General features: G+C 32.1%; 6 protein-coding genes and 1 long non-coding RNA gene across 10 annotated transcripts in view; 4 read left to right on the top strand and 3 right to left on the bottom strand.

Annotated features, from left to right (window-relative positions):
* Nucleotides 1-911: 911 nt before the first annotated feature.
* LOC108468841 (uncharacterized) lies at nt 912-1,965 on the bottom strand. The gene is made up of 2 exons (XR_001869001.2): nt 1,531-1,965; nt 912-1,266 (listed from the first exon to the last, which is right to left on the bottom strand). It is a non-coding gene; the product is annotated as an uncharacterized LOC108468841 (long non-coding RNA).
* Nucleotides 1,966-6,570: 4,605 nt separating this feature from the next.
* LOC108468884 (protein LIFEGUARD 2-like) lies at nt 6,571-8,382 on the top strand. Of its 3 annotated transcripts, none has more exons than XM_017769753.2 (5): nt 6,571-6,933; nt 7,040-7,153; nt 7,708-7,865; nt 7,961-8,182; nt 8,261-8,382. In XM_017769753.2, the coding sequence occupies exons 1-4, from the start codon at nt 6,684-6,686 to the stop codon at nt 8,165-8,167; spliced, it is 729 nt and encodes a 242-aa protein (XP_017625242.1). In that variant the 5' UTR covers nt 6,571-6,683; the 3' UTR covers nt 8,168-8,182; nt 8,261-8,382. The 3 variants fall into 3 exon arrangements, with proteins under 3 accessions (XP_017625242.1, XP_017625241.1, XP_017625240.1); XM_017769752.2 differs by having other exon boundaries at nt 8,287-8,382; XM_017769751.2 differs by having other exon boundaries at nt 7,961-8,382.
* A 2,015-nt stretch (nt 8,383-10,397) lies between these two features.
* On the bottom strand, nt 10,398-13,734 carry LOC108467765 (pentatricopeptide repeat-containing protein At1g03100, mitochondrial). Its single transcript, XM_017768522.2, has 2 exons — nt 13,302-13,734; nt 10,398-12,966 (listed from the first exon to the last, which is right to left on the bottom strand). Exon 2 carries the CDS (start codon nt 12,911-12,913, stop codon nt 10,577-10,579), a length of 2,337 nt encoding a protein of 778 aa, XP_017624011.1. The 5' UTR covers nt 12,914-12,966; nt 13,302-13,734; the 3' UTR covers nt 10,398-10,576.
* A 1,410-nt stretch (nt 13,735-15,144) lies between these two features.
* On the bottom strand, nt 15,145-16,483 carry LOC108467973 (COMPASS-like H3K4 histone methylase component WDR5B). The gene is made up of 2 exons (XM_017768811.2): nt 15,625-16,483; nt 15,145-15,528 (listed from the first exon to the last, which is right to left on the bottom strand). The coding sequence occupies exons 1-2, from the start codon at nt 16,285-16,287 to the stop codon at nt 15,238-15,240; spliced, it is 954 nt and encodes a 317-aa protein (XP_017624300.1). The 5' UTR covers nt 16,288-16,483; the 3' UTR covers nt 15,145-15,237.
* Nucleotides 16,484-40,530: 24,047 nt separating this feature from the next.
* LOC108469043 (RAN GTPase-activating protein 1-like) lies at nt 40,531-44,074 on the top strand. Its single transcript, XM_017769929.2, has 3 exons — nt 40,531-40,672; nt 40,922-40,984; nt 42,257-44,074. Exon 3 carries the CDS (start codon nt 42,268-42,270, stop codon nt 43,882-43,884), a length of 1,617 nt encoding a protein of 538 aa, XP_017625418.1. The 5' UTR covers nt 40,531-40,672; nt 40,922-40,984; nt 42,257-42,267; the 3' UTR covers nt 43,885-44,074.
* A 2,811-nt stretch (nt 44,075-46,885) lies between these two features.
* LOC108468140 (DUF21 domain-containing protein At4g14240-like) lies at nt 46,886-51,985 on the top strand. Of its 2 annotated transcripts, XM_017769004.2 has the most exons (13): nt 46,886-47,322; nt 47,681-47,757; nt 47,885-47,968; nt 48,315-48,428; nt 48,646-48,729; nt 49,035-49,106; nt 49,643-49,710; nt 50,174-50,261; nt 50,398-50,471; nt 50,530-50,860; nt 50,946-50,992; nt 51,087-51,171; nt 51,666-51,985. In XM_017769004.2, exons 1-13 carry the CDS (start codon nt 47,073-47,075, stop codon nt 51,690-51,692), a joined length of 1,401 nt encoding a protein of 466 aa, XP_017624493.1. In that variant the 5' UTR covers nt 46,886-47,072; the 3' UTR covers nt 51,693-51,985. The 2 variants fall into 2 exon arrangements, with proteins under 2 accessions (XP_017624493.1, XP_017624494.1); XM_017769005.2 differs by lacking the exon at nt 48,646-48,729.
* A 14,251-nt stretch (nt 51,986-66,236) lies between these two features.
* LOC108469178 (CSC1-like protein At4g02900) overlaps nt 66,237-72,089 on the top strand; it is a 7,721-nt gene continuing 1,868 nt past the window's right edge. The window contains exons 1-9 of the mRNA XM_017770070.2: nt 66,237-66,409; nt 66,520-66,860; nt 67,000-67,149; nt 67,743-67,878; nt 69,304-69,405; nt 69,609-69,725; nt 69,870-69,950; nt 70,576-70,916; nt 71,385-71,630. Of these exons, the coding sequence (XP_017625559.1) occupies nt 66,547-66,860; nt 67,000-67,149; nt 67,743-67,878; nt 69,304-69,405; nt 69,609-69,725; nt 69,870-69,950; nt 70,576-70,916; nt 71,385-71,630 (1,487 nt within the window). The 5' untranslated portion in view covers nt 66,237-66,409; nt 66,520-66,546. The remainder of the gene's footprint in view (nt 66,410-66,519; nt 66,861-66,999; nt 67,150-67,742; nt 67,879-69,303; nt 69,406-69,608; nt 69,726-69,869; nt 69,951-70,575; nt 70,917-71,384; nt 71,631-72,089) is intronic.

Below are 72,089 nucleotides of genomic sequence, written 5' to 3' on the forward strand. Positions count from 1 at the left end.
GTGGTAGCTCCAGTATCTAATAAGGCATGCAAAAAATATGTTTTATATTCTCTAAATTGAAATGTAATTTCTATATATGTATAATATTTCCTAGGTTGGAAATTTGTAAATGTAATAATATCATTTTTTGCCCATTTTCATTTGTTGAATAATAGTAGTAGATTGTATTTCTTCCATTCTAGTATTTCTAGAATTTCTACTAAGTTCAGTGGGAAAAATAGGTATTTGAACTGTTTTCATACCTATTGGTGTTGTCGAATTTGTACTAATATTATCTTCTTCTTTCTCTATTTGAGAATTAGAAGATAAAACTAAATTATCATTTGTATTTATTATAGCATTATTTTTAAAATATAGTCTATCTCCAGATGACATATATTCTATAGTACTTACAGGTTTTGAAGTACTAGCACCACTTATTCTATCAATCATCCAATCTTTTGGTATTGAGAGATCTTTTAGATGTAATAATTTTAGTTGTATTTCTATAGTAAATTTATTGTGTTTAAATAACTCAATTATTTTATTATTAATTTCTTTAATTTCTATTTCTGCCGTGTTGGTATATTCATTAATAGAAGTCTAACTTATTGCCAGATCTTCTGCTAAATCACTAATTTCAGAGTTTTTTGTCTGAATTCTGAAACATAAACACTCTTCTATTAGAGGATCTGTAATGAATATAAAATAATTTGGTTTAACTTTAAATCCTATTACCTTAGTGTGTAAATTAGACTGAAAACCACCAATAAGTACTTTTATCGGTTTTCAAATCTTTTATCTAATATAACTGCTAATATAAGTATATCATGACCTTTTCTAAATAAAGCTCTAATTGTTATCATAATTATTGTGCGAGCCCAAATATGCCCGGGGCAGTTCAAAACCATTTCAAACCCATCTCAAACCAATTTCAAACAAAAAAACAGATAAATCAAAGATGTATTAAAACCCAAAGCTTATTAAAAGTCCAAAATAAAAGTCCATTTACACATTAACCCAATTACATACCCAAATTGAACCAAACCCAAACATCCCATACCTATACCTACGACCCTCTGGTCCAAAACACTAAACCAAACCAGTCCTTATTGGCCCAATATGCCCAAGGCCCAAACTAGTTTCGGCTAAGCCGAAACCCTAGACAACCCTAAGCGCCGCACCTCCCTCTGCCTCCCCACGTGCTTCCGTAGCGAGCTCAACGCTCGAGGATGGCTCTGCACAGCCCTTGCACCAAAAGGGAAGCCCCCGCTCGTTGACTTCCTTCTACACTTGCAAAAGAACCGAAATGGGAAAGAAACAAACACCAACACGCAACAACAATCGCAGAAACAAAAGAAAAGAATAATACTGTGTATTTTTTTTCATTAGGCTATAAAGAAAAGAGAAGCCAGTAACTCTTGTGGTTCCTCTTTTTTTACACATTTTTTTGAATACAAAAAAGAAAGGTATATTTCGTATATTTCCAGTATATCTTGCTTCTAATCTACTGCATATATAGATAGAGATAATAGAAAAGGAAACTTTTACCTGTTTGGGGTAAATCAGAGTCGGAATCCGAATCGTCTAGGGTTCATATCACATTTTAGGAGGCTTCGTCGTTGGTTTTGAAGGCATATTCGGGTTCGGGGGTTTAAAAAGGAAAAAGGAGCCTTTTTTCGTGTGCGTCGGCCACCGTACACGGCGGTGGGTACGGCGGAGCACGACGGTCCGATGATCGGAGTCCGGCCAGCTATAGATCGGCGCTCAGAGGACCGATTCCTCTCTTTTCAGAGGGTTTTCTTGTTTTTTTTTTTTTAAGGAAGGTCAAAAAATGAAATTTTCTTTTATTTTCTTAAGTATTTATAACCCCATTGAAACGGTGCCGTTTCAACATAGCATTATAATGGCCAAAACGGTACCGTTCAGGTGCCATAACCCGATGACCCGACCCATATGTGGATAGATCCGCGCGTTTTGGTCCTCGAGGGTATATTTTGCAATGAGTCTCTCCCTTTTGTAGCGTGTTTCAGTGGGGCCCTATGTTCATTTTGATTTGGACCCGTAGTTTGCTTATGGTTTTAATTTAGTCCTTGTGTTGCTGAAGGGCCAATATGCGGACGGCGCCGTTTTGAATGGGTGGGGGTATTTTCCCTTTTAATCCTAATTCTTCACACACACGTTCAAATAGCCCCCTTTTATTTTGTTTTCATTTTAAAATTATTCCCAAGGATTCTAATCTGTTTCTAATTTCATCCTTCCCTTTTTTTAGTTTTTATTTTTAAACATTGTTTATAACGATTATATTTTTATTATTATCATCGTATACCTATTACGTTTATATATATATGTCCTTTTAATATGTACTACATTAATATTATTACTACCATTATTTACTTATATTATTACTATATCATAATTAGTATTATTTTTAGTATTATGTTTTCATTGTGATATTCACATTTTCGATATTATGGTTTATTACTTTAATTTACATATCGTTATTATTATAGTATTATCATTATTTCTAATACATATATATATCGCGTACATATTTTTTATATACTATTATACGCTTTGGATATTACCATTACCTATGTATTTTAACATACAAAACGTATACTTATGTAATATATCAATAGTTTCTCAATGTCACTTTTTAACACATATATATAGATATATTTAAAATTTTACCATACACCTATGTTTTCCTTTTTATATTATGCATATATTTTTTTTAACTCTATTAAGTATGTATAATCCTTTTAACCCTATATCTGTATAATCCTTTTAACCCTATATCTTTTTATATCATGTATATATTTTCGATATTATTATATATTTTAGATAATATTACTATATATATCTTTATACGTATACACATGTATATGGGGAACATTATTTGTGTTCTTTTAATGTCAGGTTTTTACTTTATATTCTATTATTTTATGTTCGTATGTGTATGCATGCACATTCGTAGTTTTTTATTTCATGTTTGATCCTTGCTATGTCTTATATCCGACACATTGTTATTGTTTTATTATTGTCATGTTCATTATTTGTTTTGATATATTTCTAATCTTTTGTTTATTTTTTTCATGTCAATTTGCTTTTTATTGTCTCAAAATTTTATTTTCGTTTTTTAAAAAAAAAATCAATTTCAACACATGAGGCAATATTCCGATCTAAAATTAAGTTGACGATTTCATCGCTATGTTGGGTGAATTATGTCGGATCGTGTTGAAATCTGGATTTCCTTCTAAAAATCACAAATTTAAAAAATTATCGCCCTTTCAATCGGATCACGATTAAATGTTACCTTGAACTCTTATGTTTGAAAATCAAGACAACCCGTGTTTTAATAAGATACCAATTTTGGGTGTCACGAGGGTGCTAATACCTTCCTCGCGCGTAACTGACTCCCGAATCCTATTTTTCTCTGAATTTTGACGTAGACCTAAACCCGGCCTTCTTTTTACCCAAAAATAAATTTTTTCTGTTAAAAAAAAGTTTTATTAGGTGTCCGATCACACTTAGAAAAAAGATCGATGCGACTCCCCTTTTCTTTAAAATCGAAATTCGGTTTCCAATTTTTCAAGTAATCACTTCAATTAGCGACCAAGCTAAAATTGTTGCGTCGCTACAATTATACCTAAATGTATATATCTAACTCGAGGGTATTTCTTTTTAATTCTCTTAAATTTTTTTTTAGTAAATAATGGGATTTCTGTTAACCCACCTCTAGTATCTTTAGCGACTGTGTTGCCACTAATTTTCTCTATGTGTCTTTGACTCCATATTTTAAATTTAGATATTTTATATATTTCTTCTTTAGAAATATGATTTTTATTTATTTTTCTATCATTTCATCAGAAAAGTCTTTTTCTTCTCCAATCAAATTTCCTAATTTTATATCTTGTTGTTCAGACTTAAGAATTTCTTCTAATTGATTTTTAGAACTACTTCCTATATTTAACATAAATATATATTCCTCTTCTTCGAATCGAATCATTTATGATATTAACTCATATAATATTTCCTCGTGATTTATTTTCTCTTTATAATGATTTCTAAATCTTGTTCTTCAAGATTTTTAATTATTTTTTAGCACTTTTTCCTTTATTAGGACAGTTTGGTGCTATATGACCTTCTTCATCATATATGAAACATTTACATATTTGTTTTTAGATTTTTAGAAGTTTTATTTCTAACAATTTTTTCTTTTTCTTATTATTACTAGCATATATTTTATTTCCTGGTTTCCATCTAATAAATTTATATTTTCTATTTTTCTTTCTATGTTTTTGTAAGTATTAGGACATATTATTTTACATCCAAATTCCCATTCATTTTTAGAATTTTTGTACAAGTGACTATAACTTAATTTATTTTTTACTTGTTTAGCGACTTTAGTTTGTAAACAATGTAAAGTTATTATTTCTTTTGCAAAATTGATCCTATTTCCTATAGAATCTATATTTTCTTTTACTATGTCCGCTTCTTTACTATGTTTATCTAAATAGGATACATATTTCTTTATACATATCTCGTCCCATGGTGGGAGTAGTTTATGAAAATATTGGTTTTCTAAAATTCTATGTTTTCATTTTTAACTTTTGATTGTAAACACCTCTATCAATAACTGAGTCTGAATTTTTTTCAAAATTAAATTTTATATTTTTACGATAGTAAAAATATAATTTTATCATTTTAATAGCTTATTTCTTTATAATTTTAAAGGGTTAAATTAAATTTTTATCATTTTTTATCGTTAAAATACAATTCCTATATATTTTTGATTTTTAATAAATTTGTACTCGATTAACCTATGAAATTAATTCAATTGGTGATTTTATATTAAGTGTTAGATTTTAATATTTTAAAAGTAAATAAACTAGAAATTTATCATTACTAGAAATCCTATCACATACATATGCATGGGGAAATCACAAATTTAAAACAGATTTTTATTTAAAAATAATATATAATAAATAATGAAACTTATAGTTTGAAACTAATTAAGAATATCATTTGAAATATGTAAGCTATTAAAATAATAAAAAATAGATTAAATTGTTTATCATGGTATTGTCATCGGTCTTAAGTTTTGTGTCAAGTGACACCAACTTAATCAAATACATTTTAATATAAAAATCTTATCACATGTGTATATGTGTGAAAACAACTAATTTAAAATACAAAATTTTTTCTTAAAAATTATAATAAATAATAAAAGCGTATGGTTTGAAACTAATTATTAATAATACATTAAATATGAACGATGTTAAAATGAAAAAATAGATTAAAATTGATTATCATGGTGTTATCATCAATTTTAAATCAAGATTGAGTTAACTTGTGACACGGGCTCAATAAAAAAGTGATGAAGATAATAAATTGTGTATATTAAAATAAAAAGTGTAAAATACATAAAAATAAAATTTTGATTGACTGGTATCTTTATGGTTTTATTAATCTAATTGGTGCGACTTTAAATCTAACAATATGCATATTTTTATTGGTTTTGTTAAAATAGAAAGCCTGAAATATCCTCAAATAATGTAATTTATTTAATTAAATAAAGATATTTTGTAATTTTTTAATTAAGTTGGTGACCAGTTAAAAGCGACACCAACTTAATAAAACATTTTATAAATTATATAAATATATAAAACGACTGGAGATAAAAAATATGTATAAAAATATTAAAATAAAATTTTATTCAATAATAAATTAAAAATTTTATTAATACAATAAACGTGAATTTAAATTTTATGATGAAATTTTTATTAGTAGTATAGATTACAGTGTTACGTGGAATCTTTACTTGGGCAGTTCCAAATCTAGCTTCGCGCTAAAAAAAGGCATAAAAACAAACATTGCTAGAAAACTCTAGCAAAGAAAAGAATCAAAACATGGAATTCACTCGCAAGTGACCACATATTCCACTCTTTCATCCACTTTCAAATTTAAAACTAATAATAATATACTCTTAACCCACTCCTCGAATTTTCTTTTCCCTTACCAACAAAGTTAAAATTAGTGTATTCAAACGGTTAACTAATTAATCTGAATCAAATTAATATTAATTAAATTAATTAAACATTTTAAATTTTAATTATTAATTGAATCGAAATATTTTGATTAATTCAATCGATTAATTAAATTAATCGAAATTTATATATTTTTTGTTAAACTCAATATTAAACATATTAAAATAGATAAATTGATAATATTTTTTGATCGAATTAACCGAATTAATAATAGTCTAATATATAATATATAATATTATTTATTATATTCAATTAATTCGATTAATTATCTGATTTTAAACTAAATTATCAGTTAACTAAAATTTTAAAAAAAATTTAACCGACTTTTAACCGAATTAAATTAATTTAATTTTAAGTGAAATTTAATCCTCTCCGGTTAAAACCATCATAGGCCATTGCCATTTGTCATTATCCAAATCCTACTCCCTAGTCTAGAATCTTTTAGAGCCATCCACGTCCTCTTACAATCCACGTGTCAATATCTCGTTGAACTTCCACTCCTCTTACCAGAACTTTCTCTTCACCAAAAACCGCCATTTCTCTGCTTTTATAACATCCCCTAAATTCCCTCCCAACAATCCAATTAAAACCCAAGCTCTCAATTTAGCAGCCAATTCCGACTCTCGGTTCTTGTATTCTTTTCACCGGATCATGTGGAACCAGCCTTACCGGAAAAATGATACGGAGGCCGGACCGAGGCCTTTGTATCCTATGATGTTAGAACCCGCGGAGATGAGGTGGGCGTTTATCCGGAAAATTTACTCCATCATTGCTGTTCAGTTGTTTGCTACAATCGCGGTGGCTGCCACGGTGGTTACTGTCCATCCGATTTCTAATTTCTTCGTCAGTACTGGCGCCGGCTTGGCTCTTTATATTGTCCTAATTATCACGCCTTTCATTAGTACGTTTCTTTTTCTTCTTCTTCTTCTTCTTTTTCTTTTTCTTGGTGGCCTTGATTTGTGGTTTTTCGGTTTAACTAAAATGAGAATTCATTCGTTTGCTTGCAGCTTTGTGTCCATTGTATTACTATTACCAGAAGCATCCAGTGAACTATCTTTTGCTTGGAGTTTTCACAGTTTCTTTAGCTTTTGCTGTTGGATTGACGTGCGCTTTTACCAGTGGTAAGATATGGATTCTTGATTTTTATTTGATATAATTGAAGAAGTTGAACTACGTTAATTCATAAAAAAATTATAAATTTACATAAGAAGATTATGATTTATTATGCCTTTTATGAGAATCAGGAGAATGTTGATTCAAAAAAAAAAATTAGGAGAATGAACTTTAAATTAATTATAATAAGTACTAGATTAAATATTTAGTTTTTTTAATTAAGGTGTATGGATGAATTGATCTGTTTCTCCAGAAGAATTTAATGGTGTTGAATTAGAAGGGGAGGGTTTAAATATTTGGAAGTAAAAGTAGAAAAACTGAATTCTAAATCTAGGAGAAGTACAGGGACTTGGAGCTTAGATGTATAGAAAAACTTAAGAAGACATAACTTGGGTTCTGATGGGTTCTTTCTTAATTTCCTTCAATTTAATTTTAGAAAATAAATTGCAGTCATCACTATTTATTCTGGAGTTGGAAAGATGAGATGGATTAGCTTAGACTTGGAGAGAACTTTATGACTTAAGATCCATGTATCTCTCTAAATGGTTTGCTTGCTGAGCAGGGAAGGTTATTTTGGAGTCGGTGATTTTGACGACCGTCGTGGTGGTGGCTCTAACCCTTTACACCTTCTGGGCTGCAAAGAGAGGTCATGATTTCAACTTCCTCGGCCCTTTCCTGTTCGGTGCTGTCCTTGTTCTTATGGTTTTCGCTCTGATCCAGGTATACTCCAATCTTCGCCTTGTTTGTTCATATATGGTTTTACACTATATATCTTTATACCATATCATTGTTAAATGTGTTAATTTGGGTTTCAGATACTGTTCCCTCTGGGTAGAATCTCGGTGATGATATACGGGTGTTTGGCCTCCATCATCTTCTGCGGCTATATCATATATGACACCGACAACTTGATCAAGCGATATTCTTATGATGAGTACATATGGGCTGCTGTATCTTTGTATTTGGACATCATTAATCTCTTCCTCGCATTGCTTACTGTTTTCAGAGCTGCAGATAGTTGAAAAATGGACATCACTGTAAGTAGGCTATATACAGACTATTTTTTTTCTCTTTTTCAGGTGAATGTCACCCTAAATGTAATGTTTCGTGTTTAGTCTTCTTTTTCTCCCCTCTTTTGTAGGTGGTAAATGTGAATGATGGTTTAGAAAGGGGTTGAATGGAAGATTCTGATGTCAAGATATGGGAATTGTTGATAATAACACAAAAAATTCCAAGATTCTGTTTTTGCCTATGCATGTTAACAGCCAATTCTACCCTTTTATTGCTCACGATTCATTCTATTTGGCTCTGCATTAAAAGGTTAATTTTGCTTGGAGCGTTACTAAACAAAATTTGATTTATGATATATAATAAATCTATTTATTTTACTAAAAATGTTTACTGAACTTTTATATAAAATTGGACAATTTTTTTTTGTTGAACCGATAATTTTAATTGCTATTGTAAGCGATGGTTGAATTTATATAAAAATAGATTTACTTTTCTGATAATATAATTTTAAAATAATTTAATTACATTCATCTTCAATTAATTCGTATATTTTATTTAATACTTAAATATAATAATTAACTACGAACAAGTAATGGCTAATTATTTGGGTTTTTTTTCACTGGTAACCTGCTTTCAATGATACAAATAAATAATAAAAATATTGTATAATAATTATTATTTAAGTTTTAATTTAATTGGTATCGATATAGAAAGGGTATTTGTTTTTACTATTATATCAAAGTGTATTATTTTTTTAAAAATATTTTGAATACATTTACTATTGTGATAATATATAATAACTAGATTATACAATTCTTTCAGATTATTCTTTTATTTCTTTATGAGAAAAAGTTCAAATAACAAACTAAGAGTTTAGTGGTTATAATAAGGATAAATATTATTAAATTTAAGTAAAAGGATTAAAAATGAAGATGTATTTAATATAAGTTTATGTTTAATTTTCAATAAAATTTAAGTGTTTTTCGAGAATCATATGTTAAATTAAATGAGCACAAAACATTATCTCATATGTTAAATTTAAGTGTTTTCAATTTAATTTTAGCATCACACATATTTATATTTCAGTATATTATTTAAGCAGCATAGCCTGTTCAGCACACCATTGTCTCCACAGCAGGTTTCGTAACTGTCTGCTAGGCCTACGATGAAGTCATGTGCATTTGCTGCTTTGGACGCTTCCATAATTTCAGTATATTACAAACTAAAAAAGAATGATTTGACTTGCATATTTTAAGTAACTTGAAGCCTTTTTTTAAGTTCAATTAGAGGGAAAATACAAAACTTTTGACTTATAAAAAAATATTACTAATCAGTTATGCAGCAAAGCAACAAATCTGATGATATTTAGCATTTAATTATTAGCTATAAATTAGTAGAAATTTATTCATATGTTGTATATTTTTTGGATTATGAACTCAGATGAAGCTAATTGTTATGTAGGTTACTTTCTTCTAGAAAAATGAAATGATACTTGGTAAACTGCGGTTACTCATAGTCAATAAAATTTTATAGTACTACAATTATAAAAATTTTAAATTGGTCACTAAATTTATTGAGCTCGTTTCTTCTTTTTTTCCTTTTCTATTATGTGCTATTAAGCTTGTCATATATTTAACTTTTAATAAAAACGCATTTTATCAATTTGATCATGATTCTAAAGAAATTAACTTTCAACATTTATAAATTATCTCGATTTAATTCTCTAACTTAGATTACCATGTGGATACCATATTAGTAATTTGTTACCTTTTTCATTCATTTTGATGTAATTTAACAAATAATACAAATTTAAAAATTAAAAGAGACAAAAAAATTAAATGAATAATTAAAATGACTTTTTTATAAAATTAAAAGGCCAAATAAATCATTATGCTGAAAAGATTTAGATCAACTTAAAAGCATGCCTAAAGTCGACAACCATAAGTATCCACTTATTTATTAAAAAATCATCCATGAATTTGATACACTTAGTCGAATTCCTATTTCATCGCATCGATACAAAGAATTAGGATTTTCAATGCTCACTAGTGTCAGGTATGTCTTTTCGACAAAGAAAGTTTATACATATTCAAAAATGTACTTTAAGAAATAAATATAAATGTAGCTAGAATTGGAAATAATATTTTATTTAGTTAAATTAAAACAAAAGAACTAAATACTCTTACAATAATTTTTTTTAAATATTGTTTTTATCAATGAAGTTTTGGCTCACTGATAGAATTGCAGAGAATTTTAATATTATTTAACTCAAGACACAAATGTAAAATACCTAAAACACAAAAAATTTACATATTATACAAATGTAGAATACCTTAACATGAAAAAATGTAAGGATATACGAATTGCCATCAATGCAGTTGTAGCTCTAAATTACATGTAGCACCCAAATGAATCTCCTTCTAACATAAACCAATCCACTTCTTGAAACTCAAAGCAGCTTCCCTCTTCTTTAGCTGGGATTCTGTCTGGAATTTAGGAGTCTTGCCCTTATAAAGTGTTTTATGGTACTTCAAGTAGAGGGTTCGATACTTGTATTTGTCAATGAACATGTTTCCTTTTTCCATCATATTGACAACTTCGTTAGCTCGAACGAAAAATCCGCCCCTCACGAAGGTATATAACAAAGAATCCAGAAGTTCCTGATCAAACTTAATTGGAGCGGAAGAAGCAAGTGATTTCATTTCACCCCAGAGCTCGGTTACCTCGATGTATTTTCCTCCAATAGCAGCGTATCCAGTGACCATAGAATGGAAGGTTTGAGCATTCGGAGTATGCCCCAGGCTCCTCATTTTTGCCAAAGCTTTTTCGGCATCTGCCATTAACCTTTTCTTACAGAAAAAATGTATTACATTATTCCAGTCATGTACTCCACTATCCAGTTTCTGGCCTTCCCTGATTTCTCGCAAGAGCTTCGCCATTAATCCTGCTTCAGCATTGCCTGCACATCCCTCGACCAACTGCTCGAATTCGGGATTACCACCTCTGGGTATCTTAGCCTCCTTCATCTCCTTGAATAGATCAAGAGCTCCTTGAGTATCCTGTTGAAGCACTCGGGATTGTATCAATGTGTCATAACAACTAGAATCTAGTTGGATCCCAGCCTTCTGAGCATCTCGTAAAAGTGAAGTCACTTCTCGTAGGCGGTTTGCTTTACAATATGCTTTTAACAGGGAGGCATATACCGAAGAACCAGTTCTAACTCCAGCAAAACGCATCTCATCCAAGAGGTCATGCGCTTGATCTAACCACCCAAGTGAAATGCATGACTTGATAACGTGAACCAATGCCCAATCATCATTGGAAACTGGGGAATCTTCTTTTTCAGCCTTGATAAGAAACCGAGCCAAATCCTTGAGCTTCCCTGCTTCAAGGAAAGCCTTAACCAATTTCACGTAAATTTTTTCTGTTGGTTGTAGAATGCCATGTTCAGTAGTAATCAATTCAACTTGTGTCTGCAACTTAGCTAGCAAACTAAGAAGTACTTCCTTAGCCTCATTTCCAAGTTTAACAAAATTTCTATCTCTAGAGAACTCCTCATAAGATATAATCTGGTGCTCTATTAATCTGTCCTTATGTGATCCCTCTGGTTCATTTTGGCTCAGATTTGGCCCAGAAATACGTGCAATAAAGGCTCTGTTATCATTTCTAGCAGCTTCAAGCACAAGCGTAGCAACAGCAAGAGAATTTCGCGCATCCTTTGCTTTCCGTAGCATTTCCAAGACCATATTAGAGGCAGAATCAAGATCACCAAATTTTAAATGGCATGTAAGCAAGCAATTATAAAACTGTCGGAACTGAATATCAGTCAAGTTACAAGCTTCGTCTATGTGCCTCTGAAGTTTCTTCAGCTCTTCCCTTCGCCCATTTCTTTCATATATGTGTGCCATTACAATCAGTAAGTTTGCATCAGCTTTTACACAAATTCGAGGCATTATGTCAAGGAGCTGCTCTGCTTTTCTTGCTGTGCAGAATAAAAGGCACCCAGCCAAAGCAATGTTGAAAGCGGTAGTATTAGGCTTCATAGCAATCAATGGTGCATTACTCTTCTTACGGGGGTCCACCCTCCCATCCTGGAACAAATAACCTATCTCAAGAATCAATTCAGCAGCTAGGTAAGCACCAGGAGCTGTTTGTGACATGTGGGCCAAGATGGCCGACCAGGCTGTTACAGGAGGAAAATTTTCAGTTTCTACCAATTTTCTCAGAATGGTCGATGCAGGAACCGGCAAACCGCATTTGGCAAGACCAAGAGAAAGATATATCAGAGGCTCCTTCTCCAACAAATTCTGTTTACTTTCCTCAAAGGCTTGTTCAACCATCGCATAAGCCTTCTCAAGCCATTTAACATCAAGGCTTTCCGCAAAACCTGTCAGAAGTCTGTTCACAACAGATTTTCGAGGAAACCCTTCCATCTGCATGTGCTGTTCATACAGCTTCCATGTATCTATATATCTTCGTTCATCAATTGCATTAAGTATTTCCATATTTAGTTTGGCTGGGTCTCGAGCCTGGACCAAGATTGTACCAGCCATTGTTGAAAATAGCATCAACCTATAAGGAGAACTTGAAGATGCGTTTAATGTATTGTTTGACAACGAGTCGGAAATCCCACAAACCCACCTATGACTCCCATAAACAGGAGGCGGGCATCTGCAAATCCTAGCAACACTAAAATGCTTACAAGAAAGTAAGGCAGATAAAAAGGAAGGGGAGACTGACGCGGTTGAACGTCTCATTTTCCTCTTGGCAAGCAATTTCCCAGAAATAAAATGTTAACAAGGATCAGAACCTGAAATGTTAGTAGATTTTCTGAGAACCCTAGTAGGCTGAAAAAAAAAAAAAAACTTGAACTGACTTAAAGAGAGTTCAAATGAATATAAACCTAACTTCTACGTTTAAGAACCATACAAAAAAAGGTGCAACATGGCAAGGACTCAATCAGCATTTCTATACGAAGAAAAGGGTTAATCATATTTAATCGATTTATAGAAAATAACAGGTTTAAAATTCATGCAAGAAGAAGATAGAGAGCAGCAGTCTACTTCTCTCTGAGACATTTTATCAAATAAATCAAAGACATAAACCAACTGATGACACTTTTGCTACGAAATGCTAAAAACTTACAGTGTAAAAGTCAAGCTAACAGTCATTATTAAGGGTCATCAAAATTGGCACAGAGAAACAATGCAGGTGAGCTAGAAACTGGAAATAAATGATGGAGAGTTTCCCGCATGCTGTTCTTCACTTGCAGTCTGATTCTCGGTGAGGCATTTTATCAAATAAATCAAAGACATGGCCAAACTGATTATACTTTTTGCTTAATAGAAAAAATGAAAAAACACCATTCTTCATTAAAGGGTAAAGCTGAAAATATACAGTAACAAAGTAAAGTTGGAAACCATAACTAAGCAAGGGTCATAGAAATTCGCACGATACTGGTGAAGTCGACTCTGCACGATGTTCTTTAAAGGAAGCCGCACAGAAAAAGAAAATAAAGGAATAGGGGGGCCTTTTTTTTTTTAGGTTTGGGCTCCAAAAAAGAAGAGTCCACTTCAAGTTTCCTAAACAAGAGAAAGAATCGAATTGATTTATTTTTTTTAGACTGATTTTTTTTTAATTACAATAACATGACAAAATTCGAATAAAAAATAAAATTAGTGCAACTCAAACCTAAATTACAGCTGAGATGATGAACTCCCTTAATCATCAAGTCATCACATGAGGTTCAATTATGTATTGATTTTAAATCTTCGTTACAAAATTCATAGCATAAAATTAATAAAATACTTTCATTGCTAATAAGTGTTCGTGTAAAATTAATTCAAATGGATAACATTTTTAAACCTTGTTTTTTTTTAAATCTTGTTAAATTGCTAATCAATAATTCAGCAATTTATATGTAAAGAAGTAACAAAAATTAGCAGTTCAATCATTTATATGTAACAAATTAATAAAAATTAGTAGTTGATGTGCTAACGACAACTTGAATAACTTTTATATTAGCACCACAATTAGCGTCGCACTTCACCTCTCCATAGGTTTTGCCATAGTCATCGTTCTTGCATTTTTTGTTACAACCTTCAAAGCATGCATTGAAACGATCGGAGTCTGCCTCGATTGACTAAATGCTTGCCGCCACGAGAACAATGCACATCATAATTCATCTTACAACGAACTTGTTGGCCATTTGTTTTGTTTTCTATTTGAAAATTTAGATAAAATTATTTGAAGATAAAGAATCTAATGATTAGTATTTAAAGAGTGTAACTAAAATTAGATCCCATGATATTTAAATGGTAATATTGAACTTAGTTGCAACCTCCTTCACACCACAATCATCGTTGCACTTCACCCCTCAGTAGGCTTTGCCATAGTCTTCGTTCTTGCACTTTTGGTTACAACTTTCGAAGTATGCATTGAAACGATCAGAGTCTACTACTTCGATTAGCTAAATGCTTGCTGTCACAAGAACAATGCACACCATATTTCACCTTGCAACGAACTTGTTGACCATTTATTTTGATTTCTATTTGAAAATTTAGACAGGATTATTTGAAGAGGCAAACAAAAGCTTATTTTGATTACTCATCCGTAAGATAAAGAATCTAATAATTAAAATTTAAAGGGTGTAACTAAAATTAGATACCATAATTTTAAATACAACAATATCAAAAAAACTAAAACCTAACTCAATATATTTATATATTCATCAGTCCAAATAGTCAATATATGTAAACCCATAAAAAGTAAATTCAAATACGTTCAAATAGAAACTGAATTCAAAATCTAAAATATCCCAAAATTGTTAATCAAATGATTAAAATTCCAACTACATTTTACCTATAACTATTAATTTGACAAAATTTCCTTACCTAAAGCAAATGAAAGTTGATTTCTAAAAGCTTTAGTTTTTTCCATCATAGGGCGTCTGAATATTAGATGATTATAGAATTTTGTAGATTCAATATTCATAAAATTTCTGGGAGTTCATGTTATTCGAAAATCATTTATGGTGTGGGAAACAAAGGTGGGGACAAACAGATTGAATTTAATGGCGAATTCAAGCATTTTGAACCCAAACCCTAATTGTTCGATCCCCGTCAAGCCCAGCAGAGGCGATTTTATTCTCAACGGGATGGCAAGTCACGGATATAACAGTATCCGAATGGCCTTCGAGTCTCTGAATCATGGCTTTGGATTGAAGATCCCATAGATAAACACATTTATCCTCTGATCCACTAACGATGTACTTCCCGCTCGTAACCGAGAATGTTGATGTTATACAGTAAACTTTGTTTGTATGTCCTTGATAAATTTTCAGAAACTTACCAGTTGAATAATTCCACAGCTTCTGCAATCAAAATCAAGAGGAATTAGGGTTAATTTCTAAAATCTCAATCGGATTCGGTTTGATTTTGAAAGGTTAAAAGATGTTTTTTTAACTTACAAGAGTGCTGTCGAGGGTTGCGACCAGAATGAATTTCCCGTTGGGGGAGAATTTGGTGAACGAGACGGCGGGATCTTTGTCGTCGATTAGGGTTTTCAAGCAAGTACCTTCTTTGGCGGCCCAAATCTTGCATGTCCCGTCGTGGCTGCCTGATACAATCAGCGAACCGTCGCGGTTAAAGTGAACCGACGTCACCGGCATGGAGTGGGCTCGGATTACCCTCAAGCACTTGCCGGTTTTCACCTCCCAAATGCGAATCGTCTCGTCGAAGGAGCCTGAGACGATGAGATTCGACTGCGGGTTGAAGTTCACGCAAAAGACGAAGTCGGAGTGTCCCTTGAGGATCTTGAGGCAATCGAACGGGGGTCGTGCATCCCAGATGCGAAGGGTGCGATCGTCGGAGGCGGAGCAGATGTAGTGAGAATCGGAGGACCAGGCGAGGTCTGATATGCCTTCCGAGTGGCCGACAAGGCGGTGGAGGAGGGAGAGGGTCGAGGCGGACCAAATAATTAGGGTTTTGTCGAGGGAGGCGGAGGCTAAGAGGGTACCGTCGTTGGAAAATTTGACACAGGATACGGCGCGTTGGTGGCCAGCTAGCGTTTTCAGGTGACGGTAGGGTTTGTAGGCGGCGGTTGGTTGCTGGTTGGTACCACCACTAGCCATTGTTCAGATACGGCGGAATGAATGTCGAAGCTTTAAAAACCTTTACAATCTCTATATTCTCCACGCCAGCGAGCCTGTTAGCTTGATGAGCACCCAATGTCGACCGCCTTAGAAATGCCATTGGCTAGTTTTTAATAACCTGATTTTTCATTTTAATCAAACCCCATTATGAAAAGTTAGCATTTGATTAGGGATAAATATCAAAATGTTAAAATTTCTCATAAATCTATATACTCTTCAAACTATTAAATTATTATTTTTATTTATTGATGTGATATTTTAAAATAAAAATATTAATTTGATAATTATAAAATTAAAAAAAATGATGTTTTAATAATATAATTTTAACAGTGTTAACAATTGAATCGATTTTAAAATCTGAAAATGAATAACTAAATTTTTAGAATAAAAGTACAATGACTAAATTTCAAATTTGTGAAGAATATAGAGATTTATTGTTGATTTTAACTATATTAACCTATACTTAATCTTTAATTTAATGTACAATTTGACATATTAATTTTGTGCAATTCTAAACTTTAAACTTTGATTTTGTGCAATTATAAACATAAACTTTGATTTCGGTATAAATGTGTACATAAAATTTTTATTTTGATTCAATCATTCACATTTAAAAATAAATATATCAATTTATTTTTATATTAGATGAGTATAATTATTTTTCCGTAATATGTAAACATAAAATGATGTTATATTGATAATAATGTGAAGAATTTGTGAAAATTAAATTAAGTCGAATATCATATATAAAATTACATAAAATTAAACTTCATATATAGTATTGCACATTAAACAAAAAATCATGTATAATTTTAATATTTATCTCATTTGATTATCCATCTATTTTATATTATATTTGTTGACCACCCATGTAACGGCCTAATTTTTCAGGTGGTGTCGAAAATGGTGATTTGAGATCACTAAATTCGACAAATAAGATTGAACAAGATAGTAATTTAATATTTATGAGTCAAGTAAGAATTTAGAAGAATTTGTGAAATGGTGAAATTAGTGAATTAAAAGAATTTATTAGGTCAAACGGGTCAAAAATGAGGTATCGAGACCTCAAAGTTGAAAATCGAGCTATAAATATTTTTATAAATATTTATGGAGTGTCATTGAGTTAGTATTAAAGTTTCAGTCAGAAAATTTTAACGTTTGGATGGCTAATTAATTGAAAAGGATTAAATTGAAAATAGCACAAAATTTGTTAAATTGTGAGTAAATAGCTTAAGTATTTAAAAGATGGATTTAAAGAGCAATTAGACCCAAAGGTTAATGGCTGGACGGTTTGGGTATGAAATAAGCAAGAAAACAATGTGAACAAGGGCAAAATTGGAAATAGATAAAAGTTAATAGTTAAATAATGATGTAATTGAAAAATCTAGACATTTTCTTCATAATTTCTCAGCCAAAACGCCATAGAAGGTCTGGAGAAAGCTGGTTTTAATATTTTTACATCATGTGAGTCTAATTCTTGCTTTTTCTTGATAATTTTATGTTTTTATGACTTTTACAATTAGGTCCACTTGTAGAATTCATTAGTTTTTGATTTTATGGGTGAAATTGGAAGTTACCCTGGATGGATAAGGGAATTTTATGATGAATTATTATGAAATTTAAGTTCTAATTTCATATTAAGGTGGTTTTATTAAGTGATTTTGATAGGAAATGATATTTAGGACCTAATTGTGAAAAAGTTGTGAATTGAAGGTTGCTATTGAAATTCAGAATATAAAAGGTTTTGAAATAGTTTATAATGATAAAATAAAGTGTTAATTGAGAAAATTAGTTCAATTGATGGGTGAATTGAGTAGGGACTAAATTGTGAAAACTGTAAATTTTGGGGTAAAAGTGCAATTTCGAAATTTGAACAGCATAAATTGTGAAGTGAAATAGAAATCAAATAAATGCTAATGAGTAGAAATATTTTATATTATAGATCAAGAATCCAAAGAAGAACGAGGAAAAGAAAAAGTTATGAATAGTCCCAAAATTTCAATATCTTCTACAAATTAGCGGGTAAGTTCATATGGTTGAAATTAGATGTTTATTTGTGAATGATTGAAGTATATAATGTGTTATTATATACTAATTTGTTGTGGGATTGTGTAGATTTTGTTAATGAAAGAATAAATGTGGAAATGCAAATTAGGAAAACGCAGGATTGAGTACGTTCGTATCGTGACGTGTGATGAATTGATTGGATAAGACCATGGTTGTTCCATGGCAAAGTGTGAAATGTAGGTATGGTATCATCCATACTGAGGTGTGAAATGTAGGTATGGTATTATCCATCTTGAAGTCATGAAATGTAGGTATGGTATTATCAAATCCATACCGAAGTTAAGAAATGTAGGTATGGCATTTCCCATACCGAGTTAAAAAATGTAGGTATGGTATTTCAATGAGGAAAACCATACTGAGTTGTGAATCGTGGCATTGAGCAACGACGTACTCAATTTCGTAAGCCGTTTCCTAATTTGATTATAAGAAATAAAGAGAAGTGATCCAAATGAAAGAGATTGAGTAGTTATTCTTGTTGAGCTCAACTATGTGAATTATTATAACAATGGTTGTGAATCGCAGGAAACGTTAGTAAATGTTTTGGTATTGTTTGGAAATATTATGTTTGGTAAGCATTACTTTTAACCTATGAACTTACTAAGCTTCAATAAGCTTACTTGTGTGTGTTTAATATTTTTATGTAGATTGACTTGAAGTGAAGTGGGTAGATCGGATCAACACAACAAAGCACACTATCCAGATCAATTCCGGTAGCTTTTGTTTTAAGTTTGAAGATTTATATGGCATGTATAGAGTTTGAATGAATTGAAGTAAAGATGTTATAAACTAGTTAACAATATTTGTACTAAAACAGTTTTCGGTAAGTAGCAGTAGTTTGACTTTGAAAAATCACTAAAAATAGTAGAAATGGAATTAAATAATGAATAAATTATAGAATCGAATCTCGATGAGTCTATTTTCATATGGAAGAAGCAAAACAGGTATATGAGCTATATTTTATGAGATGTTTAAATTTTTGTGAAACAGGGCCAGAGCGATTTCTGGATCCCCTGTTCTGACTTTGGAAATTCACCATAAATTTTACAAAGATAATTAGAAGTCATAATTTATATGTACAGATTCCTTATTGAGTCTAGTTTTATTAGAGAGAAACGGCATAGTCATTGAAGCTCTGTACAGAGAGATATCTGATTCGTAATACACAAAGGTCAGAGTAGTCAAACCCTGAAATAGGGGAGATTTTAAATAATAAACTGTACTAATTGACTTGACCAAAAATTCTAGAAAAAAATTGGTAAGTAGATATATGAGTATAAATTCAGAGAAAATTTACGGATTTGGATTTCGAGTTTTATAACTCGAGATATGAATTATTTAGCAACTATGACACAGTTGGACAGCTTGTCTGGAAAGTGTGATATAAATTGTTTGAATTTGTTTAAGTGCTCAAATAAGTTTAGTAATGCCTCGTGCTCGACTCCGGCGACGGTCTCGGGTAAAGGGGGCGTTACAACCCATGTGTTAATGGACTAAATGACCAAATGGAAGAAATTAGAAAATTTAAAGTTTTGAAAAATAAAAAGATATAAAATTTATATAGAAGGATTTTAAAATAAAGAAAATTTGAAGGATGAAAAATAATAAGATGGAAAATATATATTTTTTGTGTTTTGTTGGAAAAATATGGATATCACATCTATAATAAGAATAATTGCATGTTAGTATTTACTATCATAAAATGCTAGCCCAAATTAAAAGTGATCTAATTTGGTTGAGGCTTATTGGGCTTCGTTATTAAATAAGTTATGAGTCAAATATGTACAAATACTTTAGTAACTAAATTCTAATTGATGATGGATTGATTAAAAATTAAGGTTAATGTGCAAAATGTATATATTATAGTTATGGTCCCAAATTATAGATATAGATAACTTTTCTAACATTCTATCTTCAAAAAAAGAGAGAGATTCTTTAAAATATTTGTGTGTTAATTTGGGAGAACAAACCCACAAGATTCAAAGATCTCAACAAATCAATAGACTCAAGTATGCTTTCACATCTAGTTTTTGTTATTGATGATCTAATATGACAAATTTTAGTTTACGATTTTAAATTTTATATCAAAATTTTATGGTTCTAACATGCTTGGTAAGAAATATGAAAATTTTGTAAGAAATATGAAAATTTTGAAGAAAAAAAAAACATTTTTCCCATTACTTGGTATAATTAAAAAATGACAGGAAAAAAAATGAAATTATAGATTTGAACAAACATACAAACCATTCTCATTATCTTTTCTCTCATCATTTTAATTTGGAATGATTTGTTTTTATGCATTAGAATAAAAAATGTCAACTCTCTCATTTTTTTCCAAACTTTTCTTCTCTATCAAGCACTTCAAATCTATTTCGGGTAAACTACTTTAATGGTAATTGATTATTTCTCATATATCTGTTTTTGTCATTAAACTGTAAAAATTTTTAATTTAGTCACTAAACTACCCAAATTCCCTTAAAGTATAAATGGTTGGATGGCGTGGAATTTTAAAATTTTTATTTAAAGTAGTGGATCCCACCACATCCTTATATTTCTTTCTTTATTATTATTATTATTTTTTATTTTCCCCTCTTTAACATCATTTTCCTTTATTTATTTATTTATTTCATTTCATTTTTCATTTTCTCTTAGGGTTCTGAAACCGTTTTTTCTGCACCAGTAAAAATCGCGCTGTTACAAAGTGCATCTTTATTGGATCAGAGGATAAATGTGTTTATCTATGGAATCTTCAATCCAAAGCAATGATTATATAATGCCTCGGTTTTTAATGGTATTGAAAAATGCAATTTTGAGATCCTATTTTCTTAAATCGAGCCATAGGCTAATTGAATTTTGGATAATTAATTTAGTCGAATTTGTGATTAATCAGGGCCCAGTGACTAAATTGTAAAATCCAATCACTATAGATTTTTAATTAGGAAATGACCTAGGGACATAAATTGCAATTAATTAAAGGTCTAAAATAACAATTAGACCATGTCAAATTAAGTGTTAGTGGACAGTAAGGTTAATCAAGATTTAGCTTGATTAAAATAAAGTTTGTTTAATTAAACTAAGATTAATTAACTTAATTAACCTAACAATCCTACTATAAAAGACCAAATTCGATGGATGGAAAAGGAATTCCATCTTGATCAACCGAATGTGAGAAAGAAAAGGGAGCTCCACGTCATTGTTAAAGGGTTCCAAGATTTTAACCTTAAATTCAAGTAAGTTCCTAGCCATTTTAATTTGATTTTTATGTTTTTAAGGTCATGGGAGCTTGATTTAGCTAACACATGTGCCAATTTGTAAAAATGTTATAATTTTGTAAAGCTTAGATGTGAAAAAGGAGGTCCCTAATGAACAAATGTGAAATCGGATTTCAATTCAAAGCTTTAAATTGAAAGTTATGCTAGTCTAGGTTTTAGGAACTAAATTGAATAAATTGTAAAATAAGTGTGAGTTTATAATTGACTGTGATTTGAGCTAGAATTTAATATTATGTATATTCGGATTATAATTTGTAGCTAAAGACGACGTGAGAACGTCGAAAGGGAAAGGAAAGACTAGATCTTACGACGAGTAGCTCGATTGTTTGATTTGCATTTCTATAATTCAAATCACTTTATTTGTTGCATATTTCTATTGTTTAGCATGGTAAGATGTGGAGGTAAGCTGAGATTGGTTAGTTGAATCGAATTGGTATGATTATGTTTGATTATAAAGATAGAGGACTAAATTGAATAGAATTAAAAATAGTGAAATTTGCTGAAATTATGGAATTGAATTTGAAATTGAGCTGAAATAGGATATGCTATATGATAAATTGATGATTTGAACAATGAATTGAATTGGTGAGATGCAAATTGAATAAAATGATAATTTGAATAAATTCTTACCTTATTAACTGCTCGGGCAGAGTTGGATATAGTTGGCATGCCATAGGATAGATTATGTACGGGTTACTTTGACTAGGTGTCGATGAGTACTGGATAAATTTTACTTTGGTTATTCCAATGAGTGTTGGGCGCAATCTATTTACTTTGAATTTTCCGATAAGGCACTAGGAGTCAAATTTTGTGTGTTGGTTAGATCTATGTATCCATTCGAATTGGAGTCAGGTTAATAGGGATTTAAAATGTAAAGTTGATAATGATATAGGATTTGAATTGCTATTGAGAAAGAGTATGTGAACTAGATTTACAAGTTTAGAGGATTGATATGAAAATAAGATGAATCAATTGATTCAATTTGGAATTTGGAATGTTATTATGATGTCACACCCGACTTCCTTTGAACCCGAAAATTTGGAACAAATTAAGGATTAAATTGAAAAAAAATCGTAAGTTGGAAGTCTCTACCGAAAAATCAAAGAAAGATAGTAACTGAAATTGGACAAGGTTGAGAACCAAGTCTAGTTCAGTTGGATTAGACCCAACCGATCCCTTAGTGGGAGACATAATGATTTTAAATGGATGGCTCATAAACAGTTGAAGACCATAAGAGAAGGGTTATAAATAGTTGAGAGGTGAATTCTAGGAGTGGATTCATATTAATTCTGTTTCATTTTCTTCTCTTTATTCATCTTCTTCGTCGCTTCGAAGATGGGAAGCTTTGTATGGAGTAATGATCATGAGTTTTAAGTCGAGAAAATAGAGGATCCAGTAAGCTGGTAAGGTTCTAAGTCTTTTAGTGTATGTAAGGTTTAAGAACCAAGGTTAAAGGCTTCTAGAAACCATTTCAAGGATTTTGCATGTTTCTGGAAAATTAAGTTTAAAACTGGGATTTCTGTGTTTAACCCATGAATTGGCTGTCTTGCTTAGCTGCCAGAAGAATAGAAGCTCCGGTGTTTGAAAAAGCTAAGCGGACAAGACAAAGAAGCATCAAGTGAGTTTTTGCACTCGACCCTTAAAATGCTAGGTATACTGTAAGGTTGCATGGGTTTATGAGTATCTGCCATTTTAGTTCAATGTGTATGAATTAGCTAAGATTCCATGGTATTGCATCCATGAAATGCTTGTAATGCATGTAAGGGAAACATTTTCGAGTTTAGGTAAAGTTAGGAAGGGAAAATGGGATGATTCTGTTAGATACTGTCATATGGTGTTGTTGCGTACACCCATGATGAGGGAAGCTTCGGGCCTTGCGGAGGGGACACTGCGGTGTTCGAGCATCAAGGTATAGGATGGTGAAATTGAGGAATTGATGGGAAGAGTAAAGATCATATCTAGGCCATGAGACTGGTCAGAGGCTATACGCCTAAAATGAGTAAGATCATAGCTGAAAGATGCTATGGCACCATGACAAGGATGAGTATGACCATAGTTGAAAGATGCTTTGGCATCATGACATAATTAAGTAAGGCCATAATTGAAAGATGCTATGGCATCATGGTAAGTAGGTTAGGCTCAGTTCGAGATCTTGAGCATCGATTTCAACATCCATTCAAAATCCTAGACTCAACAATGTTTGAGAACCTCTTTTGTTAGTTAAATGGCATGTACCTAGTAAAATCATTTTGGTATTTTGTTATGTTTGATGATGTTGAATTTAAATGTTTGGCATTTGGATTTGAATCATATGAATGCAAAGTTGGTATTTGAATTATCATATAGTATGTAAAGAATAAAAGGTTATTTTTTCTAATGGTAATTGTGGATTAGCATGTATGTATGTGATTGGATAAGTTGTGTTAGGTTGATAGATTATAAGTAATATGGCATAGGTATGTTACTGATTAAGGAACTAATGAACTTGAAATGATGCTTGAGAGGTATTGGTATTGGCTATTTATGTGCTACGCATGTATGTAAATGTTTGGGATGAAATTGCAAGTTGATGCCTAATAGAATTTGCAAAAATAGTATGTGATGTGTGACGTCATACAAGTGTCGTCACAACAAGATATAGGCTCCAGGCCACGACGTGATGAGGAACCCCATTATCGCGACGAGGCCATTAGAGTATGTCACGGTAGGACGAGGAACCCCCTTATGTCACGACGTCCACCTGATGATTTGAAGTTCTTACAATTTGGTCCTAAATCTATTATGGGTTAGCTTTAAAGCTTTCGTAAGCTCGTATAAGACCTGAAAATGCTTGTATATCAATTGAATGCATGTTTTGGCTGAATATAACCATTAAATGGTATAAATTGTTTGTGAATGTTTGTAGTTGTTTCGAAATATGGCACATTGTAGCTTGGATCCAACGATCGGGTTAGGTACTTGGTGTTCTAGATTCAAAGACTCAAAAACCATTTAGGTATTGTTATATTCGTGACTTGCCATCACGTTGAGAATAAAATAACCTTTTCAAGGCTTGAAGGGGATCAAAAAGTTAGGATTTGAGTTCAAGATGCTTGAATTCACCGTTAAATTCAATCTGTTTATCCCCATATTTATTTCCCACACCATAAATGATTTTTGAATAACATGAACTCCTAGAAATTTATAAATATTGAATCTAAAAAATTCTATAATCATCTAATATTCACTACTTTAGAAATTAACTTCCATTTGGTTTAGCTAAGGAAAATTTGTCAATTTAATAGTTATAGGTAAAATGTACTTGGAATTTTAATAATTTGGTTAACATGGGATATTTTAATTTTGAATTGAGTTTCTATTTGAATTCATTTTGATTTGAGTCTTATAACGCGGGTTGTATTTGAATTTACATTTATATGGGTTTTTATTTATATTGAATGGATTTTATAGTGATGAATATATAAATATTGAGTTCCATTTTAGTTTTTTTGATATTTTTGCATTCAAAATTATGAGATCTAATTTTAGCTACACCCTTTAAATATTTCCCATCTTGCGGATGAGTAGCCAAAATAAGCTTTCATTTGCCTCTTCAAATAACATTGTCTAAATTTTCAAATAGAAATCGTAACAAATGGCGAACAAGTTCATTATAAGGTGGATTACGGTGTGCATTGTTCTCGTGGTGGCAAGTATTAAGCCAATCGAGGCAGACTCTGATCGTTTCAATGCATGCTTCGAAAGTTGTAACGAGAAATGTAAGAACGATGACTATGGCAACGCCTATTGTGAGGTGAAATGCGACTTTGATTGTGGTGCCAAGGAGGTTACAGCCAAGTTTAATATTGCCATTTAGTTACTTTCGTCGTTTCCGTTGACGGAAATTAATTCCTCTAATGCTTCTTAGTTTAATTAAATTTATGTTTTTTTATTATGTAATATAATTTTGGTCTTAGTTAATTACTAGCTCAATTCTTTCTTTTTTCTTTGGGTATTTCATTTTTCTCTTGAAAAAAAAATTCCTTTTATTTTGTTCTACTCAACACTAAACCTATAGCGGACCAGGTCGAATCTTGAATATGTAATTCAATGATTTAAAATTTGGAGCAAATTGTTCCAATTTTAATAACTAGAAAACAATTTTCCTTTTATTTTTTCTAATCAACATTAAAATCCAAATTAATATTTATATAAAATTGTAAATATTTAATTTATTAAGCCATATTTTTAGGTTTAATTATATATTTTTTCTTTCTACTCTACAATAAAAAGAAATTAATTTATCTATTTTAATTTGTCGAATTTAATGTTTATGCTTTGCGAAAATTTAAAAGTTATTCAAGTTGTCGGTAACACATGAACTACTAAATTTTGTTAATTTATTACATATAAATAATTGAAGTGCTAATTTTTACTAATTTCTTATGTATAAATTGTTGAATTATTAATTAGAGATTTAACATCAAAATTTTAAGAGGTTTATAGATATTATCCAATTGAACAAATTTCGCAGGGGCGCCTAGTTTTAAACGGTGGAGGAAGAAGATGCATGCATCTTTTAATTTTCCACCTGTAAGGCCCAAATTTTGCCCGGGGCCCAAAAACTAAATAAAATAATTACAAAACCCATTACCCAGTTGCAAGCTCAATAAGCCCAATAAACATAAAAACTTAGCCCACAAAATATTTTCTGCTAAACAAGTAAAAAACCCTAGCCCCAAGCATGTGGCCGCCGAACCATCAGCCTCCCCACGCGTGCTCGGCCACCATGCCTCTGTCATCGTCACTCCGCACGCCTCTGAGGGTCATCTGACACCTGCAAAATGAAGCAGACACCAAGACAGAAGCAGACAAACGAAAATGACAAAAATAAATAATATTTTTCTAATATTGTAACCGGCTATAAAGCTGAGAAGAAACGAATGTAGTAAGAAGGGGGGTTTTTTTTCCCGAATTCAAAAAATGCGTTTTTCCGAATTCAAAAAGGGGGGAACCGATTGTAAATGGGGGGATTCTTGAATATTCAAAAAATCAATACAAAAAAGGTCCTATAGAAATCGAAATACAAAGAATAGTAAAAAGGTTGTTCCTTTTTCTTGATTATTTTGCTTTCATGCTTGTTTTTGTTAGAAAAAAGAAAATAAAAAGAAAAGATAAGAAAAAAAACATTACCTTTCTGAAGATTGGAGGAGGAAACCGAGGGTTTATTGTCTGTTGTTTTATTTTTTAAGAGTTTTGGGTTTTAAAACGAGGTAGGGAGAGCCAAATCGGCCGAAAAAAGGGTGACTTGGGAACGCCGGCCACCGTATTAGGTGGCGATCCGACGACGGCGGCGAAATGGGTTCCTTTTGAAACCCTAGCAGATCTAAAAAATGAAGAAAATGGTGGGGGGGGGAACAGCTGCTGTTCGTTTCTAGAAAAGAAAGAAAATGAAAGATTCCTTTTTTAAAAAAAAAAAATTAGCCCTTTTATACATTAACTAAAACAACGCCGTTTGGGTAAAAGGAAAGGGTCCATGCGCCTAAAATGGATAATTTGTGTAGCTAGTCTCTTCGACTTTTCTGGGTTTTCATTCTAATCCCATTTTCTTTTTTAATTTTCTTCAAATTCTCCTCTTTAATTTTATTTCATTTTAATTTAACCTGGGCCTTGTTAGTCAAAGCATAGCATAAAAGGACTAGGGATATTATCCCGTTTAGTCCTCGCTAGTTTCAGCGCAATATACCATAAATTGGTCCTTTGACTTTATTTTATTTCTATTTTGACCCCAAAACCCCATTTGACTTTCAAATTAGTCTATTTTTGTTTGTTTACTCACTCACTCATTCATCTATTTATTTGTTTATAAATATATTTTCCATTATTCTTTTGTTTTACTTGTTCATTTATTTATTGGTGAACATTATTCGTTTACATTATTGGAATCATTAATTCATAATTCTTTTATTTCTTTTCAATTTTATTTACTTTTGTTGTTGCTATTTTGTTATCTTTTATTATTTTATTATTTATTCATCTATCATTCATTTTTTTATATCTATATTTTCTTTCATTAATTACTCATTTTATTTATCATCATCATCATCATCATTATTATTGATATTATTATTATTATTATTATTATTATTATTATTGTTACTTTTGTCATTATTATATTATTTCTATTGGTATTATATTTATACTCATGTTTACTTTATTATTCGACATTATCATCATTTCTCTAATTTTATTTATTTATTTATGTTTCTATTACATTTCCATTCATTATCGTCTATCTATATTTATATATTAATGTTACTTTTATTTTTTTTACGTATTTTATTCTTGTTATTATCATTTTATTTATTTATATCCTTTACATAAATTTTTTAAACTACAGATTTTTTTTATTATATCGTTAATATCATTTTTATTTAATCTTTGAAATGAGCTTTATTTTTTTCATCGTTTCCTATTATTGTCATTTTACTATTTATTTATTTATTTTATATCTTTACATACATACCTTCTATTTTAAATTATTGTATATATATATAACATATTTTAAATTTGCTTAAGTGTTAACTGTAACGCCCCCTTTACCCGAGACCGTCGCCGGAGTCGAGCACGAGGCATTACAAAACTTATTTGAGCACTTAAACAAATTCAAACAATTTATATCACACTTTCTAGACAAGCTGTCCAACTGCGTTACAGATGCAAAAAAAATCATATCTCGAGTTACAAAACTCGAAATCTAAATCCGTAAATTTTTCCCAAATCTAGGCTCATATATCTACTTACTAATTTTTTCTAGAATTTTGGTTGGGCCAATTAGTACAGTTTATTAGTTGAAGTCTCCCTGTTTCAGGGTTCGGCTGCTCTGACCCTGTTCACTACGAACCAAATTTCTCCATGTACAGAATTCAAATAACCAAGACGTTTATTTCTATTAAAAATAGACTCAATAAGGAATCCATACATATATAGTATGACTCCTAATTAATTTTTTATAATTTTAATGATTTTTACAAATCAAAACAGGGGAGTTCAAAATCACTCTGACCTTGTCTCACAAAAATTCAAATATCTCCTGATATGAAATCCTTTTGCTTACACCGTTTCTTCTATGTGAAACTAGATTCAATAAGATTTAATTTCATATTTTATTCAACCTATAATTATATTTTTATGATTTATGGTGAATTTTCAAACTCAGACTACTGCTACTAACCAAAAACTATTTTAGTACAAAATGTTGTTAACTAGTTTATAACATCTTTACTTCATTTCATTTAAACTCTATACATGCCATATAAATCTTCAAACATAAAACAAAAGCTACCGAAATTGATCTGGATAGTGTGCTTTGTTGTGTTGATCCGATCTACCCACTTCACTTCAAGTCAATCTACATAAAAATATTAAACACACACAAGTAAGCTTATTGAAGCTTAGTAAGTTCATAGGTTAAAAGTAATGCTTACCAAACATAATATTTCCAAACAATACCAAAACACTTACTAAAGTTTCCTGCGATTCATAACCATTGTTATAATAATTCACATAGTTGAGCTCAACAGTAACAACTACTCAATCTCTTCCATTTGGATCACTTCTCTTTTATTTTTTATAATCAAATTAGGAAACGGCTTACGAAATTGAGTACGTCATTGCTCAATGCCACGATTCACAACTCAGTATGATTTTCCTCATTGAAATACCATACCTACATTTTTCAACTCGGTATGGGAAATGCCATACCTACATTTCTTAACTCAAGTATGGATTTGATAATACCATACCTACATTTCACATTTCGGTATGGATAATACCATACCTACATTTCACAACTCAGTATGGATGATACCATACCTACATTTCACACTTTTCCATGGAACAACCATGGTCTTATCCGTCAATTCATCACACGTCACGATCTGAACATTACTCAATCCTACGTTTTCCTAATTTGCATTTCCACATTTATTCTTTCATTAACAAAATCTACACAATCCCACAACAAATTAAGTATATAATAACACATTATAAACTTCAATCATTCACAAATAAACATCTAAATTCAACCATATGAACTTACCCGGCTAATTTGTAAAAGATATTGAAATTTTGGGACTATTCGCAACTTTTTCTTTTCCTCGTTCTTCTTTGGATTCTTGATCTATAATATAAAATATTTCTACTCATTAGCAGTTATTTGATTTCTATTTCACTTCACAATTTATGCTGTTCAAATTTCGAAATTACACTTTTACCCCAAAATTTACAGTTTTCACAATTTAGTCCCTACTCAATTCACCCATCAATTGAACTAATTTTCTCAATTAAAACTTTATTTTATCATTATAAACTATTTCAAAACCTTTTATATTCTTAATTTCAACAGAAACCTTCAATTCACAACTTTTTCACAATTAGGTCCTAAATATCATTTCCTATCAAAATCACTTAATAAAACCACCTTAATATGAAATTAGAACTTAAATTTCATAATAATTCATCATAAAATTCCCTTACCCATCCAGGATAACTTCCAATTTCACCCATAAAATCAAAAACTAATGAATTCTACAAGTGGACCTAATTGTAAAAGTCATAAAAACATAAAAATTATCAAGCAAAAGCAAGAATTAAACTCACATGATGTAAAAATATGAAAAACCAGATTTTTCCAGACCTTCTATGGCGTTTTGGCTGAGAAAATATGAAGAAATGTCTAGATTTTTCAATTACATCATTATTTAACTATTAAATTTTATCTATTTCCAATTTTGCCCCTTGTTCACATTGTTTTCTTGCTTATTTCATACCCAAACCGTCCAGCCATTAACCTTTGGGTCTAATTGCTCTTTAAATCCATCTTTTTAAATACTTAAGCTATTTACTCACAATTTAACAAATTTTGTGCTATTTTCAATTTAGTCCTTTTTAATTAATTAGCCATCCAAACGTTAAAAATTTCTAACGAAACTTTAATACTAACTCAATGACACTCCATAAATATTTATAAAAATATTTATAGCTCGATTTTCAACTTTGAGGTCTCGATACCTCATTTTTGACCCGTTTGACCTAATAAATTCTTTTAATTCACTAATTTCACCATTTCACAAATTCTTCTGAATTCTTACTTGACTCATAAATATTAAATTACTATCTTGTTCAATCTTATTTGTCGAATTTAGTGATCTCAAATCACCATTTCCGACACCATTGAAAATTAGTAGTTACAACTCTCCCCCTTTAAAAATTTCGTCCTCGAAATTTGTTACCAAAATAGTTTTGGATCTTGTGATCTCATTGACTCCTCTGTTTCCCAGGTTGCCTCCTCCATACCATGTCGATGCCATAATACTTTAACCAATGGTACTCTTTTGTTCCGCAATTCCTTAACTTCACGAGCCAAAATCTTCTTGGTTCTTACGAATAAGTCATATCTGGTTGAAGCTCAATTTCGGTATGGGGAATTACGTGTGAAGGATCTAACCTATACTGCCTTAGCATAGACACATGAAACACATTATGAATCTTCTCAAGTTAGGAGGTAAAACCAAACGATACGCCACAGGACCAACCCTTTCCACAATTTCATATGGCCTATGAATCTCGGACTTAATTTTCCCTTTTACCAAATCGTAACACCCTTTTCCATGGTGAAACTTTTAAAAATACTCGATCACCCTGCATATTCTATGTCTCTTCGTTTTAAATCCGCATATGACTTCGACGATCCAAGCGACTTTTAGACTATCTCGAATAATCCGAATTTTTTTCGGTTTCTCGAATCAAATCAACCCCAACTATTTTTATTCACTCAATTCAGACCAACACAATGGAGTCTTGCATTTTCTACCATAAAGAGCCTCAAATGGTGTCATTTTTATACTAGACCGATAGCTATTGTTGTAAGCAAACTCACCAAGCGGTAAATACCTTTCCCAACTGTCACCAAACTCGAGTATACAACATCTTAACATATCTTCTAAAATTTGAATCACTCGCTCGATTGTCCATCTGTTTGAGGATGAAATGTTGTACTAAAATTCAATCTGGTGCCTAAGGCTTCTTGCAATTTATTCCAAAATCTTGAAGTAAACCTCGGATCCGATGCGAAATGATAGATATTGGAACTCCATGTAGTCTCACAATCTCGACACATACAATTCGCTAACTTATTAAGTGAAAAATCTATTCATTTGGAATAAAGTGTCTGACTTTGTCAATCTATCAACAATCACCCATATCGAATCTTTCTTTCTGAGTCACAGCAATCGACACAAAATCCATTGAAATATGCTCCCACTTCCATTCGGGAATCATAATGGGTTGTAATAAACCCGTTGGCACTTGATGCTCGCTTTAACTTGCGGCAAATCAAACATTTTGCAATAAATTCGAAATTTCTCTTTTCATACCAGCCACCAATATGTCTTTTTCAGATCACCATACATTTTTGTACTACCGGATGAATAGAATACATACTATTATGTGCTTCAGAAAGAATATCATTCTTTAAATCGAATTATTGGGAACACAAATCCTATTATGATAGCGCAATATACCTTCATCATCAATCTTGAACTCGAATCTAAATTATCCCGAACCATTTGTCGTTTCAAAGACCAATTTTGGATCTTCATTCGCAACTTCGAATTTGTTGAAGAAACATTGGTTTTACCTTCAATTCTACTAATACAACACCTTCTTCATTAAGAGCCAAATGAGCATTCATTGCTGAAGTGCAAACAAGGATGACTTTCGACTCGATGCATCAAGCAACTACATTAGCTTTCCACGGATGATAGTCAATAACCAAATCATAGTCTTTCAGCAACTCTAACCACCGTCTATGTCTTAAGTTTAGTTCCTTCTGAGTCATTAAGTATTTCAAACTTTTGTGATCCGTATACATATAACACTTCTCACCATATAAATAGTGTCTCCAAATTTTTAAGGCAAAAACAATTGCACTAACTCAAGATCATGTGTAGGGTAATTCTTTTCATGTGGTTTTAATTGCCGTGAAGCATAAGCCACTACCTTTCCATTGCATTAACACACAACCCAAACCACTTAAAGATGCATCATTGTACACAACATACGGTATACGATTACGGTTGAGTTAAGACTGGAGCTTCATTAACATTTTCTTTAATCGATCAAAGCTCACGACATTCATCGAGACCACATAAACTCAACATTCTTCGTAATAAACGAGTCATTGGTGAAGCAATCATGGAAAAATTCTTTATAAACGGCGATAGTATCCTACTAATCCCGAAAACTTCGCACTTCGATTACATTCTTGGTGTTTTCCAATTCACCACCGCCAAACTTTACTTGGATCCACACGAATTCCTTCAATTGATATAATATGACCCAGAAATCCAACCTCATGAAGCCAAAACTCACATTTACTAAATTTCGCATATAACCGTTTTTCTCTCAACGTCGTAGTACAATTCTCAAGTCTTTGTGCATGTTCGGATTCGTCTTTGAATAGACCAATATGTCATCAATAAATACCACCACAAATCTATCCAAATAAGACTGAAAAATTCGATTCATTAAATCCATAAATGCAGCAGGGCATTCGTTAAACCAAAAGGCATTACCAAAAATTCGTAGTGACCATACCGAGTTCAAAAGCGATCTTTGACACATCACACTCTTTAACATTCATTGATAATACCCGGATCTAAGGTCTATTTTGAGAACACTGCAGCACCTTTCAGTTGATCAAACAAATCATCGATACGAGGTAATGAATATTTATTTTAATTGTTACCTTATTCAACCGCTCTGTAATCAATACACAATCATAACGAACCATCTTTCTTTTTCACAAATAAGACAAAGCGCCCCAAGGTGATGTACTCGATTCGATGAACCCTTTATCCAATAACTCTTGCAACGTGTCTTCAACTCTTTTAACTCATTTGGTGCCATTCTATACGGTGTTATTGATATTGAGCTGCATGCGGAATTACATCAATTGTGAATTCAACCTCACGATCCGGGGTAAACCGGTAATTCCTCAGAAACACATCAAGTAAACTCATTAACAACCGACAATTGTTCCATCTTCAATTCGAACCCGAGTATCAAGAATATAAGCTAAAATGCTTCATTACCTTTCCGAATCAATTTTCGAGTGTAAAGGTGAAATAATTCGACATCATTCTTTTATCCCCAAACTTAGTGAAACTATTTCCCTATCGACATTTTAAATCAATCCGTTTTCTCTACAATTCACTATGGCATCGTGTTCAATCAACCAATCCATTCCAAGAATAACATCAAATTCTCGGAAAGGTAACAACATTAAATCGTGAGAGAATTCACGACCTTGTATTTTCGTGGACAATTCCGACATACTAAATTAACCAACACACTTTGCCCTAGTGGATTAGTGACTTGCAATTCAAGGTCATGGACTCAACAGTCATTTTCTTTCTCGACACTAATGCGGTGCAAATATATGAATGTGTAGATCCGGGATCAATTAAAGCATATCTGAGAATCATCAAAAGATAGAAATTACCGCTATCACATCCGGAGCGAAGCTTCTTCCCTTGCGGATAGCATATGTACGCAGGTACTCTTGTCTCGATCGAGTGCAGATATCTCCTTCCCGAATGAAACAGTCCAGAAGACTACTTTGACCTTAACGTTTACCTTTCGAGGAGTATTTGCTTGCTTCTTCCTTGTTCTCTATCTTCTTTAATAATTGAGGACAATCCGAATAAAATGATCAGTTCCACCACATTTATAGCAAGCTCGGCTCTTCCCCAACACTCACCAATATGAAATCTACCACAATTTTACATCTAAGTCTCGAATATTTTGCACACTACTAACACTAGCTGCTGGTTTCTTAGTTACTCCGACATCTTGTTGAGTCGTTTTACTTTTATTCGATCGTTCGGATTGTAACAGTCGACCGAATCATCTCGAACTTTTTAGCGGAAAAGTCGAAGTTGGTCTAGAGAAACTTCTTTTGTATACCTCTTTACCTCTTCTTTCTCTTTGCATCTTTTCATTATACACTTCTTCCATCTTTTGAGCTCGATCGATGAATCACAAATTCTCAAATCTCTGTACCTCCAATCATCATTTTGATTTCATCATTAAGCCCTTCTTCAAATCTAATGCACATTTCTTCCTCTGTCGATTTACAACATCCCGAGCATATCTCTTGAGATACACAAATTCTCTTTCATATTCGCCATTGTTTTATTCCCTTGTCGAAGATCAATAAATTCTCTTCTTCTTATCTAAATATCTCTTTCCCACATACTTCTTCTTAAATTCGTTTTGGAAGAATTCCCAAGTAAGTTTATCTGCGGTACCATTGCCTCAATGGTTTCCCACCAATTATACGCTTCTTCTTTCAATAATAAATCGCACATCCCAAATAGTCCTCCGGAGAACACATCATCTGCTTAAAACTCTCTCCAAACTATTTAACCAATACTCGCTTTAACCGGATCATCGTCCGATCTCCTCAAATTCTTCACTCCAAACTTTTCGAGTTTTTCAATTGGTGTTCTTTTGCTAGATTCATCTATTAAAGGAGGAGCAACAGGGGTTGTATGCTGGTGGTACAAGAGGGGAGGAGGAGGTTGTTGTGCGACTTCTTCCTTGTATTGTTTCATGATACCACCGATTCATTAATCCAGTAAATCATATTTTTAAGTTCTTCCTATCTCATCAAAGAAATCGAGACATTACCACTTGTTCCCTTTCGTAAGTCTCAGATTCTACTATTAACTTCCTCTTCCGACTAGCACCATCGGGTCTATCGGACATCTTTACAATCTATAACAAAAATTAGTAATTAGATCGGATCATTCACATCACACTATCATGATTTATATGGCATGTATTTTTAAACACTTTACACATCAAATTCGTTTCGAGAATCGACTAAACCAAAGCTCTGATACCAATGAATGTAACGCCCCCTTTACCCGAGACCGTCGCCGGAGTCGAGCACGAGGCATTACTAAACTTATTTGAGCACTTAAACAAATTCAAACATTTTATATCACACTTTCCAGACAAGCTGTCCAACTGCGTTACAGATGAAAAAAAATCATATCTCGAGTTACAAAACTTGAAATCTAAATCCGTAAATTTTTCCCAAATCTAGGCTCATATATCTACTTACTAATTTTTTTCTAGAATTTTTGGTTGGGCCAATTAGTACAGTTTATTAGTTGAAGTCTCCCCTGTTTCAGGGTTCGGCTGCTCTGACCCCTGTTCACTACGAACCAAATTTCTCCATGTACAGAATTCAAATAACCAAGACGTTTATTTCTATTAAAAATAGACTCAATAAGGAATCCATACATATATAGTATGACTCCTAATTAATTTTTTATAATTTTTAATGATTTTTACAAATCAGAATAGGGGAGTTCAAAATCACTCTGACCTTGTCTCACAAAAATTCAAATATCTCCTGATATGAAATCCTTTTGCTTACAACGTTTCTTCTATGTGAAACTAGATTCAATAAGATTTAATTTCATATTTTATTCAACCTATAATTATATTTTTATGATTTATGGTGAATTTTCAAACTCAGACTACTGCTACTAACCAAAAACTATTTTAGTACAAAATGTTGTTAACTAGTTTATAACATCTTTACTTCATTTCATTTAAACTCTATACATGCCATATAAATCTTCAAACATAAAACAAAAGCTACCGAAATTGATCTGGATAGTGTGCTTTGTTGTGTTGATCCGATCTACCCACTTCACTTTAAGTCAATCTACATAAAAATATTAAACACACACAAGTAAGCTTATTGAAGCTTAGTAAGTTCATAGGTTAAAAGTAATGCTTACCAAACATAATATTTCCAAACAATACCAAAACACTTACTAAAGTTTCCTGCGATTCATAACCATTGTTATAATAATTCACATAGTTGAGCTCAACAGTAACAACTACTCAATCTCTTTCATTTGGATCACTTCTCTTTTATTTCTTATAATCAAATTAGGAAACGGCTTACGAAATTGAGTACGTCATTGCTCAATGCCACGATTCACAACTCAGTATGGTTTTCCTCATTGAAATACCATACCTACATTTTTCAACTCGGTATGGGAAATGCCATACCTACATTTCTTAACTCAGTATGGATTTGATAATACCATACCTACATTTCACAGCTCAGTATGGATAATACCATACCTACATTTCACAACTCAGTATGGATGATACCATACCTACATTTCACACTTTTCCATGGAACAACCATGGTCTTATCCAATCAATTCATCACACGTCACGATCTGAACGTACTCAATCCTGCGTTTTCCTAATTTGCATTTCCACATTTATTCTTTCATTAACAAAATCTACACAATCCCACAACAAATTCGTATATAATAACACATTATAAACTTCAATCATTCACAAATAAACATCTAAATTCAACCATATGAACTTACCCGGCTAATTTGTAGAAGATATTGAAATTTTGGGACTATTCATAACTTTTTCTTTTCCTCGTTCTTCTTTGGATTCTTGATCTATAATATAAAATATTTCTACTCATTAGCATTTATTTGATTTCTATTTCACTTCACAATTTATGCTGTTCAAATTTCGAAATTGCACTTTTACCCCAAAATTTACAGTTTTCACAATTTAGTCCCTACTCAATTCACCCATCAATTGAACTAATTTTCTCAATTAACACTTTATTTTATCATTATAAACTATTTCAAAACCTTTTATATTCTGAATTTCAACAGCAACCTTCAATTCACAACTTTTTCACAATTAGGTCCTAAATATCATTTCCTATCAAAATCACTTAATAAAACCACCTTAATATGAAATTAGAACTTAAATTTCATAATAATTCATCATAAAATTCCCTTACCCATCCAGGGTAACTTCCAATTTCACCCATAAAATCAAAAACTAATGAATTCTACAAGTGGACCTAATTGTAAAAGTCATAAAAACATAAAATTATCAAGCAAAAGCAAGAATTAAACTCACATGATGTAAAAATATGAAAACCAGCTTTCTCCAGACCTTCTATGGCGTTTTGGCTGAGAAAATATGAAGAAATGTCTAGATTTTTCAATTACATCATTATTTAACTATTAAATTTTATCTATTTCCAATTTTGCCCTTGTTCACATTGTTTTCTTGCTTATTTCATACCCAAACCGTCCAGCCATTAACCTTTGGGTCTAATTGCTCTTTAAATCCATCTTTTAAATACTTAAGCTATTTACTCACAATTTAACAAATTTTGTGCTATTTTCAATTTAGTCCTTTTTAATTAATGAGCCATCCAAACGTTAAAAATTTCTAACGAAACTTTAATACTAACTCAATGACACTCCATAAATATTTATAAAAATATTTATAGCTCGATTTTCAACTTTGAGGTCTCGATACCTCATTTTTGACCCGTTTGACCTAATAAATTCTTTTAATTCACTAATTTCACCATTTGACAAATTCTTCTGAATTCTTACTTGACTCATAAATATTAAATTACTATCTTGTTCAATCTTATTTGTCGAATTTAGTGATCTCAAATCACCATTTCCGACACCACTGAAAATTAGGCCGTTACATTAACCGTTTTCAAATTCCTTTTATTGTTGTTCGTTTGAACTTTCTATGTGTTACTTATTTTAAAACTTTTATATATATATATATATATATATATCTCACTTTGGATTATGTTTATCTATTTTTGTTTAAATTGTTTTGTATATTATTATTATTAGTATTATTTTTAAATTTCTCTTTCACATATTATTTATTTCAAACGCTTTTATATGTTTTAAAGGGTCCTTTTATTTTACCTTATGTATTATTTTAATTCATTTAACATATTATTTATTTGAAATTTGCCTTATATATTATTTTATCCCAAATTGTTTATATTTTATTTATGTTAAATCTTTTTCACATATAGTTCTTCTTGAACCATTCTTTGGCATTATGTGTTTTGAATCTTAATCACTACATTTTTATTTATTTTAAACTTTTATCCTATTTGCCTTAAATCATTTTTTGTATATTATTTTATTTCGTTTGTTTTTGCCTATTGGTTGGTATAAAAATAATATACATTGTGAATATGGTCATTACATGCATTAGAAATTATTTATTGACATCTTCATATTGGGGCATTCATTAATATTGTATCTAATTCATGTTTCATTATTCCATGCGCCATTTTACACTCTTGTTTATTTAGTTCAAATCATATCGTGTATTAAGTTCCAACGTTTTACTCAATACGGATCGTTCGATTTTTATTCCAAACAAAATAAATACACGTCATTTTAAATTGCATATTTGCTATTATTTCATAAAAGGAAAATTCTCAAATAAAAATAATATTCAGTATTCAAAATTCGGGAAATCGTGCCCTAACTTACTGGGTTTCGATTTTTTTTTCGCGTTTAACCTAAATAACAGCATATTCTTTTAAATCATAATACGAGTGTTAAATAAAATGCTTACTCTCTGAGATTTGAGGTGTTGTGTCCTAACTCACTGAATATGACATCTTATTACCTCGAGATAAGTTTTTTTGCAAATAATGCAATATTTCGTGTTTGGAAATTTCGAGAAATCGTGCCCTACGTGTTGGGTTTCGATTTATCATTTGACCGAATAAATGGATATCCTTTTTAAAATATCAATGCATGAGTTTTGGAAATCATGAGATGATTTTGGGTATCGAAGGTTGGAAATGTCGTGTCCTACGTGTTGGACGTGATATTTTACTCCTTCGAAATAAGAGAATCTTAATATCCACTTCAAGTTAGCTAAACATTCATAAAAAGGGATCGTATTTCAAAATTTATTTTAAAGCTTTTTAATTTTCGATATTAAGACATTAATTAATCAATTAGGTACCAATTTTGGGCGTTACGAGGGTGCTAATACTTCCTCGTACGTAATCGACTCCCGAACCCGTTTTCTCAAATTTCGTAGGCCAAAATATCGTTTTAGTAAACTAAAATGTTTTATTAAAACAAGGGTGATCCGATCACACCCAATAAAGATCGGTGGCGACTCCCGTTTTAATTTTCACTTTCAAAACCAAAGTCGATTCCCGTTTTTAAAAAAAAAAATGGTTACGACACCACCCACTTTCAATTCATCTCCTTCTTCCATTGTTTTCATCAACGAAAGAAAAAAGCTAAGGTTCAACATTCGACCATTAAAAAGCAAGGTTTCAAGCTATTTTTATTAAAATTTTATAGGTTCTTGATTATAGGAGTTTGAATTAGCTAGCCCATGCATTAATTTGTTCAATTAACTAATATTTAGTAAGTTATCATTAGAGAGAAATTGATAATTTAGAGCTTAATTTGAAGGAATTGATAGTTAATATGTTTAGATGGTGAAAAGGACTAAATTGTAAAACTAAATAAGTTTGTTTGTTAACTTTGTAACAATTTATTATCCAAATGGTAATGATTAAATTTGTTAGGTCAAATTTACTATTAGTCATGTATTATGCGTATTATGAATTAATTATTGTTTTAATTTGATAATTTTAGTTCTTATATTTTTGAATGACGGTCATTAAATCCGTTGAAAGAAATAACACCATATTTTTAGTATCATATAAAATAAATAATAAGCTAATATGACATTACATATGTAATAATATGTTTACCCATAAATTTTTAAAAAATATGATTTAATTGAACAAATTTAACATATACCATTTAGGTAAAAACTAAAATTTTAAATTTAAGAAAATAAATAAACTAAAAATCATTGAATTAAAGTATAAAGATTACATCAATAATTTATGCATACTACAGGGACCTAATAAGACAAAATAATTTTATCATTTGAATTTAAAAACTTAAAAAGAAGCCATCATTTCCCTCCAATTCCGCACGCATTCTTTTGATTTTTCTTATTGCCATCTTCTTCATTACTCTGCACTACTCTTCAATATTATAAAAAAGAAAAGATCAAAAAGAAGAAAACAAGAGAAAAAGAAGGTATTTTATTCTCCGATCTCAATGGAACTCTATCAATCTTTTTTTTCTTTTCTCTTTTTTCCATTCTACGTTTTTGTTATTTCCGTTTGATTCTCGAGAATTTTTTTTTTAAAAAAAGTCGACCGTTTTCGTCTGTTGTTTGCTTTTTTATTGTATATATAAGATTGCAGATTTGTCTACTTGACTGATAGAATTGAAACCAACTAGAAAATCAAGTGGATAAATATTCGGATTCTTGTTTTGTTTCAGGTTCTCCGTGAAAATCGACTCTGCAATGTCAAATTTTGTTTACAAAACCAGGGAGTGTTACAGGTGAGAAATTGAACGATTATTTAATTTAATTTTATATACAAATTTTATGTTATGAACTAAGTAGTTTTGTGAATTTGCATTTTAGGGTTTCGAGCACTATTTTTACTCCCTTTAGGAAGGTTTTCTCGCTTAGTTTCTCACTTATTTTATCTTATTTTATTTCATTTCCATATGATCTAGTAACAAGCTAGTAATGAATTTTAGTTATCTTCATTATCTGATTTTGATGGGAAAAAAGAATGATAAGCAAGTTTTATGTGTGTTATACTCTTCATTTTTCTTGAGGTATCCACATCAGATAGATATCTAGATACTGATACAAGGATATAATTCTTCATTTTTCTTGACGTATCAATTTTGGACACTCAGTCACTTCTGAGTTTGAGTAACTTAAGATGTTGGAGTTTTGGAACAATATTAATTAGTCTTATGGAGCATTGGAAGACTAATTCTATATTAATTAGGAATAGAATGGAGATGAGTTTTGTCATAACTGCAAACAACCTTGTATATTCATATGCTTTGCTCAATAACTATAGAATTTGGGAATATGAGATAGGTTGATTCTTTGTCTAAATCAGAAGTTTTAACCAGTTTGTACAATTTTGCAATTAACAAGGTTCATGTAAGAAATATACAGTCAATCTGGATCAATACATTAGTTTGAATATTGACTAGTTTCAAGCTTTTTGGCTGTGATGTAACATTATTTACTTTCATCCGGAATTAGCATCGCCTCTGTTATTGCCCTTTTGGTTCTTTCAATCAAGACCGTGGCTTTGTACATTGGGATTTCTCATAGAAGTATATTGCTAACATATTTGATGCCGCTGGCATAGCGATTGTTATGTAAATTAAGTCTTTTATTAGCATATGGAAATTGTTGGGATTTCGTTTCAGATATTTTATCTTTCTATGCAATTTTTAAGTGTTGCAATGAGCATTTTGTTTCATTATGTTGAACAATTATTTCATTTAACAATACTTCGGAAACCGGCTTCATTTCTCATCTCGTTTGTTCTTGCATTTAAAAGTCCTTTATTTTCTGATTTCGTCTCTATTAGCTGTTTTGTTTCATTCAATGCCACTACCATGTAAATAATATGTAAATAATACTTGTATGATCAGAATGCTGCATTTCTGAAATTGTGGTATATAGAAATGGTTACAGATCTCTTTGGCCATCTTCATTACTCTTATTTTGTCCTGTGCATGCACCAGCAAAGTATCCTGGTTTTGTTATAATGTACTTGCAACATGTCATGGTCTTAGGTTAATTAAACATGGGATCTGGAACACAAACTTTCCAACACCGCTTGCTGTCTGTGAAATTGTGGCCACCTAGTCATAGCACGAGGCTAATGCTTGTAGAGCGGATGACGAAGAATCTTACTACTCCATCCATTTTCTCTAGAAATTGTGGCATATTAAGTAATGATGAGGCCGAGGAGGATGCCAAGAAAATGGAAGAGTTAGCTTTTGCTGCTGCGGATCAACATTACAAGAAGGAGCCTGATGGTGATGGAAGTTCTGCAGTGCAAATATATGCCAAAGAATCCAGTAGACTGGTGCTGGAAGTTATTAAAAGAGGCCCAAAAGTTAATGGAGGGTTGGCAGATAGAGCTACTGATCTTCGTGGAACCGTTTTTGATATATCAGGAGGTCGCCGGGCATTTATAGGGGCAGAGGAGGCTAAGGAACTATTGAGACCACTGGGAGAGGCAGGAAATTCCTATACTAAGATATGTTTTAGCAACAGAAGTTTTGGTTTAGATGCTGCAAATGTTGCTGCACCTATCTTATCAACCATTAAAGATCAGTTGACAGAGGTAGACCTTTCGGATTTTATTGCAGGAAGGCCAGAGTCGGAAGCTCTCGATGTTATGAACATTTTTTCTTCAGTCCTGGAAGGTTGTCACTTGAGGTACCTGAATCTTTCAAACAATGCCTTGGGTGAAAAAGGCGTCCGGGCATTTGGGGCACTTCTAAAGTCACAGAATAGTTTACAGGAACTTTATTTGATGAACGATGGTATATCGGAAGAAGCTGCACGAGCGGTTTCCGAGCTAATTCCTTCTACTGAGAAACTGAAAGTACTTCATTTTCATAATAACATGACAGGGGATGAAGGTGCGTTCACTATCTCCGAGATAGTGAAACGCTCCTGTTCATTGGAGGATTTCCGATGTTCTTCTACAAGAGTTGGCCCGGATGGTGGTCTGGCCTTAGCTGAAGCACTAAAGAGATGCGCACATTTAAAGAAACTTGATCTACGTGACAACATGTTTGGTGTTGAAGCTGGAGTTGCTTTGAGTAAAGCAATCTCTCAATTCACAGATCTCACTGAGGTTTACCTCAGTTACTTGAACCTTGAAGATGAAGGAACCGAGGCACTTGCCAATGCTCTAAAACACTCTGCACCTTCACTTGAAGTTCTTGAAATGGCTGGAAACGACATTACAGCCAAAGGCACCGCTTCCTTAGCAGCCTGCATCGCATCGAAACAGTTCCTTACGAAATTAAACTTAGCCGAGAATGAACTTAAGGATGAAGGAGCTATTTTGATTGCCAATGCATTAGGAGAGGATCATGGTCAGTTGAATGAAGTTGATATGAGCACGAATGCCATTAGGCGAGCCGGTGGTAGACATTTGGCTCAGGTGGTCGTGAAAAAACCCGGGTTCAAGTTGCTGAATATCAATGGAAATTTCATATCCGACGAAGGGATAGATGAGGTGAAGGAAATATTTAAAGGTTCCCTCGATATGCTGGGACCTTTGGACGAGAATGATCCAGAAGGAGAAGGTGATGAGGAAGAGGAAGATGAAGACGAGGAGGAGAATGCAGAACATGAGAAGGAATTGGAATCCAAGCTTAAGGATCTCAAAATCAACCCATGAGAAGAGTTTGCTGGGAACTGGATTCATTTCAAGCTTTTCTATTCCGTTTGCTTCATGTTTTATATTTAAAATTTAATCCAATACTTTTAAGTAATTTAATTAGGTTAAAACTAATTTGTATTCTTATGCGATGGATGGATCATGTATATTAAATTTATAATGTTTTTATAATATTAATTTTCTTTAAAAATTTAATAAATTTCTTAAAATTCATTAATTAATTTAAAAATAATATAATTACAAAATATTTTTAAAAATATTTAAAATCATTTATATTAAAGTTATTTAATTTTAAAAATATTTAATATTAAAATAATACAAAAGTTCATCATGAATATTAATAATATTATATTACAATTTAAATAATATTATTTATAATTTTTTACATGTTATTTATTTTATATATTGTTAAGTTAATCTATTTTAATATTATAAATTATTAATATTCTATTTTTGGTAATTTTGTATTTATATTTATTTTAGTTTAATAAATGAGTGTAATTAATTTTCATTATATTTGAATTCAATTGGATAAATATTATTATTATTATAACATTAAAACTTAATTTAATTAAGTAAAATATTAAAAATAAAGAGATAATTTATTTAAAATTAATTTTATATTTTAACATACAAAATTATAAAAAATTAAAAATGAAATAACTTTTAAAAATTAAAAGGTAAGAGGTAAAAAGTAATATATCCAAATTATAAGTAAATGTTTAAATTGAGTGCCATATGTCAAAAAAAACATGTAAGGTAAACATGATTATTATTTTAAGATCATATTGCTATTGCTATAGTATATATACATTTGTCAACGTAGCATGCTTACTTTCCATCAATTCCATCAATTATGTGTCACGTTAAGTTGGGATAATTTAATTAACATGCTAAATTGAAAACTTTTGATAAAAAATAAAACTTTGATTTTTTTGTAAAATTCATGTTCTTTGTAACATTAAATTTTTGGTTAAAATCTAGCATAGGTCTTTGTACTCTTTACAAAATAGGAATTCAAGTTTAATTATTACTACTGTTAATTTTTGTTAAATTTATTGATGTGAAATTTTGAAATAAATAAAATACTCACTTTATCGCAATATAATTAAAAAGTTGATATTATAATGAATTTAAATTTAATAAAATAATCTTAACAATGTTAACGGTTGTATCTAAATTTTGAAATCTTAAAAAAATATAAAGATTAAATTCTTAATTTATAAAAAACCAAAAATTTATGACATATTTTAACTTAATTTTTATTATATAATTATAAAATTGATATTTAAAAAGTAAATTTCTTTAGAAAAAAGAAACATCAAACTGTAAATCAAATTCCTTAAAATAATTTAAAGTAAATGAACTACCAAATGGGAGTATTCCAGCTTAAAGAAACTCAAGCTTGACTCAAAATTTAAGGGTGGACTGAATTTTACTTTAAAAAATAAAAACTCGATATCGATTCAATTTAAATATTGAATTGTCCGAGTAGGTTTGAAAATGTGAATCCTCAGAGTAGGTTTGAAAATGTCTTTAATATTATTTTTGTTTTTAATATATTTAAATAAAAGGTTAAATATAGAATTAGTACTTGAAGTTATTAACTTTTCTTAAATTGGTACTTAAAATTTTTTTAACCTAATTTGATACTTGAACATTTTTTTCATCCACTAATTTAGTATTTAAACTAACGGTGTTAAAATTTTACTGATGTGATAGCACTACCACTAATACACTGCCACTTGTCGCCCTCCCAAGACTGGACATTTTTATTTTTTTTTTACCGATTCTTTTAAATATTATTACTTAATAATATTATTTCCTTTTAAGACATATTTTATTCCTTTAAAAAATTTTCTTCGTCATCGTCTTCAACCTCTTTTTTCTTCTATCTCTTTCGTTTTTCTCTCTTTTGTTCATTTGTTTCTTCCTATTTGATCATCTCTTTCGTTTTCTCCTTCACTTTTTCGTTTCCTATCACTTTCGTTTGCAACGTGAATAGAGTTGTGTGCTCTCTTTCGTTTTCCATCTCTTTCACGTCTTAACGGAACGCGCTTAAGGGTTTTCTACGACTATTGCGGTTTAAGGGCTCCCGTTTGTAATGCGAATACTCCACGGAACAAAGGGAGAAACTTTTTTGGTTGTGCAAACTGAGCGAACTTCAAAAAGATAAATTTTTGCTTTTTAATTGTTGGGTTGATGGAAATTAGGGTTCAAATTTTGGTCCGTTATTGTTGGGTGTGTAAAAAATAAAGAGTTTTGTGATTTGAGTTGAAGCATTTGTGCAATTTTGTTTACTTTCATTTTGTTGCAACTTGGGTTGAAGAATTATTCTACAAATTTTAATATTTTAATGTGTTTATTGTATGTAAGAAAACAGACCGGGGGTTGTGATAATGATTCAAAATTGAAGCAGGGGGAAAAACTTTGTTTATGAAAAAAAATCCAATATAAACCACATCACATGGAAAAAGAAAAAAATAATGAAACCTCAATTGAATACTCAAGAAGACTGAAAAAGATTGAAGATTGAAAAAAAACCCAAATTAGAGTAATCGATGATGAAACCAGAATTCTCTCAGTGAGATAATGAACAATTTTTTTAGATCATAAAGGTTTCTTCAGGAATCTATGAAAACCCTTCACTAACCTATGCATGAATGTATTTGAATGGATCTTTAATCTTTTAAGAATTATTTGAATCGTTTTTTTCTAATTAAAGGAATCCCGTCAAAAAATTAAAAATTGTTTTTGGGAGTGCGATCAAAATCTTAATGCCGTTAGTTTCAGGACTAAATTTGTGGATTAAAAAAAATTATGGTACTAATCTGAGATAAAAAACTGTCAGTACCAATTCTGAAGAAATGGACAATTTTGGATATTAATTTTGTATTTAACCCTGGAATAAAATAAATAAAAATGAAATAAAATCAAACATCTATTTGGTTTCTTTTTTTTCTTTTTTCAAAGACGTAATGTATTAAACGTGGAAAAACCCGTATCATTTAATTGAAAGCAGGTGATAGTGAAAGAATGATGAAAGATATGGTTGATACCGACAGCTTCACTGTCTGTTGTTTCCAAATGTCAAAAATTGTCTCTTTCTCTCCCACGTATATAATCCACCCAAACCCACCAATCTTCAATGCTCAAATCACCTTACCTGAAAGAAACAACACAACAAAATGGTGCGAAACGTCGTCGCATTAGCTCCCACAATCATGATGTCGTTGTCGTCGCCGAGGGACATCGTATTTGGCCCCGATGACCTCCCTTTTGGCACAGTTGAGTGGTTCGCTTACGCCGGATTGTCGTGCTTGTTGGTGATCTTCGCCGGGATAATGTCGGGACTTACCTTGGGGTTGATGTCTTTGGGTCTCGTCGAGCTTGAAATTCTACAGAGAAGCGGTACCATCGTCGAGAAGAAACAAGTTTGTAAGACCTTACGTATTTTGCTTTTATTAGTAAATGATAGTACTTCGCTTCACTCGTTCAATTGTAAGTGAGTTCCGAGTTATTTGAGTTTGAATTCAAATCGGTTGTGGTTGAGTGAATTATCTTTTTGTTCTTTAATCGAAGCGTGCATGAGCATTGTATAAATGAGTCTACCGAAGCGAGTTTTATTAATTTAATCTTTAACTTCAATTGAACTTGAGCTTTAAAAGTGGGACTCGGGTCACATTCGAGCTCCTGTTTCTTACTATTTTAGTTTCGGGTCGGCTCGATTACATCCATAGTTTTTAAGTTTTTCTTTAATTCTCAAGAGATGTCTCTCTCTTTCATGTCTCTGCAGCTGCTATTTTACCAGTCGTGAAAAAACAGCATCAACTTCTTGTAACTTTGCTTCTTTGCAATGCTTGTGCAATGGAGGTGAACAATTTATCTGTTTTCTTTACAAAAATTAGTGATTTTTTTTATTTTTATTATTATTTAAAAAAAAAAAAAACTAAAGCATTCCTGGATTTATCCTTATTCGTTGGATTTTGTGTTTCTGCAGGCCCTTCCTATATCCCTTGATAAAATCTTTCACCCCTTTGTTGCAGTGTTGCTGTCTGTTACTTTTGTTCTAGCCTTTGGAGAGGTACTATGTTTTTTTGTGCTTCACTTTTCATGTATTTATGTTCGGACTTTGATGCAAGTGTTGGACAAGGGAATGTATCGATACGAGTATATTCATTTTTCTCTAAGTTTACCATGGATTTGGAGGATCCTTGGAGGCTCATATCTCCAGTCATATACACCGGTGTTTCAAGAAAAATGAAGAGTTGGACCCTCTAAGGACACTATATCTGCATGGAAAAATATGGGAAACTTGAACATGCCCGTGTTTAACACATACTTGTGTACAACACTTGCACATGAGTCCGAGTAGAATAACTTAAGCATGTAGATTGAGATTTGTTTATTTTATTACCACTGTGAATCAGATTATTCCACAAGCAATATGTTCAAGATATGGACTCTCTGTTGGTGCAAGTTTCGTGTGGCTTGTGCGTATTCTGATGATAGTTTGTTATCCAATTGCTTACCCTGTTGGAAAGGTAATATCCCAATGAGTTGTGTTTGAAATTCCTTAGATGTATTATATTTCTTGAAAGCTGTAGGTTTATTGGATATGAAATAATGTTTCAGATTTTAACCCAGCAGTCCTGGACTCGAGAAAATACATGAACATGGCATGAATACATGAATTGTTATGGTTAAGAAATAAACATGTGTGCTTGAATTTCATATTGCTTTAATGGACATGGTTTTTAGGTTCTAGATGTTGTGATTGGCCATGGTGATGTTTTCTTTAGACGAGCTCAGTTAAAAGCCCTTGTTTCTATCCACAGCCAAGAGGTAATTGCTTGGACCAGACAAGATAGTTTTGCTTAAAACAAGTTTAGTCTTATGTTACTCACTCGGGTTTGAGTGTCGAATACAGGTATCTCTCCGGGCGCAAATATGTTCAATCATTTCTAAGATTTTTCATGTATTTCGAGGGTAGTTGGAGGATCAAATCCTTGTACCCATGTTTGAATGTGTGTTGGATATGAGTGTTAAACATGAGTATGTAAAAGAAAAATGAAGAGTCGGAACAACACAATTTGTGTTTGGTTCATTTGAATTTTCAGTAACTTGTCACTATTTTTGTACTTGCTTAGGCTGGCAAGGGTGGTGAACTAACACATGATGAGACAACCATCATTAGTGGTGCACTGGATTTAACTGAAAAGGTAATTATACCATGTCCGAAAATGTGTCAGAAATTAGTGTTTGATAGCTAAGTTACTCAGATTCAGGTGTGGGTCTTGAATATGAGTATGAGTTAGATATGGTATTTTTATTTTTTTAAAAAACTCTTTCAAGTATTTGGAGGGTTCTTGGATGGTCATACCTGTATACTCACGTCTGGAAATGTGTCGGACACATATATCAAACACAAATACTTAAAAGCACAGACACATACACATATTATGTTGTTCTGGCCCTTCATTTATCTTGAAGCACTCGTGTTTGGCATTCGTGTCTGACACATGGTATAGGGATATGACCTCCAAGATTTTCCAACACAAGGAAAAACTTGGAAAAATCTGATTATGCTCATGTTAGACTCATACCCGTATATAACGCTCACCTGAGTCCAAGTTATATAGCAATTAATTAGTTTGACGTCCAATTTTCCACTTAGGGATAACTAAGAACCTGATAAGAGTTCATTGCACTGTCCTTTTCAAAGTGATTGAATCCTAATGCTTTTTAGATCTTGCAGACTGCAGAGGAGGCTATGACACCAATTGAATCGACATTTTCCTTGGACGTAAATTCGAAATTGAATTGGTGAGTTTCAGTTAGATGGTGTTCTTTTATGTTGCCAAATCATTAGTGCTTCTTCATCTTGCATGGTTGGTAACTCATATCACTTGGGCTCGAGTGTGATTGTTGGACATAAGTATGTGTTCCGGTATCTACTTTAAAGATCATCTCCTCTTAAAGTGGTAAAGTTCTGGTGAATAATAGGACCCCTCAAAGGTGGTTTATACATAAAGTGCTTCGTCTACTAGTATACTGCTATGTTGTTCCAACTTTTTATTTTTCGTGAAGTACTCATGTTCAATACTTGTGTCTGGCACATGGGTATAGGGATATGATCTCCATTTGGGATGGAAAAACTAAGCAAATTTTCACTATACCTGTATTGACACATATTGTATCCTACACTCGCACCTGAGTTCAACTAACATAGATGTATTATATTGAAGTTAGGTTTTCAATGAATTTGTCTACCCTTTTTCTGATGCAGGGAAGCAATTGGAAAAATTCTTGCACATGGTCATAGTCGTATCCCCATTTATGCCGGGAATCCAAAAAACATCATTGGGCTATTATTGGTGTGTTTAATAACGCATTGAATTTCTTACAGTTTTATTTATGTTGAAAATTTTGTGTTAAAGGTTGCTAGTTTGATGTGGAATCATTTTCCCTTTCTTCGGTTCTTATAAATCCTCCTTTGTTTTTGAGATGTAGGTTAAAAGTCTTCTCACTATACGAGCTGAGATGGAGACTCCGGTCAGTTCTGTTTCAATCCGGAGGATTCTTAGGTATACACTCATTACATTATAATGTTTCTGAATAAATTCTCATGCATTGACATACCAGGGTTCCAGCACAGATGCCTTTGTATGATATCCTCAATGAATTTCAAAAGGGAAGCAGTCATATGGCAACTGTAGTGAAGGTTAAAGGAAAGACCAAAGACCTTCAATTTGTTGATGATGGAGAGAGATTTGGCAATCATAAAGTCACCAACCGGAATTCTCAACTAACTGATCCTTTGCTGACCAAACAAGATAGTGTTTTAGTCGATGTCGAGAAATCTTCAGCCGTCAAGGAAACTATGAATACTTTGCAACGTTTTTCAGAGGATACCGAAGATGGGGAAGTCATTGGTATCATTACCTTAGAAGATGTATTTGAAGAACTTCTTCAAGTAAGTGCTGCTTCCATCACTTTCCTCCATCTCTTATTTATCTTCGAATATGTCATGCATTTGATGATATCTTTCTGCATTGTAGGAGGAAATTGTAGATGAGACCGATGTATATGTTGATGTACATAAAAGGTACAATACCATTCGGGTTAAGTAGCTTTTTTATTCACTGTCACTCTTTCAGTTTTGCTAATTATATCATCCAACATGAAACAAATTCTTCAAGGATACGCGTCGCTGCTGCTGCTGCTGTTGCTTCATCTGTTGCACGGGCTCCATCGGATCGAAGATTGATCGGCCAAAAGCCTACAGTAAGTACACAATGTTTATTTCTTGATATCATGTTTCTCTTGCATGCATCATTTGATCATATTGAGGTGATGTGGGACCTAGGAACAGTGTGCATGTTGGATATCAATATATGTTTGATATGGGCATATTTATTTTAAAACTTGTATATGTATTTGAAGGGTTATATCTATATCCATTTCTAAATATGTGTCAAACATGAATACTTCAAAGAAAATGAAGAGTCGGAGCAACATAAATTGTATCTCTGTAAATAGCACAATGAAGGGAAACTTTTGAGCTATGCATCTTTGGAGGGTTATATACTTGCACCCATGTCCAAATATGCGTCAAATCTCGAAAGATAAAACAAAGGTTCGGAGCAACATAGTATTTGAGACTTTGCCAGATGTGGCTAATAATTTGGAAATAGAACATATAAGCTTTTGGACTTTTATCGATCAGCAAATGAGAAATTTCCGTTATTCATTAATTTTAGCTTTCAATATCCTTTCAGGGTGTTCAAAGCAAGCAAGCCAAATGAACAAAGAAGATTCAAGAACTGGGAGATCGCTAGTTTAACCAGGGAACCCTTTGCAGTTACCATCTAGAGATCTTAGCTAGTCGAAATAGAATCGGATTCGTGTGTTTTTTCGATCTTGCTTTTGTCTGTTGTAAATTCTCGAATTAGTTTGTGTATATTGCAGATTATGCATGTAGTTCAGAGTGAGAAAATTAGGGGAAGTCTTGTATGTGGTAGTGTTACTAGTTCCACCAGCAAAACCGGCTACCTATGTATGAATATGAACCCTAAATATGGTTTTCTTGTACTCAGAATCGAATTCGTGTTTTTCTCGATCTCACTATCATCGGTTGTTGATCTCAAATGAAATTTTTATATATTTGGAGGACACAAGTATAATAAATATTTTTTAATTAAATTAATAGAAAAATGACTTCATTTATTAATAATATAATTTTAACAATTAATTTGATGAAATTAAAAATATGTGACTGAGTTAGAGTTTGAAGACTGTGGGAACCCAAATTTACCCGGCCCCTACAAAACCCAATTAAACCCATTAACCCCAAAACCTATTTCCTACCTCTCAAGCCCAATACCCAAACAAAAGCCCAAACCCTCTAACCCAATGACATACCCCTAAACTGACCCAACTAGCCTAAAATTAGGGTTTCAGAATTTGAAACCCTAAACCACCTAATTCCACCGCCTCCAATCACATCGCCAGTGCAAGTGGCACCTGCCTCCACCGCCGTTCACCTGCAGCATTAAAAGAGAAAGGACAGTGTGCAGAAGAAAAAGAAAAAACACTTGTAAAAACAGGCTATATAAACGAAAGAAGGATGGGGTGTGAGGGACTTTTTTTTTTTCTCTTCTCTTTCTCTCTCGGGTTCTTGATATTTCTTTCTTTTTTCGAAATATAAGAGGAAAATGATAACAAAGGGCTTCAAGAAAAACTCAGATTTACAGCAAGGAATATTAAAGACCAATCAAAAGGTCTATTTACTGTTTTATTTTCCCCTTTTCTCGTTTTTTTTTTTTGAATTTATTGGCATATATCATTGATATTTCATTAGAAATAACACACATACATTAAATAAATATAAAAAAATACAGCAAAAAAAATAAAAAGGATCATACAATTTTTAACACCGGCAGATGCGGTTGGCCGTGTAATGAGCTACCCAGCGAGGCGATGGTAGGACCCCGGCCGATTTCGATTTTCTCAGAATTCACTAATTTTCATGGTGTCGAAATGGTGATTTGAGATCACTAAATTCGACAAATAAGATTGAACAAGATAGTAATTTAATATTTATGAGTCAAGTAAGAATTTAGAAGAATTTGTGAAATGGTGAAATTAGTGAATTAAAAGAATTTATTAGGTCAAGCGGGTCAAAAATGAGGTATCGAGACCTCAAAGTTGAAAATCGAGCTATAAATATTTTTATAAATATTTATGGAGTGTCATTGAGTTAGTATTAAAGTTTAGTTAGAAAATTTTAACGTTTGGATGGCTAATTAATTGAAAAGGATTAAATTGAAAATAGCACAAAATTTGTTACATTGTGAGTAAATAGCTTAAGTATTTAAAAGATGGATTTAAAGAGCAATTAGACCCAAAGGTTAATGGCTGGACGGTTTGGGTATGAAATAAGCAAGAAAACAATGTGAACAAGGGCAAAATTGGAAATAGATAAAAGTTAATAGTTAAATAATGATGTAATTGAAAAATCTAGACATTTTCTTCATAATTTCTCAGCCAAAACGCCATAGAAGGTCTGGAGAAAGCTGGTTTTCATATTTTTACATCATGTGAGTCTAATTCTTGCTTTTCTTGATAATTTTATGTTTTATGACTTTTACAATTAGGTCCACTTGTAGAATTCATTAGTTTTTGATTTTATGGGTGAAATTGGAAGTTACCCTGGATGGATAAGGGAATTTTATGATGAATTATTATGAAATTTAAGTTCTAATTTCATATTAAGGTGGTTTTATTAAGTGATTTTGATAGGAAATGATATTTAGGACCTAATTGTGAAAAAGTTGTGAATTGAAGGTTGCTGTTGAAATTCAGAATATAAAAGGTTTTGAAATAGTTTATAATGATAAAATAAAGTGTTAATTGAGAAAAATTAGTTCAATTGATGGGTGAATTGAGTAGGGACTAAATTGTGAAAACTGTAAATTTTGGGGTAAAAGTGCAATTTCGAAATTTGAACAGCATAAATTGTGAAGTGAAATAGAAATCAAATAAATGCTAATGAGTAGAAATATTTTATATTATAGATCAAGAATCCAAAGAAGAACGAGGAAAAGAAAAGTTGCGGAATAGTCCCAAAATTTCAATATCTTCTACAAATTAGCGGGTAAGTTCATATGGTTGAATTTAGATGTTTATTTGTGAATGATTGAAGTTTATAATGTGTTATTATATACTGAATTTGTTGTGGGATTGTGTAGATTTTGTTAATGAAAGAATAAATGTGGAAATGCAAATTAGGAAAAACGCAGGATTGAGTACGTTCAGATCGTGACGTGTGATGAATTGATTGGATAAGACCATGGTTGTTCCATGGCAAAGTGTGAAATGTAGGTATGGTATTATCCATCTTGAGTGTGAAATGTAGGTATGGTATTATCCATCTTGAAACATGAAATGTAGGTATGGTATTATCAAATCCATCTTGAGTTAAGAAATGTAGGTATGGCATTTCCCATACCGAGTTGAAAAATGTAGGTATGGTATTTCAATGAGGAAAACCATACTGAGTTGTGAATCGTGGCATTGAGCAACGACATACTCAATTTCGTAAGCTGTTTCCTAATTTGATTATAAGAAATAAAGAGAAGTGATCCAAATGAAAGAGATTGAGTAGTTGTTTCTTGTTGAGCTCAACTATGTGAATTATTATAACAATGGTTGTGAATCGCAGGAAACTTTAGTAAATGTTTTGGTATTGTTTGGAAATATTATGTTTGGTAAGCATTACTTTTAACCTATGAACTTACTAAGCTTCAATAAGCTTACTTGTGTGTGTTTAATATTTTTATGTAGATTGACTTGAAGTGAAGTGGGTAGATCGGATCAACACAACAAAGCACACTATCCAGATCAATTCGGTAGCTTTTGTTTTATGTTTGAAGATTTATATGGCATGTATAGAGTTTGAATGAATTGAAGTAAAGATGTTATAAACTAGTTAACAATATTTGTACTAAAATAGTTTTCGGTAAGTAGCAGTAGTTTGACTTTGAAAATCACTAAAAATAGTAGAAATGGAATTAAATAATGAATAAATTATGGAATCGAATCTCGATGAGTCTATTTTCATATGGAAGAAGCAAAACAGGTATATGAGCTATATTTTATGAGATGTTTAAATTTTTGTGAAACAGGGCCAGAGCAATTTCTAGATCCCCTGTTCTGACTTTGGAAATTCACCATAAATTTTACAAAGATAATTAGAAGTCATACTTTATATGTACAGATTCCTTATTGAGTTTAGTTTTATTAGAGACAAACGGCATAGTCATTGAAGCTCTGTACAGAGAGATATCTGATTCGTAATACACAAAGGTCAGAGTAGTCAAACCCTGAAACAGGGAGATTTTAAATAATAAACTGTACTAATTGGCTTGACCAAAATTCTAGAAAAAATTGGTAAGTAGATATATGAGTATAAATTCAGAGAAAATTTACGGATTTGGATTTCGAGTTTTATAACTCGAGATATGAATTATTTAGCAACTATGACACAGTTGGACAGCTTGTCTGGAAAGTGTGATATAAATTGTTTGAATTTGTTTAAGTGCTCAAATAAGTTTAGTAATGCCTCGTGCTCGACTCCGACGATGGTCTCGGGTAAAGGGGGCGTTACATTTATTGGTATCAGAGCTTCGGTTTAGCCGATTCTCGGAATATGTATGATGTGAAAAGTATCTAGAATTACATGCCATATAAATCTGTGATAGTGTGCTGTGTATGATCCGATCTAATCCTTGTTTTTATTATAGATTATCTTGATTTGAAAAGATGTCGATAGACCAGAACAAACCGAGCAAGAAGTAGTTAATAGCGAGTACAAACCTCGAACAAGGAACAAGTAGTGAAGCTCCAATTTCATTGATGCGAGAACAAGAACTCAAAAATATGATTTATGGATTCATGAATCAGTGGTATAATGAGAATGTGCGAGAAAGAAATCAGACTCCGCAACCTCCTCCCCCTATCTCAACATCTGTAGTACCCCCGGTTGCTCCTCCACCTCCTCCGATAACTGAATCTAGCAAAAGAACACCAATTGAAAAACTCAGAAAGTTTGGAGCTGAAGAATTTCGAGGGAGATCGGACGATGATCCGGTTAAAGCGAGTATTGGTTAAAGAGTTTGGAGAGTTTTAAACAGATGATGTGTTCTCCGGAGGATTATTTGGGATGTGCGTTTAGCTATTGAAAGAAGAAGCGTATAATTGGTGGGAAACCATTGAGGCAAATGGTACTGCAGATAAACTTACACAGGAATTCTTCCAAAACGAATTTAAGAAGAAGTATGTGGGAAAGAGATATTTAGATAAGAAGAAGAGAATTTCTTGATCTTCGACAAGGAATAAAATAGTGGCGAATATGAAAGAGAATTTGTGTATCTCAAGAGATATGCTCGGGATGTTTAAAAGCGAGAGGAAGAAATGTGCATTAGATTTGAAGAAGGGCTTAATGATGAAATCGAATGATGATTGGAGGTACAGAGATTCGGAATTTGTGATTCTGTCGATCGAGCTCAAAAGATGGAAGAAGTGTATAATGAGAAAGATGCAAAGAGAAAGAAGAGGTAAAGAGGTATACAAAAGAAGTTTCTCTAGACCAACTTCGACTTTTTCGCTAAAAAGTTCGAAATGATTCAGTCGACTGTTATAATCCGAACGATCGAATAACGATAAAACGACTCAACAAGATGTTGGAGTAACTAAGAAACCAGCAGACTAGTGTTAGTAGTGTGCAAAATATTCGAGACTTAGATGTAAAAATTGTGGTAGATTTCATATTGGTGAGTGTTGGGGAAGAGCCGAGCTTGCTATAAATGTGGTGGAACTGATCATTTTATTCGGACTGTCCTCAATTATTAAAGAAGATAGAGAACAAGGGAGAAGCAAGCAAATACTCCTCGAAGGTAAACGTTCAGTCCAAGTAGTGCTCTGGGACTGTTCATTCGAGAACGAGAGATACTACTGACCGATCGAGACAAGAGTACCTGCGTACATATGCTATCCGGCAAGGGAAGAAGCTTCGCTCCGGATGTGATAGCTGGTAATTTCTATCTTTTGATGATTCTGTATGCTTTAATTGATCCCGGATCTACACATTTATATATTTGCCTTTGCATTAGTGTCGAAAAGAAAATGATATTGAGTCCATCGACCTTGAATTGCAAGTCACTAATCCACTAGGGCAAAGTGTGTTGGTTAATTTAATATGTCGGAATTGTCCTTTGAAAATACAAGGTCGTGAATTCTCTGCTGATTTAATGTTGTTACCTTTCCGAGAATTTGATGTTATTCTTGGAATGGATTGGTTGATTGAACACGATGCCATAGTGAATTGTAGAGAAAACGGATTGATTTAAAATGTCGATGGGAAATAGTTTCATTGAGTTTGGGGATAAAAGAATGATGTCGGATTATTTCACCTTTATACTCGAAAATTGATTCGGAAAGGTAATAAAGCATTTCTAGCTTATATTCTTGATACTCGGGGTTCTGAATTGAAGATGGAACAATTGTCAGTTGTTAATGAGTTTACTGATGTGTTTCCTGAGGAATTACCTGGTTTACCCCCAGATCGTGAGGTTGAATTCACAATTGATGTAATTCCGGGTACAGCTCCAATATCAATAACACCGTATAGAATGGCACCAGCTGAGTTAAAAGAGTTGAAGACACAGTTGCAAGAGTTATTGGATAAAGGGTTCATCAGACCGAGTACATCACCTTGGGGCGCACCTGTCTTATTTGTGAAAAAGAAAGATGGTTCGTTGCGATTGTGTATTGATTACAGGCAGTTGAATAAGGTAACAATTAAAAATAAATATCCATTACCTCGTATCGATGATTTGTTTGATCAACTGAAAGGTCTTTGCAGTGTTTTCAAAATAGACCCTTAGATCTGGGTATTATCATTGAAGGTTAAAGAGTGTGATGTGCCAAAGAGCGCTTTTGAACTCGGTATGGTCACTACGAATTTTTGGTAATGCCTTTTGGTTTAACGAATGCCCCTGCTGCATTTATGGATTTAATGAATCGAATTTTTCAGTCTTATTTGGATAGATTTGTGGTGGTATTTATTGATGACATATTGGTCTATTCAAAGACGAGAATCCGAACATGCACTGAGACTTGAGAATTGTACTACAGACTTTGAGAGAAAAACAGTTATATGCGAAATTTAGTAAATGTGAGTTTTGGCTTCATGAGGTTGGATTTCTGGGTCATATTATATCAGCTGAAGGAATTCGTGTGGATCCAAGTAAAGTTTGGCGGTGGTGAATTGGAAAACACCAAGAATGTAAGCGAAGTGCGAAGTTTTCGGGATTAGCAGGATACTATCGCCGTTTTGTAAAGAATTTTTCCATGATTGCTTCACCAATGACTCGTTTATTACGAGAAGAATGTTGAGTTTATGTGGTCGATGAATGTCGTGAGCTTTGATCGATTAAAGAAAATGTTAATGAAGCTCCGGTCTTAACTCAACCGAATCGTATACCGTATGTTGTGTCTGATGATGCATCTTTAAGTGGTTTGGGTTGTGTGTTAATGCAATCGGGAAAGGTAGTGGCTTATGCTTCACGGCAATTAAAACCACATGAAAAGAATTACCCTACACATGATCTTGAGTTATTTGCAATTGTTTTTGCCTTAAAATTTGGAGACACTATTTATATGGTGAGAAGTGTTATATGTATACGGATCACAAAAGTTTGAAATACTTAATGACTCGAAGGAACCGAACTTAAGAGCAGAGGCGGTGGTTAGAGTTCTTTGAAAGACTATGATTTGGTTATTGACTATCATCCAGGAAAGCTAATGTAGTTCTTGATGCATCGAGTCGAAAGTCATCCTTGTTTGCACTTCCTGCAATGAATGCTCATTTGGCTCTTAATGAAGAAGGTGTTGTATTAGTAGAATTGAAGGTAAAACCAATGTTTCTTCAACAAATTCGAAGCTGCAGAATGAAGATCCAAAATTGGTTTGAAACGACAAATGGTTCGGGATAATTTAGATTCGAGTTCAATATTGATGATGAAGGTATATTGCGCTATCATAATAGGATTTGTGTTCCCAATAATTCGATTTAAAGAATGATATTCTTTCAAGCACATAATAGTATGTATTCTATTCATCCGGTAGTACAAAAATGTATGGTGATCTGAAAAAGACATATTGGTGGCTCGGTATGAAAAGAGAAATTTCGAATTTATTGCAAAATGTTTGATTTGCCGCAAGTTAAAGCGAGCATCAAGTGCCAACGGGTTTATTACAACCCATTATGATTCCTGAATGGAAGTGGGAGCATATTTCAATGGATTTTGTGTCGATTGCTGTGACTCAGAAAGAAAGATTCGATATGGGTGATTGTTGATAGATTGACAAAGTCAAGACACTTTATTCAAATCGAATAGATTTTTCACTTAATAAGTTAGCGAGAATTGTATGTGTCGAGATTGTGAGACTACATGGAGTTCCAATATCTATCATTTGCATCGGGATCCGAGGTTTACTTCAAGATTTTGGAATAAATTGCAAGAAGCCTTAGGCACCAGATTGAATTTTAGTACAGCATTTCATCCTCAAACAGATGGACAGTCAGAGCGAGTGATTCAAATTTTAGAAGATATGTTAAGATGTTGTATACTCGAGTTTGGTGACAATTGGGAAAGGTATTTACTGTTGGTGAGTTTGCTTACAACAATAGCTATCAGTCTAGTATAAAATGACACCATTTGAGGCTCTTTATGGTAGAAAATGCAAGACTCCATTGTGTTGGTCGAATTGAGTGAATCAAAAATAGTTGGGGTTGATTTGATTCGAGAAACCAAGAGAAAGTCCGGATTATTCGAGATAGTCTAAAAGTCGCTTGGATCGTCGAAGTCATATGCGGATTTAAAACGAAGAGACATAGAATATGCAAGTGGGTGATCGAGTATTTTTAAAAGTTTCACCATGGAAAAGGGTGTTACGATTTGGTAAAAGGGAAAATTAAGTCCAGATTCATAGGGCCATATGAAATTGTGGAAAGGGTTGGTCCTGTGGCTTATCGTTTGGCTTTACCTCCTAACTTGAGAAGATTCACAATGTGTTTCATGTGTCTATGCTAAGGCGGTATAAGTGAGATCCTTCACACGTAATTCCCCATCTCGAAATTGAGCTTCAACCAGATATGACTTATTCGAAGAACCAAGAAGATTTTGGCTCGTGAAGTTAAGGAATTGCGGAACAAAAGAGTACCATTGGTTAAAGTATTATGGCATCGACATGGTATGGAGGAGGCAACCTGGGAAACAGAGGAGTCAATAAGATCACGATATCAAATCTATTTTCAGTAACAAATTTCGAGGACGAAATTTTTAAAGGGGGAGAGTTGTAACTACCTAATTTTCAAGTGGTGTCGGAAATGGTGATTTGAGATCACTAAATTCGACAAATAAGATTGAACAAGATAGTAATTTAATATTTATGAGTCAAGTAAGAATTTAGAAGAATTTGTGAAATGGTGAAATTAGTGAATTAAAAGAATTTATTAGGTCAAACGGGTCAAAAATGAGGTATCGAGACCTCAAAGTTGAAAATCGAGCTATAAATATTTTTATAAATATTTATGGAGTGTCATTGAGTTAGTATTAAAGTTTCGTTAGAAAATTTTAACGCTTGGATGGCTAATTAATTGAAAAGGATTAAATTGAAAATAGCACAAAATTTGTTACATTGTGAGTAAATAGCTTAAGTATTTAAAAAGATGGATTTAAAGAGCAATTAGACCCAAAGGTTAATGGCTGGACGGTTTGGGTATGAAATAAGCAAGAAAACAATGTGAACAAGGGGCAAAATTGGAAATAGATAAAAGTTAATAGTTAAATAATGATGTAATTGAAAAATCTAGACATTTTCTTCATAATTTCTCAGCCAAAACGCCATAGAAGGTCTGGAGAAAGCTGGTTTTCATATTTTTACATCATGTGAGTCTAATTCTTGCTTTTTCTTGATAATTTTATGTTTTATGACTTTTACAATTAGGTCCACTTGTAGAATTCATTAGTTTTTGATTTTATGGGTGAAATTGGAAGTTACCCTGGATGGATAAGGAATTTTATGATGAATTATTATGAAATTTAAGTTCTAATTTCATATTAAGGTGGTTTTATTAAGTGATTTTGATAGGAAATGATATTTAGGACCTAATTGTGAAAAAGTTGTGAATTGAAGGTTGCTGTTGAAATTCAGAATATAAAAGGTTTTGAAATAGTTTATAATGATAAAATAAAGTGTTAATTGAGAAAAATTAGTTCAATTGATGGGTGAATTGAGTAGGGACTAAATTGTGAAAATCAGTAAATTTTGGGGTAAAAGTGCAATTTCGAAATTTGAACAGCATAAATTGTGAAGTGAAATAGAAATCAAATAAATGCTAATGAGTAGAAATATTTTATATTATAAATCAAGAATCCAAAGAAGAACGAGGAAAAGAAAAGTTGCGAATAGTCCCAAAATTTCAATATCTTCTACAAATTAGCCGGGTAAGTTCATATGGTTGAATTTAGATGTTTATTTGTGAATGATTGAAGTTTATAATGTGTTATTATATACTAATTTGTTGTGGGATTGTGTAGATTTTGTTAATGAAAGAATAAATGTGGAAATGCAAATTAGGAAAACGCAGGATTGAGTACGTTCAGATCGTGACGTGTGATGAATTGACGGATAAGACCATGGTTGTTCCATGGCAAAGTGTGAAATGTAGGTATGGTATTATCCATACCGAAATGTGAAATGTAGGTATGGTATTATCCATCTTGAATGAAATGTAGGTATGGTATTATCAAATCCATCTTGAGTTAAGAAATGTAGGTATGGCATTTCCCATACCGAGTTGAAAAATGTAGGTATGGTATTTCAATGAGGAAAACCATACTGAGTTGTGAATCGTGGCATTGAGCAACGACATACTCAATTTCGTAAGTGCTTCCTAATTTGATTATAAGAAATAAAGAGAAGTGATCCAAATGAAAGAGATTGAGTAGTTATTCTTGTTGAGCTCAACTATGTGAATTATTATAACAATGGTTGTGAATCGCAGGAAACTTTAGTAAATGTTTTGGTATTGTTTGGAAATATTATGTTTGGTAAGCATTACTTTTAACCTATGAACTTACTAAGCTTCAATAAGCTTACTTGTGTGTGTTTAATATTTTATGTAGATTGACTTGAAGTGAAGTGGGTAGATCGGATCAACACAACAAAGCACACTATCCAGATCAATTCGTAGCTTTTGTTTTATGTTTGAAGATTTATATGGCATGTATAGAGTTTGAATGAATTGAAGTAAAGATGTTATAAACTAGTTAACAATATTTGTACTAAAATAGTTTTCGTAAGTAGCAGTAGTTTGACTTTGAAAAATCACTAAAAATAGTAGAAATGGAATTAAATAATGAATAAATTATGGAATCGAATCTCGATGAGTCTATTTTCATATGGAAGAAGCAAAACAGGTATATGAGCTATATTTTATGAGATGTTTAAATTTTTGTGAAACAGGGCCAGAGCAATTTCTGGATCCCCTGTTCTGACTTTGAAATTCACCATAAATTTTACAAAGATAATTAGAAGTCATACTTTATATGTACAGATTCCTTATTGAGTTTAGTTTTATTAGAGACAAACGGCATAGTCATTGAAGCTCTGTACAGAGAGATATCTGATTCGTAATACACAAAGGTCAGAGTAGTCAAACCCTGAAACAGGGGAGATTTTAAATAATAAACTGTACTAATTGGCTTGACCAAAAATTCTAGAAAAAAATTGGTAAGTAGATATATGAGTATAAATTCAGAGAAAATTTACGGATTTGGATTTCGAATTTTATAACTCGAGATATGAATTATTTAGCAACTATGACACAGTTGGACAGCTTGTCTGGAAAGTGTGATATAAATTGTTTGAATTTGTTTAAGTGCTCAAATAAGTTTAGTAATGCCTCGTGCTCGACTCCGGCGACGGTCTCGGGTAAAGGGGGCGTTACATTCTCCAGAGAGAACCCCCTCTTCTCTCTTCTTTTTTTTTCTCAGAACACAACAAAAATGAAGTTTCAAAAAAAATTTTGACTTTTAAAGGCCCCTGGTGCGACGTCGTTTTGGGGCAAGCACTCAGCATCCAAAACGGCGTCGCTTAGAAATGACCCGATGACCCGACCCACCTATGCCCAGGATCCGCGTGTTTTTAGACTGAGGGGTTATTTGCGCCCTCAGTCCCTTCGCTTTTGAGGCTTAGTTCAATGGGGTCTCGTCTATTTCTTTTTCCTTTAATTTTATCCCTATGATTTTACTTCTATTTCATTTTAGCCCAGGTTAAAACGTTGCGTTTTGGAGAGGGGGATAATTTCCCCCTTGGTCCCTCCTGGTTGTTCGCGCGCTCAGATTAATCCCCTTCTCCTTCATTTATTTTAAATTCGCCACAAAATTTCATTTTTAATTCGATTTCGTCCTTTTTTTTTACTTTTCCTTATTATTATAATTTAATTTTAATATTATTGTTGTATTTTTATTAACAGCTCACTATTATTATTTTATTTAATACTTGTATATATATATGTTATAAAGTATTATTAATAGTTTTAATATTATCATTCTTATTAATGCCTATGTATGATAATATTATATGATGTCTATATTTGCATACATATGTGTATATATATATATTATGTACATTTCCCATTTTAATAATATATATATATATTCTTTTATACATTATGTGTATATGTTTTAATATCTAAATATATATTATGCACACACTGTTAGTATCACCATATATTTATTATATACGTATATATATATTTTTATGTAATACCTTTAATAATTGTTTCCTCACATTATTATCTTTTAATATATATACGTATCTTATATACATCCTTTTAATATTGTGTTCTTCTATATGTCATGTATATATTTTAATAAATGTATTATACATTACTATATCTATATAGTATTATTTTTATTATTGTTGTTATTCCTAATATATATATATCGTCTTTTAATATCGTATTATATATATATATATATATACTTTTATATCATATTATTGTTATACCTATTTTCACCCCTATTATATTTTATACATGTATATATACCCTTTATATATAGTAATATTATTATATATATATATGTCACATATTATGGCTCATAATATTTTCATTTACTTATTATTTTACTCAAATATTATTATTTATATTACTATTATCCTTACATTTTCACTGTCACCTTTTAAATATACTTATTTTATTCTTTCCTCACTCACATCATATGTTATTTACTTATACACGCACGTATATGCACTTTCATACATCATTTCTAAATCATTACCCGTATTATCACTATTAATATTATTATTACCATTACTATACTATCATTCTTTAGTTTTACATAATAATTGTTTATTACGAGTTCTTTTTTTCGAACATCTCCTGCTTTATTCATTATTTTCTTTTTATTCGTTTTATTCGTTTATCTTTACTTATATCGTTATCATCACTTTCATTATCATTGTCATTTTATTTCGTCATTTTTATTTATTAATTTACTTATGTATTCGATCGTTTCCTTTTCCTCATGCATTTACTTATTAGCCTTGTCATTATTTTACCTATCGTAATTGCTCGTATTATTATGTTTGACACTGTCACGCTTATTTTTACGCATTCGCCTCATGGTTTGCTTTTATATCTCATCATGCTTTTTATTCGATACCTTAAAATAATTCCTTCATAAAAGTGATATTCCATATTTGGTAATTCGAGACAATCGTGCCCTAACTTACTGGGTCTCGATTTTTCTCATTTAACCTAAATAACAGAATACTCTTTTAAATCACTATACGAGTTTTGAAAAATGCTTATTCTCGAAGATGCGAAGTGTTGTGCCCTAACTTACCGGGTATGACATTTTGTCATCTCGAAATAAGAATTTTGTTTCGAAATAAAGGCAATATTCGGTGTTTGAGAATTCGAGAAAACGTGCCCTAACTTACTGGGTTTCGACTTCTCTCGTTTATTCTAAATAATCGAATACCCTTTTAATAAAATACACAGATTTTATAAAAGGCAAGCTCGCTCTCGAAAATGCAAGATGTCGTGTCCTAACTCACTGGATGTGACATTTCATATTTTGGGACGGGAAGGTCTTTAATATTTGAGCATTTTCTTTACAAAGAGGGATCGTATCTCAAAAGCCTTCTAAGTTTTCAATTTTTGACACTAAGACACTAATTAATCAACTAGGTACCAATTTTGGGCGTATCGAGGATGCTAATCCTTCCTCGTGCGTAACCGACTCCCGAACCTGTTTTCTTGATTTGCGTAAACTAAAATTGTTGTTTAAATAAATCCAACTATTTATTAAAAAAACCACTTTTACGAGGTGACCCGATCACACCTCGTCAAAAAGGATCGATGGCGACTCCCGTTCTTTCATTTTTAAAATCCAAATCGATTCCCGTTTTCGTTTTTCCAAAAAATGGTTACAACAAAGACTGTAAATCACTATTAATTAATTTACTCAATATTTAATCCATTTACCTTAAATTTTATAAAGGAAATTAAAAGCAATTTTTCTAAAGGGGAAATGTTTTGTACCAATAATAAAATAATTTAACATATAATTATGCAAATTACTAACGGCAAAGTTAGAAGCATCAAAAGTCCAAGTTCTTCGTTTAAATATTTGTCCAAATTTATTTTAGTTTATATTTCAATATTTATTTGATTGAACTGATATCATTTCAATTGAGATATAATTACAAAATTATTTTTACAAAATAAATTATATTATTAAAATATATATTTATTTTTATATAAAATTAATAAAATCCATGATAAAACTTAAACATAATACACTATAATTTTTCGACATTCAACTTATTATTTCAACCAAAAATTTATATAAATTTTAATATATATTTTTCCCACGTCATTTGAATGATTATACTTGTAAGGTAAAATAAAATAAAAAAATATCGAAGTGTTAAGGGGGTAATTTCGTCAACAAAGGAAAAAAAGTGGTTTTACAAAAGTTAAATTGTGCCATAAGTCCCTGTACATTTCACGTTTTTGGAAATAAATATATAAGGATTAAATTTCAAATTTTAGTAGAATACAGAGACTTAATACGTATTTTAACCTTTTAAAAACGCTTCGACTTTAATTGAGTTAGTTTATCAGTTGTACGGACAAGGAAAAACGGTTTTCCGTGCTGTTTTATATTTTTGCCGCCAAATCCCCCATTTCTCTCTCTCCCCCCCAAAACTCTCTCTTCTCAAGAAAAAAGCGGAGACGAGAAGAAAATAAAAGAAGAAAAATATAGAAAAAAATCTTCCAAAAAGTTCAACGCAATTTCCAATAGAATCAAGTTCTTGTATATCTCTGAGTTCCGTCGATTCAGGAAAGTCCGGTTCAGAAAAGCTACGCCATTGTTAGGTATCGTTGCTTTGTTTTTGTTTTTAAATATTTAAATTTTTTTATGCATAGAATTCAAAATTTAAGATGGTAGACCTGATTGACGTTTTATGACGTTTGTTTGATTTCAGAGTGAATTGAATCGGCGAAGGAAAAAAATGGCGTCTCTTCGAGATATAGTTACATCAGCTTCTATCAATCTTCTCTCAGCCTTTGGATTTCTAATGGCTTTTGCAATATTGAGGATCCAGCCGTTCAACGATAGGGTTTATTTCCCGAGATGGTACAAAAAGGGAACAAGGAGCAGCCCTACTCGATCTGGAGCATATGCATCAAAATTTGTCAACTTAGATTGCAGGACATATTTAAATTTTTTGAATTGGATGCCTGCGGCTTTGAGAATGCCTGAACCCGAGCTCATTGATCATGCAGGACTTGATTCTGTTGCCTACATTCGGATTTACCTTCTCGGGTAAGTTCTTTTAGATGCGGTCTGCAACTTTGGTTGATATGTTTGCAAAGAAGGAACATAAAAATGAAATATTTATGTTAGAATTTATGAGCATCATTTATAGTCTAATAATATGATTATGACGGCATTTTTTGCGCAGCTTGAAAATATTTGTCCCCCTCGCTGTGTTGTCTTTCATGGTTTTGGTCCCTGTCAATTGGATAGGGGATACATTAGAGCGTGCTAAGGATTTAAACTTCAGCAACATTGACAAACTCTCAATATCAAATGTTCCAGATGGATCAAAAGGGTGAGTAGTAGTTGTTTTTACTCGGTTCTTTTCGAATGCTATACTCTGGTTTTCATATGGAATTCATCAGTTGCAAACATGGAAAATGTTGGTGTCTCCGTTTAATTTATGCCAAATACTAGACCTTGCCGTTAACACTGGTGCATGTGTTGTATTCAAAGCAGACTATGAGACAGATTTCTATTATTTCAATATCTGTGTTATATGCAGCACTGAAGAAGTGGGTTTCAAGCTATACTATATACCGAGTTATTGTATACACATTTTGGTTTCGTGTACCTGTTCTCAAAGTCCTTATGCAATAACTTACATTTTTGGGTTCCATGGTTGAAATCTCTGGTGCTGTTATTCTAATATTAATAAAAGGGCGAAGTAAAGTTTATTAACTGCAAGGCACTCTCATTTGAAAGGTTTGTGCATGAGGAGGCACTATTAGAGATGAAAATCTAGCTTTAGGCCCTGATCAAAACAATATAGTACATTGTCTCTTCTGCTTATAAGCTTTTAAATGAACTTGGGCATTATATCATAAAATTTTCAATTTTCAATTTTCATTTCTCAGTTAGGAGAAAGTCTCAACTTATTCTTTTCAGGTTTTGGGCACATATCGTTATGTCATATGTATTCTCGTTCTGGACATTTTATGTGCTATATTCAGAATACAAAGTGTTAGCTACCATGAGGGCGGAATATCTAGCATCAGAAACTCGTCGTCCTGACCAATTCACAGTGAGTTTTTCTCCGAGGGCTTATTAATTACAGTATTGTTGTTATGCAGATATTCATATGCTTCTTTATTTTATAATATAAAATGCTGCTCATCTGTTTACAACTGTTGATTATCTTAGACAGGTCGATTTGTTGAATGCTTGAGAATTTTTTGTTAGAAGGGGAAAATAAATATTAAACACATCCATATCTAGATACTGTCACAATATCTAACGTAAACATTGAAGGGGATTACTTGTCATATTTCAGAAGGTTGTAATTAAAATTTCCAATCATTAAAGGGTATTTGTTTCTCATTTAAGGGCGGCTTAAGATGTTTTTCACTTCTATGAAGAATTTCAGGGATCTCCATCTCTGACTAGACTGGTTATGCACTTATTTGTAATATCTAAAATCAGATGTCAGACTTAATTTAATCTCATAACATAGCATACAATTAGAGTGGAGAAGCTTTGCTTTATATTAAAGGTACTCCAATATTTTTTGTCCATTAATATTAATCATCATTCATAAGTATAGTTTACATAATTCATATGTGGGCTTACACATATAAATGATGATTTGTGTATTGAAAAGCAATAGACAAAAATGTAATAGATCAGATCTCAACAATATATTAATTTAGTATAAATAATTTTTTGGTCTTAGGCCATCTTGTATCTAATAGTGACATTGGGTTTTAACTAAATCTGGAGGGGAGCCAGGTCAGATTTCTAAACAAAGGGCAAAGCTCTCTCAACATTGTTTTCTTCTTTTACAAGACTCAAATTTAGAGCATTAAGTTCCTTATTAGTTGACCCAACAAGCTTTGGTCTACAATTTAGTATGTTAACACATGATTACATACATATATCTTAAATGATGTGAAATATGATCGTATACTGATAAAAAAAATATGTGATCGTATACTTTCCTATTTATCAGGCTATGACTTATGAAATGCTTTATAGATGGTTTTGCATCATCATTGCTAATAATTTTAGCACTCATATTTGGGGTTTCCCCCTTTTCTCATTCCCAGTTACGGTGTTGCTGGACTTTTTTTCTATGTAACCACGTATTATTGCTGCCTTATTGAATCATAAACAAATTTTTGGTACACTGACCCTTGGACTACATGACGGGATGTAGCCGTCCCATTCCAAAAACCACACCTCTGTTTAAAACCATGAGAGCCCCGAGTGACATATATGTAAGTCCTAAAATATAGACAGTGGTGTCTGCTTGAGGACCTTTCTGTCATTCTACTTAAAGTTGAAGGAACCAAAGGGCATTGCTGTTTGTGGCAGATAGACGGTAGTTACGGAAAATACCTATCACAATCAACATACATGCGCATGCCTGCTAGAGCAGTTTTATCTCATCCTTCTTTAGTACTTATCTTCCATTTTGCCTTTTTCTGTTTACATTTAAAATGTTTTGCAGGTTCTTGTAAGAAATATTCCTCCTGATCCGGATGAATCAGTTAGTGAGCACGTCCAACATTTTTTTTGTGTAAATCATCCTGATCATTATCTTACTCATCAGGTGTGTTTTCCTTTGACAAGTTTTCACCTATGATAATTTGATTGTTAAATAACTTCTAAGTAGCACTACTGCAGGGAATAAGAAAAATAGGTGTTCTAACAGAAAATTCTATGTTACAGTTTTTGGATTCAAGTATTATGTTTCTATTTGCCAGTGATATAAATTTCTATAGCATTAATTGCTTTACTCTGTAACTTTGATAGATTGTATATAATGCAAATAAGCTAGCGTCATTGGTTTCAAAGAAGCGCGACTTGCAAAATTGGTATATTTACTACCAAAATAAGTTCGAGAGAACTTCAAAGAGGCCGCTCACAAAGGTAATATCTTTTTATGACAAACTAAATTTTGCTCGATTTCCTTTCTTGGTGGAATAGTTTGTTTAATGTTACAGCAATTGCCACTTAGTATTCCATGTTAATTTCAGCTGTTTGGTTCATTCTCCAAATTTCTTGTTATTATAGACAGGTTTCATGGGTCTCTGGGGCACTAAAGTTGATGCAATCGATCATTATACTTCTCAGATTCAGAAGCTGAATGAAGAAGTAAGTAACATGGTGACTGTACTAGGATTTTTTAGAAAAATATCTTTGTTATGCAAAAACTATCATATGATGAGGAAATAATTATATGATTAGAATTTCCAATTAAGAGTTTATAAATATATAATATATTAATGGTCTATATTACCCGCATTCCCTCTTTTTTTTTTTTTTTTTTTTTGAGAAACGCATTCTCATTTTTTTTGGTATCTATCTATGATTTTCAACACATATCTAGATTTTGGTATGGGGTATAGTACCGTAAGAAATCTCCTAATACATAAAAGAAAAATTTAGACATATCCGTGCTGGACACATTCTATATTCGAGACTTACATGGATATTGGCTATAGCTACATTGTTTCTCTTGGTTAAGCATCACCTCCCCAACATCCTTCCAGGCACATATACATTCTATTTTCTATCTTTTTATTCTACTAAGGTAAGAATATCTAAGTATGATCGAAACAACATTAAGATGATATACGGTTTACCTTCCAGACAACATAAAGTTATCTCCCTCGTCTTGTTTCTTCCCTTAGTATTTGGTTTTCTTTTTCTTTTTCCTGTTGTCAATATGTAATTTAATTACTCATGAGAAAACTGAAATTCCTTCATTCTAATTTAGGAAGCCGTAGAAAGAGAAAGAGTCAAGAAAGATCCGGATGCTATAGTTCCAGCGGCATTTGTTTCATTCAAATCGCGATGGGCGGCAGCAGTCTGTGCTCAAACACAGCTCTGCCGTAATCCTACACTTTGGTTGACGGAATGGGCCCCCGAGCCTCGTGATGTTTATTGGGATAACTTCGCTATACCATATTTTGAACTCACCATTCGAAGGTTGATAATAGCCGTTGCTCTATTTTTTCTAATTTTCTTCTTCATGATCCCTATAGCTTTTGTTCAATCTCTAGCCAATATTGAGGGGATTCAGAAGGTTTTCCCCTTCTTGAAGCCATTAATACAAATGTAAGTTTCTTGTCGCTGTTTTCTTTCTATTAACTAAGCACCTCCTCATGTCTCTCTTGATATTTTCTCATAGTCATTAAATATGATACTCTGAATTTTCATTTTGCTTGAAGTACCTGTATCTGACATACATTTGGATATGAGTATGGAGATACAACCCTCCAAATAAATGAGAAAACTTAGAAATTTTGAACATATCCGGTGAAGAAAAGGTTTAAAAGACAACTATTTAGTTTTCAGTTATGCTACTTCGACTCTTATTTTCCGTGCTAACACATTTAAATATGGGTACAAGGTACGATCCTCCAAATTTTATAGGAAAACTTTGAAAAACTTAATTGTACACACTCAAATGTGACACTCAAGTCCGAGTAACTAGGTTTCCCTTCCCTGCTTGCAACTAATACTATGATGTTTTGAGACTTGTAGCGGCTAAAACTTTCCAACTGCTTTAAAACTTTGTTTCAGAGAGTCAGTCAAATCCGTTATCCAAGGCTTTCTCCCTGGGATTGTACTGAAGATATTTCTTGCTGTACTTCCCCAAATCCTTATGACAATGTCTAAAATAGAAGGATATCCATCCATCTCAGCTTTGGATAGAAAATCAGCTGCGAAATATCACATGTTCATTCTTGTCAATATATTTCTTGGAAGCATTATAACTGGCTCAGCACTTCAGCAGCTTAAAACTTTCATCGATCTGCCTCCAACAGAGTATGTACTTTTGCTTTTCCCCAGAAAAATGGATGGGTTTAAATATTTTTACTTAATGATATTCACATGCAACTTGAGTACTGAAATAAATTTATGGTGGACAACCATGGTTGTTACATGAAGAAATTAAGTTAGATCAGCAATTATTGGTAGCTTATTGCACGGAATTCATACATATCGCACAGATATACAACCATAATGGTTCTAAATTGATGCTGGAGATGAACTGATGAATTTCTTCATTTTTTCATCCTTTGGTTCCTTATGTTTTCTTTTCAATTGCAACATTCTACCTTTTTCTATATCCTCCATTAATGTGTTTATGATTTACTATTCTGCTGATGAGCTCGTATACCATTATGTCCGCCTAAATTGCTCGAACTTTTCATTTTTCTTGAAGTTTACACACCACTTGTATTTGATGCATATCCAAGCCCAAGTAATAAAGATGTCCGCACG

The sequence above is a fragment of the Gossypium arboreum genome, chromosome 8, assembly GCF_025698485.1.
Source record: "Gossypium arboreum isolate Shixiya-1 chromosome 8, ASM2569848v2, whole genome shotgun sequence".
In the NCBI taxonomy this organism is placed as follows: Eukaryota; Viridiplantae; Streptophyta; class Magnoliopsida; order Malvales; family Malvaceae; genus Gossypium; species Gossypium arboreum.

Bases quoted from the DNA above. Each gene is read 5' to 3' on its own strand.
- LOC108467765 (XM_017768522.2), bottom strand. From the start codon at position 12,913: ATGAGACGTTCAACCGCGTCAGTCTCCCCTTCCTTTTTATCTGCCTTA.
- LOC108467973 (XM_017768811.2), bottom strand. From the start codon at position 16,287: ATGGCTAGTGGTGGTACCAACCAGCAACCAACCGCCGCCTACAAACCC. The intron at 15,529-15,624 runs GTAAGTTAAAAA...TTTTGATTGCAG, and splicing joins CAACCCTCGACAGCACTCTT to AAGCTGTGGAATTATTCAAC.
- LOC108468884 (XM_017769751.2), top strand. From the start codon at position 6,684: ATGTGGAACCAGCCTTACCGGAAAAATGATACGGAGGCCGGACCGAGG. The intron at 6,934-7,039 runs GTACGTTTCTTT...GTTTGCTTGCAG, and splicing joins AATTATCACGCCTTTCATTA to CTTTGTGTCCATTGTATTAC. The intron at 7,866-7,960 runs GTATACTCCAAT...TTTGGGTTTCAG, and splicing joins TGGTTTTCGCTCTGATCCAG to ATACTGTTCCCTCTGGGTAG.
- LOC108468140 (XM_017769004.2), top strand. From the start codon at position 47,073: ATGGTGCGAAACGTCGTCGCATTAGCTCCCACAATCATGATGTCGTTG. The intron at 48,429-48,645 runs GTAATATCCCAA...CATGGTTTTTAG, and splicing joins TTGCTTACCCTGTTGGAAAG to GTTCTAGATGTTGTGATTGG. The intron at 50,262-50,397 runs GTGTGTTTAATA...TTTGAGATGTAG, and splicing joins ACATCATTGGGCTATTATTG to GTTAAAAGTCTTCTCACTAT.
- LOC108469043 (XM_017769929.2), top strand. From the start codon at position 42,268: ATGGGATCTGGAACACAAACTTTCCAACACCGCTTGCTGTCTGTGAAA.